Raw genomic sequence first — 60,838 nt, forward strand, 5'->3', positions numbered from 1 at the left:
GACTGAGTCTGAGTGAATCCGGCGAGTAATACGTTGTGAGTTTGAGTCTGAGTGAGCCCGGTTGAACACAAGTTATAGTGCGTCTCAGTCTGAGTGAGTCTGGGCTGAGGAAAACTTTGGTGAGTCTGAGTCTGAGTGAGCCCTCAGAGTAAATACATGCTTGAGTGAATCCGAGTGAGCTCCAATTTTTTCGCCGACCTATGACTGTACACAGCGAAGTTCAAATAAAAAGTACATTGAATGTGTGAATAACGGCCCACAATACAGCTGCACGTCTTAAACAAAAATTCTTGATGATTTTAAAGCTCAATTCTGCTGTTAGCCACGGGCCCCTCTTCTCTGAGGTGCAGTCAAGGGTAAGATACAAAGCTCTTGCGCCCACATCTTTACCTTTGTCGCACTGAATAACACCCCTCCTTAAGTGAAGAGTAGCCATCAGGTTTATAGACGTCTCTCCTTTGGTTTTGCAGGTGAAATGAAGCAAACGAAAGCACAGCCTTCGCTATGCAGTGACGTTTTAATTCAATTGTGGCGACGGCTGTCAAAGTCACCCGAAGAAAAACACCAGGTGCGCGCAAACAGCAATAACTATGCGCTTCAAGACATTCTCAAATGACGCTGTCGAAGTTGTGCCGTAGAGTTCACCATCAAAGTATTTCTTCATGAATCTGGCCTTTTTTATGATTAACCTCTGTTCACTATATGAGGCACAGGCGGTCTATGTTTTCTTCTTTTTTTCTGCCACCATTTCATACACTGCACTCCTCGGAATGTTCATTGTATTGCCACGTACAATTACATGTTTCGTTTCATCATCATTGAGCTTATCGTCTTCTTTGTGAACGGCGGTTAAGTACCAGCCACAGGTACTCTAGTTTCCTTTAGGTTACTTCAAACATGCGGAAGAGACGCATTTTATTGTTGCGCAAAAGACGTGACCCAACCCGAAGACAGCACAGGCAGTAGACCTTCGTGTGCGGATTGGCTTCCTCTTGTAGTGAACTTACTGTCACTACGCAACGGCTTATTTACTGAATACCACATGGCTCATTTTTTCTGCTTCTTCAAAACACGTTGAAGCATAGGGCGCTGTGCTTAATTTTACGCCGAATGGCCAACGCTGCGAAAGCCATAAACGCAAGTAGTGCAGCCGCTGATGTATTGTTCCACGCGCTCCACGGCGCTCTTCTTGATCTGCGACGCTTTTCAAGAAGTAGCTACGTCAATATAACCACGTTATGCAACTCGCAGGTGCTACGTTACGTTAAATAACAAATTTTTGCACAGTGCTGCTTCTAATAGGCGACACAGCAAGTGGTTTGTTGGCGTGCGCAGCGACGCACTATGGTCGCTCATCGCACAATCATGTCACTCCTCTTGTCTGCCAGCAAGAAGTTTAGATCACTGACCAGTTTGATGAATAAAAAATTAAGGTAGCTTCAGACTAAGGATGTCAAGCCTGAAGGAAGTGCGGAGCTAGGCAGCTATCTTTGCTTCCCTTCGGTTTTTTCTTTCTTTCTGTTTATCTTTTCCCGTATTTTCTGTCTTTTTTCTTTCTTTATTACTATTTATTTCATCCGCTCCCTTTATATATTTCTTTCTGTTTTTTGCTCTTTCTACTTTTCTTCAAAATTTTTTCCTTTTTCTTACTCTCTCTTTCCATTTCTCGTTTGCTTCCTCTTTTTTTTCTATTTTTATACGTGGTTTTGCCTGCGTAACGCGAAGCCACCACAGCATACGACAGCCCGGGCCCCTCAAGTGCTGCGCACATATCATAATCAAGACTCTCGAAGAACAAAAGGAAGAGGACTTCTCATTGACGCGAGCGCGCGCTCAATATGCTACAGATGGCTGTGCTATTCGTGGTTTTGCCTGCGATGCGCCAGGCTACGACAGCGTACGACGACAGGATACGACAGGCAGGGCCCCAGAAGTGGTCCGCACTTAAGATCATATTATTACGTGGCCAGGACGTTGACGAAGGCAGCACTCGGTGTGTCCTAGACAAAACTCTTTACATGGGCGAACTTGTGCCCCGAAAATGAAAGGTTCAAAGTACAAGCAATTCAGGCTGTACACTGATAGCGACAAGAACAGTGTCAACCGTCGAGTGATCTGCCGAACGGTAACCGCGTCGGCAGTTTTACATGTGCCATCGAATATGCCAACGTTATGGCTGGTGGCCGCGTAAGTCCCAGAATAAATTCTAATGCTCGCGTTGTGCGTGTAATCAGATAGGAACGTTCTAAAGTAATCTGGAAGGTTCCCAGTCATTCGGACGAGGTTTGCGCAAAGCAGTAGCAACACACGTAATGGGCCGGTAAAATAGACAGAAAGGAGCGCATGACATGACATGACAAGAACATTATTGGAGTCCTGAGGAACTCGAATCTGGGGAGCCGGAGGCCCCCAGATCAAGTTGGTGGCTCCGCCCATGTGGCAATATTTTGCGAAGTAAAACTAAGACATCTACTTTACGTCAGATTACATGGCGAACCGATCAAATGTGGAGCGCTTTGCTCTCGTTCAAGGATTCGAACAATGCAAAAAAAAAAAAGCATTTGTAGCTTACTTAGCGCTGCCCGCTGTTATAAAATGGAATTTTAGGGTTCTGAAGAAAGCGTATTTTTAAAATTCGAAACATGGCCAACATAAAAGCCCCTTTCATGCGCTCGTCGATGCTTCCTGTTTTTTATTTAACTTCGTGGTGTTCTGTGAGTCCGTGTTTTAAAGCCACCGCTATAGCAATTCTCCATTGATGAGATTGTTGCATGAATGATAGAATATGGCTTTGCAATAACAAAAAACAAAATGCTTTCTTTCTAGGTTACATTGAGAAGTTACGAAGGAGCAAGAACATGCGTATCACAGACTGAGAAGGTTCTTATACCAAAGGACGACGCTGAAGTTTAGCCAGGTGCTTTATGAGTTTTGCCATGGAACGCTGGTGGCGTCGAAGAATACCTGCAAAATACGTTGGGCCTCAGGATGTCTACTGGCATCATATAATAAAATAATCACTACCCATTCAGTAAAGCTTGGGCTGATTGGCAGGACTGGAAACAATCGCGACGTCTGCGTTTTTGATTGCGACAACAATTATATGGACACTCTCGGCGTGTTTCTGCCGTCGCCTCTATGCTCCGTATATATAGTCGACACTTGCAGCGCGCCTCTGACCAGTACCAGACAGGTACTTTGACCTATAGGTCGTACTCGCCCGTGCTCGCACGCTTATCACGTGAGGGGGAGGTTTGTACGTGTTGTGTTTTCACCTCAAAGTTTGCGTTGAAGCTGTAGGCCGCACCTGAGCTGCTAGCTCGAAGAGCCAAAGTTGGCTCTAGTTGGTTGTACATAGTCGACACTTGCAGCGCGATGCTCAAACTCAAAGAATTGACAACTGCGACAGTTCTTTGTTCGCGCTCGTCCTGTGTATACATGTGGGTTCTTATGGTGAATGTATTTCTTTGTTTTTTTCGCATTGCAATGCGGGCAACGCATTAAGAATCTCGGAGTGAGAGACCGCAGGCGTATCAAAATTCAATCAAGAGTCAGCACATACTATTAGTGTTACCATTGCGTCACTTTCAAGACAGACCACCCAACGACATCAACAGCAGCAGAACTTGCCGCTCTTCGCGCTGCACTTTGTGTAGTGAACCGTGAACAGCCCCAACGATGGTCAGTCTTCTGCGATTCGAAGGCAGCCCTACAATCTTTGCTATCAGCCCTGCGACATGGACCATACGAGCAGTTGGTCTTCGAGGTTAGATATCTCCTCCATACTTCGTTAGAGAAAGGACACCACGTGACATTTCAGTGGCTGCCAAGTCACTGCGGCCTGATAGGCAATGAACACGCCGACAATGCTGCTCGATCAGCTCTTCAAGGTGACAGGATCGAGACGATACCCCTATCAAGGACCGATGCTGCTAGCCAACTTCGAGTGGCTGCACAAGAAATGACTTCCTCCACTTATAACACAGTAAGCAGACTGCACAACCACCACCGCCACTGCCCGACCAATCTGCGTCTTCAGACACCTACGGGACTACGCCGAAATGATGCCACTCTGCTTTGCCGTTTATGGCTAAGAGTGGCTTTCACAAAGTCATTCTCCTTTCGAATCCAAATGGCTGACAACCCGTTTTGTGACAACTGTGGTAGCGAGGAGACACTACAGCACATCTTCTGCGACTGTCCTCGCTACAATGCGCAGAGGAAATCCCTCGCCGTCGCTCTTGCTCGCATAGATCCCAGACCGATGACGGCAGGAACCATTCTGGAATGTCGTCCTGATAGGTCATCGCGGGTGAAGGCGACGAAGGCAGTGCTAAACTTCTTGAAGGCATCAGACCTGCACCGTCGCTTATAGACTAACGTCGTTATGATGACAGTGAAATGTGTGTGACTTTTTTGTGCGTGCGTGCTCTCCTTCTCTCTCTCTCTCTCTATCTTTATATCTCCCCCATCCCTTCCCCCAGTGTAGGGTAGCATACCGGTCCTTCTAGACTGGTTAACATCCCTGCCTTTCCTTTCTCTCCTCCTCTTCCTCCTTTGCGTCATGTTTATAAAATCGCAAAAAATGTGAAAGACGCAAGAACGAAGCTTGAGTAGGTAGTCTTCAAACGGTACCACGGTGTGTATTGCTTGGATAGGTTAAAAAAAGAACAGGTCATATCGTACTTCAGAGTCTGACAGTAACTAATTTACAGACAATAGATTCATAAAAAAGCGCCGCGCCTGCGCGGAACCTGCCGCACATCGCAGCAAAAGCTGCAGGAGCGGCCTTTCTAGAGGCCATTGTAAACGCTCTTGGGGCGTCCGCTACAAGGACACTTGCAAGGCACCTACTCCGCCCTAATACATCATAATTTTTTGAAGTACGGAAGCACCCGCTATGCCATTCTTCATCATTATCTGGAGAAGCGGGACATCTAAGGGCATCCCAGACCTGCTATTGCCCTGTTTCGTGCGGCTAGGCGCCGCTTGTCCATCTAAGAAGGTTGTAAAATGCCGGGAACTCCGCACCTATTTAATAGGCTAGAGTCTCTTTCGTTATTGAAATTAACGAGAAAAATTGCTCCACCAACTAAGAACGGCCATGCACCACCATCCACAAAAAAAACGCCAGGCCTGCGCTGAAACCGCAGCACAGTCACAGCGAAAGCTGGAAGAGCGGCGTTTCTAGAGCCCGTTGTAAGCTCTCTTGGGGCTACAATACAAGTACACTAGAAAGGTACCCACTACGCCATAAATCACAATTTTTGTGAAGTTAGGAAGCACCTACTAAGCCATTATTCGTCATTCTGCGGAGAAGCGAGGCACCAGCTACACGTCTGTAAGGCATTATGTGCACTTTGTTGACGCGACGACTGATGACGATGAAGAATTATGGTTCAGCCCTTTGTAATGGGTTGGAAGCTTTAAACGGCCCACCAGTTATGTAATTTGCATTGGGTGACGCCCGGTCGCTATTTCCCTCCACCGTCATGCTGTATAACATACGTTGACGTGGGAGAGAGACGGGGGGGGGGCGAAGCACTTTACTGAGACCCCGAGGAAATGGATCATGCGCTTATGGGCTTCCTTGGCAACCAATACAAGTGCACTTGCGAGGAACCCACTACGCTATAAATCATTGTAATTTTACAGAGACCCCGAGGAAATGGATCATGCGCTTATGGGCTTCCTTGGCAACCAAATACAAGTGTACTTGCGAGGAACCCACTACGCTATAATCATTGTAATTTTACTCTGAGACCCCGAGGAAATGGATCATGCGCTTATGGCTTCCTTGGCAACCAAATACAAGTGTACTTGCGAGGAACCCACTACGCTATAAATCATTGTAATTTTACTGAGACCCCGAGGAAATGGATCATGCGCTTATGGGCTTCCTTGGCAACCAAATACAAGTGTACTTGCGAGGAACCCACTACGCTATAAATCATTGTAATTTACTGAGAACCCGAGGAAATGGATCATGCGCTTATGGGCTTTCCTTGGCAACCAATACAGTGCACTTGCGAGGAACCCACTACGCTATAAATCATTGTAATTTTACTGAGACCCCGAGGAAATGGATCATGCGCTTATGGGCTTCCTTGGCAACCCAATACAAGTGTACCTGCGAGGAACCCACTACGCATACAATCATTGTAATTTTACTCTGAGACCCCGAGGAAAATGGATCAGTGCGCTTATGGGCTTCCTTGGCAACCAATACAAGTGCACTTGCGAGGAACCCATACGCTCTAAATTATTGTAATTTTTGAGAAGTAGGGCAGCAGGCACTGTGCCATTTTTCGTCATTCTACGGAGAGCCGTGGTACCTGCTGAACGCATGTAAGTGCAATTATGCGCACTTTGTTGATGCTGTGCCTGATGACGACGAAGAATTATGACAGAGCTCTTTGTAATGGGTTGGAAGCATTCAACAATCTACTCGTTGCGCAATTCGCATTGTGTGACGCCTGGTTACAGAATTCGCGTTGTGCGACGCTTGGTGCTTATTTTACTCTTTCTACCACGCTATATTGCATATGCTAATGTGGTTCCTTCCCGACATGAAGCCTGTATAGGACCTTTTTGCAAAGCAGTTTCAAGCACCGGCATGGCTCAGAGGTTGAATACTGGGCTCCCACGCGGAGGGCCCATGTTCGAACCTCATTCTATCCCGGAATTTTTTTCTTATTTCGCTTTTTTTCTTATTTCGAGCGATACTGGTTACGGACACCGGCGGCGGTGGCGGACAAGTACGGCGCCAAAAACGGCCGGTGAAATGATCTCATAAAAGCTTTCGCTTTGTAAAAAAGGAACAAAAAGCGGGGGGTGGAGGGGGGGGACGGGAGGGTGTACGTTTCGCTGAATGATTGTCAATGGAAGCACGTGGCATTTTAACAATAGTAGGTTCGATATGCCTAGAAGAAGGGATTAACTCTAGTTCGTTTTCGTTTTGTATGTACCATACCGAATCGATTCAAGAGCCCCCTTAGACACGTTAATACCTGCTGGCTGGAGTGCATTGAACTTGGGAATAAGATATGACTGTCCCTTGGGGACCGGAAGTTTGACTGAAGTATGTAAAGTTGGAGATCTTCGAAGTTGTGACGTGCTACATTAAAATGCTGTGCCACTGCTTTGGGTAACTTTTTCGCTGTGTCCGCGCGATGCCCTTTTAATCTAACTTGAACAGATTTGTCAAAATGTACAGATTGTCCCGTTTCGCCAATGTACCGTTTTTGACAATATGAACATTCGATCATGTAGATAACGTTTGAACTAGTGGAGGTAAAACTAGATTTTATATGATGGACGTAATCACTTCCGGTGCTTTTAACTATAACGTCATCTCGAAGGTGCTTTCGCCCGGTACAAAGCACAAGGCATCATTAATAATCATCATCAATAACTAATATCCTCTAGCGGGGCCGGGCCTGGTCATGAACACGTGCGCCCTGGATTAGTTTAGTAATGAACGCCCGGGCCCGGGCTTGGAACGAAGGGCCCGGGCCGGGCTCGGGCTGAGTTTTGTCATGTACTCCCGTGCGCGGGCCGGGTCCGCACTTGGAACCACTGGCCCGGGCTGGGCTCGGGCTTCATAAAGCGGGCCCGGGCCGTAAAATCCGGCCCGTGCAGTGCTCTAGAACAGGTGATATTTTTTCTTTAGCTGCCTTAGTATAAGGGACCTGTGTGCAGCTGTATTTAGGAAAGTTCCTTATGCAGTTGAGTTGGCACGATTTGCAATAAAAGCTGAAGGAGTCTCAATATTTTGTACTCTACAATGGAGGAACTGTGTGCAGCTGACCCTTGCTCACAGAACTCATGTACGTCGAACTAACGTTAAATGGTGTTTAGAAAACTTACCGAGGTTGCACGCCGGTTAAACTAAGTTTGTCGAGCGATAGCTGTGCTTTTCCAAGGTAGGCAAGAAGCAGGCTGAATAGCTGGAAATGGGGAATATGACACCTGTAACGACAGGGGAAGTAAAGAAAGCCTTGGAGGGAAGGCACTGAGGCAACACCGCTGGTAAGGATCAGGTAATCGTCAGTTCTGTTGAAAGACGGTGGACAGATTATGTTCGAAAAAGTGGCCACCCTGCACACGGAATGTGTCTTGACGGTGACGCTACTAGAATCTTGGAAGAATGCAGAATGCACCTGTGTGCATTAACCATCTTAACTCATAAGAAAGGGGACGTCAAGGACTTACAAGCCTGTCAGCTTACCGCCTCCTGCCTGCACTCTACATTTACAAAGACAGTAGTTAATAAAATAAGGGTCACCTTAGTATTCAAACAAACAAATGGACCTAACAGGATTTTCATGCAGGCTACGCCACCACATTCACACTTAGAATTGCCCTAGAGAGATACGCACGGAATATAAGCAACGCCTATATATAGCGTTAACAGGTTTCCAGAAAACATTTATGTAGAAATCTCAGCCGTCATGCAGGCACTACAAAATCAAGGTGTGGACGAACCATATACAGAAATACTGCAGGAAATCTACAGCGGCTCCACAGCCACCATGTAGTTCATAAAGAAAGCGAGAAAATTCTAATAAAGAAAGGCGTAAGGCAGGGGGTTACGAGTTCTCCAATGCTATTTCCCTCATGCTTAAGGAGGTTATCAGAGGCCTCTCAAATAATGGATGGTAGTTCACCACTGTCCCTCAAGGGATAGGTATATAACAGCCGCCTCTTAGCGGTGGTGTTCTAAGGGACAGAGATCTGGTGTCTTACAAAGTGGATTCAACTCAAATCGAGGACGACGCCGCTATATATGGAAAGAGAGATGATGGATGCAACCTTATAGGACAAGAAAAGCGCAGAGTGGGTTGCGGAACAACGAGGAGTTAGGAAATCTTAGTCGAAATCAGAAGATTAAATAAGCATGAGCAGGGCATGTAGCGCGACGGCAAGATAACCACTGGTCATTAACAGTAATAGACTGGATTCCTAAACAAGGCCAGCGCGTGAGGGGGAGGCAGAAAGTTGAATGGGCAGGTGGTATGAAGAAGTTTGCAGGGATAACGTGGCAGCAGCGAGCACAAGGTTGCCGAAACAGGGGAGCGGCCTTTGTCCTGAAGTGGGCGTAATCAGGCTGATGACGATGACGGTGAACTTAGTTTTGCTTGATGTGTGAAGTGATGAGACCATTGGTTTGCAGAGATTTAATTTCATTGCTTGCGTTGGTTTAGGCAAGGACGACGCGCTTCGAATACACGCTGCGACAAGGGACCCAGCTTGTTGCACCACAACACAACCTACACACGCTGCTCTGTGTCGTCGGCGCTCTAGGCGCGAATGCGCAGTGAACGTGGATGCAGCCAGCGCCTCTGGCGGTGCCATCACGAAAGACTCACCTTGAACCACCGTTCGCTTTCGCGAACGCGCCGAACTAGTGTTTTACTGAAGCTCTTTGCCGGCGTTGTTCTTGACTGAGCTTGAAAGAAGGATCCACGCAACGAGGTGTACTCTGGTTCTGTTCCAGGTGGAGCAGAGGTTCCGCTCTAAAATTCTTCCAGATCTCATGCATCGTGGGAATCGATGTTATGAGAAGCAGTCACAGAGGAGCTACCAACCTCGAGGTGTACATAAGGACGGGGTGTTGCGAAAAGCCTTGAGGTGAGGTTAAGGAAATGTCCACTTCCATTAAAATATAATACGAATGAGGGAAGAACTTGTACGATGTATTTACAATTTCAGTTGCAGGGCGGACAACTTTAGCAGGCACCAGAGCGAGGTCGGTTCTTCTTTGTCGGGATACCGCATGCATCGCCCGGGAGACGGCATACAATGTTCATGTAGAATTATTGGTTAGGTACCGTCTGAACCGCAATAATACTAAGCAGTAGGCTATTGTATCCGCGTATAAACAGCTGGAATATGGCGTGCAATAATGGTAGCTAAACTGCTCAGCGCTGCAACCGCTATTTAACATAAATCTTGTAAGCAGTTCTCAATATTATTCTCCCTTAGTCGCTTAACATTCCGCTGGCAGTGTGCGTTTGCGGTCCTAGACACAGAGACCCGCAGTAGCCGCAACATCTTGCTTTCGGTCATGACTTTCGATGGCAACACCCCGTCTCCGTATGCGCCTGCTGCTTCAAGCACAATGCATGGGATGGTTTTCAATCTGCGTGATTCTTCCAAGATGGCCTCGTGGTTGGCTATTGGCTCGTACCTATGAGCATGGTAGCTGCAGCAACTTTTTACTAACAGAGTAGAATATCACAACGCTCGGTGTGATTTGTGGCTTTACCGAGTCGGGAGGAAGAACATTTTGCCTATCTTACACAGCTGCTGGTCTTGTGGCCGATCTTCTTGATTTCATCAATGTACTTGCAAATAATTAGGGTCAAGCTTCTTTTGTTTCTATAATTGGGTTGCGCAATTCTAATATTTTAGGGAGAATAATAGCTTTTATACGTAGCCTCAAAAGTTCCTGTACAAGACACTCTCAATACAAAACGCGCGCCAAGATACACGTTTCGCTGGAGACTCCATTCAATCAGTTCTGTTGAAATAACGCCTATCCATTAAAAATACGAAAGTCAAACTATTGAACATTCTTGCCTGGGCCAGCACATGACAAATTCGTATATACGTTTACGCGTGATTTCAGTCAGCATTAATGTTTAAGAAAAGCATGAAACAGTGAGCCGAGGGGTATTATTAGTGTTTATTTTCTCCTGTAGAATTAGCTTCCCGGCAACCACTGTGATGGGGTTGCAACACATCGTGCTCCTTCATTAGTGAAGTAGGTCAGGAATGAAACTTCCGCAATGAATGTAACCACTTTTACGTGCATACTTACAACTCTAAAGAAATTCACAAGGTCCCTTGTGCATTTGCGAGAGACGACTCGAAGGCAAAAGCCATCTTTTCTTCTCAGTCGATGCACTAATCCTCCATCTCCCCTCCGGAAGCTTTCTGTACCCAAGCTGGTTTTGCACTGCCTCGGGTATCGGCCCACCTTTGACCCTGGGACGATGTCGTGCGATGACGTCATCGTGTAACGTTACGTGACGTTATGATGACGTCACACATTGTCGCGATTTTCGACGTCATCACGATGTCGTATAATCTCGTCATCGCGTGATGAGTTTTGTATCACTCGTGTTGGCGCCGCCGACGCCGACAGTAAATTTTCGCGTTTGGAGAAGCATCTAACGCTTTCGTCTAAAAAGCTCCTAAACAGCCTCTGAAAACGGGATAAACGAGCACAATGTTATCTCCTGGCATTTCTCGTGCCTTTGGCGCATTTCGTGACTCCAGAATGGTGATTCACGTGACCTAATAAAGGTACAAACTGTCGATTGGTCCATATAAAACGAGTATCAGTTGTGAATTATCTCCTACCCTGCTTTGCCGTGCAGTCGCCCACCCGTTCTTTCTTGTCTCGCATGACTATAGCGAGCGACCAACTGATTCCACTTCATCTTTGTTGAAACAGCGCTCACAAGACGACGACGAAGTAAAAGAAGGCACAGGACAGGCGCTGACTCGCAACTAAAGTTTATTAGGAAATACAAGCATATTTCACTTCGTCTTCTCCGTGTCTGAGATAACAGCGTGTCGCCGACAAGCGTTCGATCCTGATTAGCTCAACGCTTCGTGCTGACATTATACAGGAGGTTTATGAAGAGATAAATGGCGAGGAGGTGATATTGACTGTAGGAAGGGCAGTGAAGGCGAAAAAGAAACCGCTGTCTCGTCTTTCAACTAAGAGTGGTTTAGGGACTCTTTCATAAATGATAAAGTAGGGAACAGGAGCATGTCAGAGCTGGTTTCAGATGGACTCACGGTGACCATGCCTTTTCACGAGCTGCTTTAGCCGTACGTAAACAAAACCGTAATACCGACATATTAAAATTCGATATTGCTCACCTGTTCTTTGCATTTCTTCAATTCATTTGGCAGTATATAATAGTAATTGTTGGGTTTTAACGTCCCGAAACAACGAAATCATATGAGAGACGCCGCAAGAGGAGGGCTCAGAAAATTTCGACCTCCTGGGGATGGGTTCTTTAACGTGCCCAAGCATGATGCCTCCTTCGAAAATGCGGGCGCCGCGGCCGGGACTCAATCCCGCGACCTTCAGGTCAGCAGTCGAGCACCATAACCACTAGACCACCGTGAAGTGTCATTAAGCGGTATCTACTTCTTCAGTAGTGATGCTTCAGGAAGAAGTGTGTCATGTGCGCTAAATCGGGGCTGGTTTCAGATATGCTAACCGCATATGTGTGATCGACTTTAATTTATAAAAAAAGATTTAGCCGCTGTTAACGCGTGTTTATGACTGATGGGTTCCTGGACGCTGGCTTCTAGGCTCTTGATTGAACACGACATGCAAAGTGTCCGCAAGACATAAAATGCTCGGGGCTCCAGCATGCGCAGTGAAGCAACGGAACACCCTCAGACTGATTGTTTCTTGGACACGTTCCCTCAGCTTGAAGACTCCAAATTTGTGATAATTTGTGAATGGCATAAAAAAAATCGCCGGAAGGGGAATATTTTTTAATCTACCTTCGCTTTATTTTGTTCGTACGCGTGTACTTTCTGTAGTTTAGTTGTTGGCAGCTCCTGAAAGTCAAAATTATTTTCAGCAATAACTTTTTCAAAGATATTCAACATCCGCACACCATGGCACCGTCTGAGAACCACATATTCAGTCATAGTGCTCACTTGTTCTGGCCTCAATCTTACGAATTCGCAACTTCAGTACCATGTTTTCAATGGTGAAAATGTGCGCTTATTTTAAATTCAGCTGTACTCGCCGTGACAGTCTAATTCTGGTCGCGGCGGCCGCATTTCGCCGGCAGGCGAAGTCATAGGGCCCCGCGTTCTTAGAGCTAGGTGCGCGTTAAAAACGCTCAGGTGGTCGAAATTTCCGCAGCCCTCTACTATGGAGTCCCGCATAAGCATATTGTGGCTTTTGAACGTAGTACTCCACAATAATTATATTACCTAACTGTAACCGCGAAATACTCGCTACATCTCTCAGCTCGAGACTGTTGATGTATAGTCTGTTTCGCAAACGAAGAAAAGCAGACACCAAATGTTCGAGGCCCTGACAATCAGCGTGTACATTCGTGAAACGATAGTGATGCCTTTATTTTGTACTCTTGGTAGCCATCGTAAGGGCCAGCATATTTACAGGTGTTCTTCGCAGCCGTCTTTGTTCCATGTAATAACTCAGCACTCGGCTACACCGTAGTGTCCTGCTTTGGTATTAGAAGCTTCTCACCCTCAGACTTCTCCTTTGCTTCTTCCTCGCAAGTTGCCGATGTAACCTGGAAAAGAGAAAAATTCCGTTATTACAATGCCGCGTCGAAGCATCAAGTAAGTATAGACCAAGTTTTTTTCATTGCTTGCAGGGTCCAGCCATTCTTGACAAAGTAAGGACCTCGATGACGTCCCGCCTGTCCTGATCACAAAGTTGCCATCACTATTCGCTCGCCATCCACTGTGACGCAACGGAAGCCCGCAGTACCTGTGCTGGCCGTGTCGACTGGTGATAACAATGGTTAATATTATTTATGCTGTCTTTTAACGAGGGTGCAAGAGTAAAATCCTAGTCTATACATTTGTTGACCATTTGTTAAGGTGCCCTTAAAGGACGTGTACTCACAAATGGTCAGGTGGACTATGCACTACAGAAAGAAAATAATAGAAAGGATATACACAGTGTGTGTACTAAGTTTCGAGACTGGCAACACTGCAAGATAGCCAATGGAGCCACTAAGCGGTTATTGTCTGTAGCCTTTAGTGGCGAGTGTGCTGCGCGTTGCGTGAAGAATTCATGAATTTGTGGTGCGAATTTTGTGAGTAACAGTGATTTCAGTCAACACCGTTTCGTTTGCTCGTCATGGATAACAAAGTGGAGCGGAGAGTAGCCATCAAGTTTGGCGTAAAACTTGGCATAACAACTACGGAGACCACGCACACGATTGAAACTGCTTACTGTACTGACGCTCTTTCTTGAGCGAACATTTTTGAATGGCATCGATGGTTTAGTGAGGTTATGGAGGCGGTCACAGACGACCTTCATATATATGGCCGTCCGGTAAGCGTTAGAACTGTTGAAACTGTTGAAAATTGCAGGAGAAGCTGCCTGAAAACCGCTGTCAGTCCCTGAGGGTGATAGCGCGGGGCCTTAAATATCAGCAACGATGTTTAGGCCCGGTTGTCAGAAGATTGTGGAAAAAAAACATGGCTGATCCCTCCGTCATAGGAATCGGTATAACACGAAACTGAAACGTGTCTTCACATAAGTAGTGCTTATTGTGTAGTGATATATGAGAGCTTGTACAATGTGTATTCGTATTTGGCAGCTATAGCACCGTTTGACGTGGATGCACCCATGTTGGCAGCATGTCTCATCGCGACGACTAACGCCCATGATCATGATTAAACCGTTGTGGTAGCTGACGGTGTGAACATATATTTGGACACAGCGAATCGTGAATCCCGCGTAAGGATGATATCAACAAGCTCATAATCAGCACTGGTACCCGGTATGCACTTCTTCAAAGCGTCATCAATTAAGGAGAGAAACGGCACGGTGTGCGCTTTCCAGTAATGGGTAGCCGACGCCTGTGCTCATGCATAGATAACACACACTGCGCTTCAGCAACACGGGAGGTAGAGGTTCGTAGCCTGAGCCGCAAACGCGTGCGTCCCGCTGGCCTGCAGGCGCTGGTCTCGCAGGCGCTGCTCTCGCTCCACCAAGGCACGCCATTCGCCCGTCGAAATCGCGTCCTTTCTGCAACGCGTTCGCAGAGTTCTGTTAGTCGGCGCTCTCGCAATGAAGCAGTCGGCGGCGGAGAAATCCGTTGGACGTGGAAGCTGCACTACTCCTGAGCCGACGCCTAACACGAAGTCAAACAAAGAACGTAACTGTCAGGGTGTCGGCGACGCCAGCGCCCTGACCGGGTGCAGATAGCGCCTTTTCCTCTTCAAACCAATACCACCACCACCACCTCTCGTATCGGGCTTAACCATGATTAAATCGCGTGCATTCTCGGACAGCGCAGTAACGATCGTGAAGCATTACTTCTTTTCACATTCACGACGGCGGCAGCCCCGTCCGCCCGCCCGAAAGGGAACGTGTGAAAGTTAAGGCGCGTCACCGGGACCTTACGGTAGGGCGTCGGGCGCTTCTGGAAAATCTTTTTCATCTTGAAAAGAGAAACACTTTTGTTAAAACCGAAAACAAAAAATTTCGAATTTGCCTCACAGTCTGACAACAGAGCAAAGAGAAAACCGGGTATCTTCATGAGTGGGTTCGACTGGAAGAAAGTGACCCCGAATGGTTTAAAAAATTGTAACTGGTGATGGATCACTCTTCCATGCGTACGATCCTGCTACAAAAAGACAATCAGCGGCATGGGTGGGGAAGAATTCCTCACAACCAAAAAAACTTCGCATCCAGAAGTCGCGTGTGAAGACAATGCTTGTGGTGTTTTTTCACTGGCAAGGTGTTACGCATAAAAAATTCATTTCAGAAGTACGAAATTTGAATGCTGCAATGTACAGAGACGTTTGAGCACACTTAGTGCAGATAATGCAACGGGTCCGGCCAGGAATTGTTCATTCGTGTGACTGGTTCTTGTTGCACGACAATGCACCATGCCACAGAGCAATTGAAGTATAGTCATTTTTGGCAAAGAAACAGGTGACATGTTTCAACCATCCACCGTTTTCTCCTGACCTTGCCCCAGCGGACAATTCTCTTTTTCCAAAAGTTAGGATGACGTTGAAAGACAAAGATTTCGACTCAATTTCGGACATTCAGAGGGCTGTGACGAAGGAATTGAACACTATCGGGCAAGATGACTTCCAGAAAGGAATCCAGGAACTGTACAGCCGTGCAATTGCTCATGTACTACAAGCAGGGTAGTATACTGAACATCAACAGCGAATCGAAGTAAATCTCTTCTGCACTATTTTTTGATGACACCACTATCGATATTTAGTAGACATATTGTAAATATAAGCTATCACGTAGAGAAAAACCTTCTTTTAAATGTCCATCTTTTAGAATCAAAACATCGCAATGATTTGCTGGACTGAATGAATATGCGTTAGCAGTAGTGTTTCGCAAGCTGTAAGGAACCATCAAAATGCATGAGCGAAACCGCGAAGTTTCAGCTACTGATAACCAACCTCAGCGTCATTCCTCTGATTGCAGCACACTTTAAGCGTTTCGCTTCAGATACTGCCCCAAAACGAGCATCTGAGCTGACTCTGATTCTGCATCATCTTACCGATGCTGCATCGCCTTGGTCTTTCGGCGACTTTCTGGAGTACGACTTTGCGTGCGGATCGTCCACGAAAGTACGCTCATTTTCAAGTTCACTGAACATATGCCTTCAAAAGACGTGTGAAACTGTCAAATGCAAGAGGCATTCGGACAAGTAGGCCACAAGGTCTTACAGCGCGATTTTCTCCCGTCGCATGGTTCTCTGTCAAAAATGCTCCAGATACGCAAAAAAAAAATGGGGAGGGGCGAAGCATGTAGGGAAGGGTGTTTCAGCTCCACTAACGTGAAACCTGTGGAGGGGCGAAGCATGCATTGTGCGCCGGTGTTTCCCACAGAAAAATACTACTAATGGGCAATGAGAGACAGAAGATTAGACACAGAGACCCGCAGTACGCTTTAGGTGGACGTGCGCGCGGCGAATCTTTGTTGTTCATCTACGCAGAAGAGAAATCTCTCAGCGGCACTACATTGCAGGTCAACATCCAGTGCCTTGATGTACGGGGTGGCCGGTGAACGCTTGTGCAGCACGAGCAGTCGGTTTTTTAAGAAACTCGCGAGCAGACGCTACCTACGTCGCCGTTGTCTCTCGCAGGGGAGGGCGCGTTCTCGGTCCTAGCGAGCTGGTAGTTCAGCGTTGGTCGCAGAAAGAGCGTATCCATAGTCATCTTGCCGTTTGCTCTTTCTCGCCACACGGCGAGTGCTTTGGCGGTGGCGCCTTCTCTTGCGATCAATCAAATGAACAGGACATGACGATGCAGTCAAGGAAATGGTCACGATGATGCACGCTGCGACAGCAAACGATGATGCGCCGCAGACAAGCCGATACCCAAAGGTGCTTCGCGACTAAAACAATTACACTTCAAAACCCACGTAGTGGTACTTCTTTTGCTTTACTGTACGTTCGTATGGCTTTCTGGGCGCTGCCTATTGTCTATGAAATAGAACAGGGGTCTCAAACACGCGGCCCGTGGTCCTTTCGCTAGCGTTCCGCCACGGCCTGGCGCTACGTCGACAGGCTGCTAGGATCATCGCCACGTTCGGAAGTATCTACTTGTGCGAACAACTGTTCCCTTGATAAAGGTGAACAAGTCCGGTCGAGGATCAACAGCTGCGATTGACGATGAGAATAAGCTCCGCACAAGGCGTTAATGTAGGCATTTCTTCTCACCTCGCAGCTAAGCGACGCGAGGCGCCAAGTGAATGTGTTTAAAACTTAGCTGTGATTTCGTGATTCGCAAGGAATAAATTGTTATGGTCTTTTAACCCTTTTGCGCGCAACAAACAGGGACGAAAGAAAAGAGCACACATGGACGTCCCTGTTTGTGGCGCTCAAGACTGTTCAAAGATGAATTCATTCCAACTAGCTGTTTTGCTTAAGTATTATGAGTTTGTTAAATGGTTATTTTCTCCTCTGTTGAGAATAAAAAGGTTTTATTCGGGTAAGATACACAGATGCGACTGGTCTCAAGCATTTTTTTTCTTGAGGCACTCCATGCGGTCACAATGAGCTGAAACATAACCGTGGTAGAAAAACTATACATCAGAATCAGCGAGTCCAGATTTTAGTCATAATGAAGAACGGTGTCGATATGTTTATAGAATTTTGACATCAAATCCTTATTGGAAATCACCCATACATGAGATATGTGAAAGGCCTTCATTCAAATAGCAGCGTTAGATGACCCCCGTCCGCTTTACATTCTTTCCTGTCCCGACCCTTGCAAGGCTAAATTTCGTGACGGCGGCCCGCTAGATCAGGCGAGCTTGAGACCCCTGAAATAAAGCATAACAGTGTAACCTTGCAAGAGTTCATCAGAACAGAAAATTCAGCTCTTCGGTGTTGCGCGTGCTGTAGCTGCCATGGCGACAGATGTGAGTCAAGACGGAGCCATCCACCCACATATCAAGAACAACTGTCCGACTTGTAATTTCATCTTGTCCCTTTTCTGTGCTTCAATGACGCTATACGGAGCAGTTATGTTAGGCCTGTGACCTGTGTTCAACCGACACCCTCGAAATAAGAATAGGCTTGATGATGATTCACTACAACCTGCATTACCAGGTGTTAAAAAAAATTGCGGATAGATATTGGGGGTGGGATTAAACATAAAACCTAAATTGGTCGTCATATATTTTACTATGCAACAGACATCAATTAATAATGGACAATACTTATGAAGGTGAATGCACGTTGAACTCTAGAAGATAAGTTGATAACGTCACCTTGTCCGGCCTTGAAAAGCAACTGCTCTTCGCACTCACATGAAGTTTCCTTTCATTAGTTGACTTAGACAGCTTTTGCCACAATCGAATGAAAACGTGGCTGCATAACGAAGGCTGTGCTTTCGTTTCTTTGATTTCTCCTGCGAAAAAAAAGCGATCGCCATTAATCTTGACGGCAGCCATTAAACTACGAAAGGAGGTATAATTTTTTTATGCTAGAACAGGGGCAATGTGGCCGGAGGATCATTGAATCATACCTGCAAATCTGTCTACAAGGAAAGAACAGAGGGAACTACAAGGAGACATGAGGGCATATGGAGATGACAGCGATAGTGTGCAGTACACTATACACCCTTGCAATGTCAAACAAAGCAGAATGTGTGGCCATGTCAGGGAATAATTCCGCGAGTGTTGGTATGCTGATGTGCTCTGACGGAAAACCAAGTTCATAGAGAAACAGAAAGAGAGAGAGGAGGCTTTAGGGCAGTTATTGTTTACAGCCACCGGTAAATGATACTACAATTTCCTGTGATGAGTTACACAAATGAGCGTGGAGGGAATACGTTGTCGTACAAATATATGACTTACGAGAGAAAGTTAAAAAAATTCGGCAGATCCCATGTAGCGTGAGAGTCGATGTTATGCGAACTGCGAGGTGACTGTGGCGTAACTTTTTTTACTGAGCGACACGTTACAAAATGACGCTAAAGATTTCTATAAATTTGATGCGCATATATATATATATATATATATATATATATATATATATATATATATATATATGTTGAAGAGCCGCATATGTGTTATATACCCATTTGTTTACGGTTGGTTAACGCTGCCAATGGCAACCTGGGCATTACCAACACCAGAAGCGGTAAGCTGATATGTAGTGCCTATACGTGTCCCGAGAACGCACGCACGTTTCACGAACCCCTGTGCATGTGTGCAAGAAGTTCTTGACAGTTCTTGAACAAGGGCATCACCCCCGTGATTAGTGAGCACCAGCAGCTGGTCATGACTTGTTACAGGATCCGGTCGTGATCGTGGTGACGAGGTGTCCATGAAGTATGTGGTATAGTAGAGCTGTTGGAATTTGTGGACGTCTCGGTCATTTCGTCGACAAATTGTCTGTCGACAGAGCCGGCGACATGTCGGAACCTGAAGCCACCCTTCGCGTTGGCGAGGTATAGGCCGTCGAGGCTGGTAGGCCTGGATTGTGCTACGTATACTAACATCAGTGGATGGTGGTCGACGTATTCGTAGACTACCTGGGCGTATGTGGCCTACGTAGCCTAGTCTACAAAGCGGCTGTCAATCAATCTGGCATTATCCTCGGTCAGCATGAGGCCATCGCCCAGCCTCGTAAGAAGTGAAGAGGACACGGCGTGGATATCATATGTAACTTTCGTTATTTGTTCCTCCGGGGTCGAGCAATGCTTCAATATAGCTTGCTGAATCATCATCATCAGCCTGTCTACGCCCACTGCAGGGCAAAGGCCTCTCCCATGTTCCGCCAATCAACCCGGTCCTGTGCTTTCTGTTGGCACGTTATACCTTCAAACTTCTTAATCTCATCTACCCACCTAATTTTCTGTCTTCCCCTCACGCGTTTGCCCTCTCTTGGAATCCAGTCAGTTACCCTTAATGACCACCGGTTATCCTGCCGACGTGCTACGTGGCCGGCCCATATCCATTTCTTCTTCTTAATTTCAACTATGATATCCTTAACCCCCGTTTGTTCCCTGACCCACTCTGCTCTCTTCCTGTCTCTTAAGGTTACACCTATCATTTTCCTTTCCATCGCTCGCTGCGTCGTCCTCAATTTAAGTTGAACCCTCTTTGTAAGTCTCCAGGTTTCTGCTCCGTAGGTAAGTACCGGTAAGATGCAGCCGTTATATACCTTCCTCTTGAGAGATAGTGGTAGACTACCATTCATGATTTGATAATGCTTGCCGAATGAGCCCCATCCCATCCTTATTCTTCTAGTTATTTCACTCTCATGGTTCGGCTCCGCGGTTACTACCTGTCCTAAGTAGACGTACTCCTTTACAACTTCCAGCGTCTCGCCACCTATCGCGAAGCGCTGTTCTCTGCCAAGATTGTTCCACATTACTTTAGTTTTATGCATATTAATTTTCAGACCTACTCTTCTACTTTCCGTATCCAGTTCAGTAATCATGAGCTGTAATTCGTCTCCCGCGTTACTCATCAATGCAATGTCATCAGCGAATCGCAGGTTACTGAGATACTCTCCATTAACTCTTATCCCTAATTCTTCCCAATCTAGGGCCCTGAAAACCTCCTGTAAACACGCGGTGAATAGCATTGGGGAGATCGTGTCTCCCTGTCGTACGCCCTTCTTTATTGGGATTCTGTCGCTTTCTTTATGAAGGACTATAGTGGCTGTGGATGCGCTGTAGATTTCTTCCATTATGTTTATATAGGCTTCGTCAATGCCCTGATTCCGTAGTGCTTGCATGACGGCTGATGTCTCCACCGAATCAAATGCCTTCTCGTAATCTATGAAGGCTATGTATAGGGGTTGGTTGTATTCCGCGCATTTCTCTATCACCTGATTCATAGTATGAATATGGTCTATTGTTGAGAAGCCTGTACGAAATCCTGCCTGGTCCCTTGGTTGATTAAACTCTAATGTCGTATTAATTCTGTTAGCAATTACTTTTGTGAATAGCTTGTAGGACAGTAAGCTGATGGGCCTGTAATTTTTCAGGTCCTTGACGTCCCCTTTCTTATGGATCAAGATGATGTTGGCATTCTTCCAAGATTCTGGTATACTCCCTGTCGAGAGGCACTTCGTATACAGGGCGGCCAGTTTCTCTAACATAATCTCTCCACCGTCTTTCAACAGGTCTGATGTTACCTGATGCTCACCAGCGGCTTTGCCTCTTTGCATTCCCTTTAGGGCTTTCTTTACTTCTCCTGTTAATACTGGTGGGATGTCAGATTCCTCTGGGATATTACTGCTTCTTACGTTATCATCCTGACTGTCTCGGCTGCTGTACAGATCTCTGTAGAACTCTTCCGCTACCTCAACTATTCTATCCATATTGGTTGTGACCTTGCCATCCTTGTCCCTTAATGCATACATCTGATTTTTGCCTATGCATAGTTTTTTCTTCGTAGCTTTGAGGCTTCTTCCGTTCTTTAGAGCATGCTCAATTCTCTCCATATTATACTTTCTTATGTCGGCTACTTTACGCCTATTGATCAACTTCGAAAGCTCCGCCAGCTCTATTTTGTCTGTTGCATTTGAGGCTTTCATAGCTTGACGTTTCTTAATGAGGTTTTTCGTCTCTTGGGATAGCTTACCAGTGTCCTGTCTAACGACTGTACCCCCGACTTCCACTGCACACTCCTTAATGATACTAGTCAGATTATCATTCATTGCGTCAACGCTAAAGTCGGCTTCCTCGGTTAAAGCCGCGTACCTATTCTGAAGTGAAACTCTGAATTCCTGTACTTTCCCTCGCAGAGCTAGTTCATTAATCGGCTTCTTGCGTATCAGTTTCTGCCGTTCCTTCCTCACGTCTAGTTGAATTCTAGATCTTACCATTCTATGGTCACTGCATCGGATCTTCTTAACTACTTCCACATCCTGTATAATGCCCGGGTTGTCGCACATTATGAAGTCTATTTCATTTTTAGTTTCGCCATTAGGACTCCTCCACGTCCACTTACGAGTAGTCCGTTTTCTATAGAAGGTATTCAAGATCCGTAAATTATTGCGTCCTGCGAACTCTACTAGTAACTCCCCTCTGGCATTTCTAGAGCCGATGCCATATTCCCCAAGTGCATGATCTCCAGCCTGCTTCTTGCCTACTTTTCCTACCTACTTGCCTACAAAAAAAACAAAAAAACTACCTACTTGCCTACAAACGTATTGCTTATTAGACTGCTATAAAAGCGGAGCCAACACTGGAACTACAGACGTTAATCTGATATGACGCCTGTGTCGTATGAGTACAGATTGTAAGAGTGTCATGTAGTGTTTATTGCTTTCTTGTAAAATTAGATAGCCAGCACCACAACCACAATTGACGTTGCACCGGTATTACGCCTGCGTAGGCTGTTTTTCCAAACCAGTTTATAGACAGTGCGTGGCTCAGTGGTAGAACACCTGATTGCCACCCGGAATGCTTGGGTTCGATTCCTGCTAGGATCCTATTTTCATTCTTTCCATTCGTTGAGTCAAGGCTGCCGATGTTGGTCTTCCTTAACGCTCTAGAAATTAAGTTACCAATGTCTGTTCTCACCTTTCCTGGGCAGATATAAACTGTCAATCACCTGTGGCGCATACCCGTACACCGCGGAGCGTGGTAAACGGGTATGTGCCAGACGTGTCTAGTGGAAAGGGTTTGACGACGTACGCGACAGGATTTTAAAGTTATTCATGTCATGACCCGGCAATAATATTTGTCAAACCCTCTTACCCTCCCATGCAAATTTTGGTCTACACCAAGTTAAGGAGGCGATCATGAGAACACCCAGACGTAGGCGGCTAGATAGATAGATAGATAGATAGATAGATAGATAGATAGACGCGTAGATAGAAACGCTCAAAGTGCCAAAGGTTCGCTAAGAAATGCTTCGCATTTAAAACAACTGTGTGTTAGCAAGTGGACAATTGAGTTAGGTGGAAGTTACGCAACATTGCCACTACACTTGGCGTCTACGTGATTTTGTAGGCTAACATGGCGTGTAATTATGTGTAAACTATACGTGTAAGTAAACTGTATCATGTTCTCAATGACAGATTTAGAAGAGGAACGACGTCCTTACCTGTAATAGCACTTACTAGGCGCCAATCAATATGGTTGCAAAAATAGCAAAGAAGCTGCTCCATAAGGGTGATATATTAAGTAGGGAAAAAGGTTCCGCGTATCTGCAATGCAAAATAAATAATCATTCAAAGAGCTTTTGAAGAAAAATCGTTGGCCGGTTGCTGACATTTTATCCAAGGTATCACTGGGACGTCAACAAGTAACTCTCATAGGCCCAAAGCAAGGGAAGAGCCGCGGAGTTCCATATAAAAGGGCTAGACAAAGAATGACGAGCTGGTCATTTAGAAAAATTGGGCTCGTCGGGTAGTACGGTTATCTGTACAGTACTGCCGCCCGAGACCTGACGCGCTCTTTATACGTTATTTGCACCGCTTATCGCTTTATGTACATGCGATCATGGCTTGTTAAAGAATTGTAGGCATTGAGTCTCAGAGCACGGAGGTAATCACGGTTTAAGTATAACACATTACTATGCTAAATAATTAGGGGGATGCTTAGAACTTGATAACAATCCGAAGGGGAAAGCCTGGATGTATGCAAGGCGCGCGAGCGCGCTGCAAGCTTGGTGCCACCGTTGCCAGGCCGTTCTACGGGGGCCGCCTCTGACATTTCCTTTCTCCTCCCCAGTGCCGCCGTTGCCCTTTCACACAACGCCCGCCCACGCCATCGCTAAAGCTTTGTTCCTACTCCCCAGCGCCGCTGCTGCCCTTTCCTCTAGCGCCCTCCGGCGGTGCTGATATAATTAAGGGCCCGGCTTGTAGTCCATGCGAGCATATCATTTAACGTCATCACCTTCACAGAAAGGCTCTCATTACAGGCCATAGCGAGGCTAGCAATGCTCACAGTCGGGTTAAAGTGAGTGAACAATGTCTAAATAATATAATTAACCGAAATAAATAAGAAGCCATCGCAATACTTAATTTAAAATGGCTAAAAACATTTAGAAAGCATGCGCCTGACTCCGGCGGCTGCGCGAGAGGGCGCCACCACCTCGCCGAGCGAGAGAGTGACCCCTCCCCTGCGCTTCATCGGCGCTGCGTCGCTATATCTGATGGGGGAAACAATCTGAAAGAACTGGCTGCAGACTACGCGTGTCTCAGCTGCCATAACAAACAGGAATATCATTACAGAAACAAAATATAATTGCTCCTCGCCGTAGTTTAAAGTTATCTCTTACAATTAGGGTGTTCGTTAGGTGACTTCTGCAGTAATACTTCTACGCCTTTCAATCATGTCGGCAGTGTGAAGGATCTATATATTGGCATGGTAAGACATTATCTGCCGTACTGATATCAACTTAAGAGTCCCACTAAATTTTTTAGCGATCACAAGATGACTTACACTGACAGGGCAAGTATTGCTCCAGTGCAGAAGACCATTGATGAGACAACACGTACATATGGGAAAGGGTTAAGTGGTACTTGCACCATATTTTCAAGGAACACACACAGTGGGACTAACTGTAACCTACCTTATTTCCAAAACGTTGCTAGTGTTTGAAGGTGTAATGCTCGACGTGTGGTTTCCAGGACAGTAATCCAATGACACAGGCATCCTCGGAGGTGTTCTTCCACTTCGAAGTGTGTTTGTCATGTGCCAAAGCTGAAATGCTGCTGTGAAAACCGTTGCGATTCCAGCACCCTGGAACATTGGCACACAACTTTTGAGTACGAAATCTGAACAGACTGGAGTCATATATGCTCTGACAAAACCAGGACTGCATCTGCTGCTCGTTATGAAGCAATATTTTTCATTTTGATTAGCGTAACCATTTGCTCGCTTATACACGAATATTTGTCCTGCGAACCTTCCAGGGGGCTGACATTGCCAGCATTCTGGAAGGTTCGCGGGCATATCCGCTTAATTACCTAGATCATTTAATCTGCAGTGGCGTATGTCATTACAGAAATAAAATATGCCTGTTTCTCGCCGTGGTTTAAAGTTATCTATTGCAATTAGCGTGATCGTTTAGTGACTTCTACAGCAACACTTCTACGCCTTTCAGTCATATTGGCAGTGTGCAGGCTCTATGTACTGGCACGGTAAGACGAGACTGGCATGGTAAAACATTCTTTGCCGTTAGTGGTGGGAGACTGTATTGGTAATTATATTAGTAGTATGTGATGCAAACACAATAATCTGCATCGCATGCTGAATTGTCATGATATTTTTACGCGAGATTTAGCAAGTATGGCGGAAATGCGAAAGGCAGCGTTAGTAAGCTTTTAGGCCGGTTACGTAATGAACGAGAGCTTTTCTCTGTCTTTTTTTTGGTAATTGCACGAAAAAAAATCTACTGTTCTATCACAGAGCCACGCCAGTGGTTACGAACAAACTTAGCGTACCTTAGAATGAACGAATGGAAACAAAGCACCCAGTAGACATAGCCCCACAAACGGAGCTGTGATTGACGAATACACCATTAGAAGTGCCTAGAAGAATAAAAACAGAAAGAGTGCAGAGTTTGTGATATGAGCGACATTCTCTTGTGAGCGTTGCAATGAAAATTTGTGAATGATGCAACATGTTAGTACGTAACATACAATCTAACCCTCAGAATGTGACACAAGATAGTGGCGGTTGCTGCAGAGTGCAAAAACAAATCGAGCTCACTGAGGTGCTTGTACGTGAATGAGTCGATGACCCACCCTCGCCGAGCTACCTGGTACCTCCAGTTCTGTTCATGCTGCACTGTACGTAACCTCTTTAACGTTTTGGGGGGTTTGGCACCTGAGCCATCAGGGAGCGATTGAATATGCTTGAGTGAGGGTGAGGGAGGCACATTAGTGGGCCAGAAAGGTGAGAGTGAGTGGAGCTGAGATGCGAACAAAGTAGCGTGATCGCTTCCTTGGTACTACATTTATGTCACCATGTACACAGTATCTGCACATATAGTGACATATTTTGTCCAATATTGTGAAGAAGTACAGAGACTCATTCTAATGATGCAAGACATCCTATTGTAAGCATAAAAGAGACGAGTCTTTTGGGTTTTGAACTGCATAGTGTACCTATAGCACCCTTTGAAAATTTGCGCATTTAATTCTAGGCTAAATTTTAATGCGTTTATAGCTGTGTGTGCATATAGTGGCGTGTTTACATTTTGAGGTGTCATGCTACGCATTTGTCGGCAGTGTAATCGGAATTAAAAAATACGTTTTCACAGCTCGAGGGCAGAGGTTACTCTGACCTTTATTTACTAGGGATAACATGTTCACCCTGAGGCTGGGAAAGCGCACCAGAGTCTTGGGGAAGTGAACGAAAAGAAAAGCAGAGTCCTGAGCGCAGACGGCACTTCAAGACCGGACAGGTCGTTACTGCCGATTCAAATTCTTAAGGTGTGTTCTGACCTCACCTCAGCGTAAACCACTCTTAAGGTGACCGTGAACCACCTCTCGTGCTTGGTGAAAAAACGTATCATGTGGAAACCAGACACTGCTATAAACAGCTCAGCAAAATCGTGCCGTCTTGCGCGACTAGTCTTGCGGAGCACGAAGTTGCCATTTTCACAGCGGTACCTTCGTCTCATGCAGAGGCCTGTGTTCACGCTCTTCGGAGCTGCCGGCACCTGCTTTTTGACGTCGATCAGCAGATAGTCTGCTATTGGCCAATGGCCGAGAGAAATCAAAAGCGGCGTATGGATAAGAGGCGCTTTTTGCCGAGGGGTGCCGAAACGTGCCGGCGCTGCGCTCAAGAGTCTGCTAACATTACAAGGTAGCTGCCTGCACGCAGAGGCATCGCAACGGAAGAGAAAAAGTGCTTGTGTTTCATCACGAGAACTGAAGGCAACGAACCGAAATGACGTAACTTCTTTCCCCCGTGCTTTCCCTCCCTGCGTAGCCTCAAGCGCGCTCGTCGGGACGAGAAAAGAGAGAAAGCGCTTCAAGCGTGTTACAACTCCCTTTAACTCAACTAGTTCTTGACAGATTGGAGAAAGTTTCGCGACAATCGACTGGTGAGGCAACGAATTGTCACACTGCGGTAATTCGATGATTACATAAAAAAGTGGTTCGGGGCCCCTCCAAAGTTTCATAAACACTTTTTGTGGCTACCAAGGCCTACAGCTTATAATTGGGAACAGGCCGATGTTAACAAAAAATGTGCATAAGACTGGGTTCTCCATGTGACTCTCGTTTTGAAAACTGAGTTATAGAGCTTCATTTGCATCCGACTTTTAGCTGTAGTTTAGCATTTATTTTCGACGTACGCTCGGCCACGTGCAGTTCCGACCATAAGAATGAACGGTCATATTGCTGCCTTCTATGATATCGGTTTTAGCAATGTGTAACATTTTGAAATTAGCAATCATGCATTTTACGCAGTGTAAATCGATAAAAATGATGGCATATAGAAACCGGCAATGGTAGATGGACGAAGTACGAAAACATTTATTATAGTTAGAGCGAAATGCATAGCAATTGATATAGTTTCGTTTAAATTTTTAGCGGAAAATTATTTGTGGTGGTTGCGCTTACCCTTGTTAAGGATCCCATATACAGGCAGAGGGTGCTGAAAGTGGTCGTCATTACACCTAAAATGAGGGCTGTGAAACGATATACGTTGAAAAAAGTACAAATCAGTAGATTAGTTCGCAAAAGAGCTATTTGTCTACTTGATATTTGCTCAGTATATTACAGCGTGCTGAAGCTAACAAATCTGCGAAAGCACAGCACGGTGACATGGTCGTATGTTTGAGGTACGAACAACGCTATATATATATCAATTTCTGACGGTTTTGCGTTTTGGTGCAGTACTTTCTGTTAACCGTAGATTGCAACAACAGCACGCAGCAATAAGTCAACAGACACCTATGGTAGGAATTCAAGGGCAAATGGAATTTTGAAGTTGTGAAAAATCCTTGTAATATGGGGTTCGCTGGAGACAACGTTTCGAGAAGCGGACTTTTCTTCTTCAAAGCTGCAAGTGAATTCTTAAAGAAGACAATTTCTCTAGTTGAAGCATTGGCTGCAGTGGCACCCCATGTTCCAAGGATTGTTTAAAACTTCAACAGACACTGATATCCCTTAAGAAGCATTTAAGCATATGAAACCATTCTTGATATTACCCATACAATAAAAACGAATGTAATGAGCACTACGATGATTGCGAACACACCCGAGCACTAAGAGCACTACGAATAAACCGTTGCGGTAGCTAAAGTAGTTAACACCTGGACACAGCATATGGCTAAACTCGGCGCGAAGATGGCATCGACAAACGGATAATAAATGTTGACATTCCAAATTGCACTCATGCAAATCGTCGTACCGTGAGGAGAGAAATGGCAAGGTATGCTCTCCCCAGTAATAGGGTAATCTAAGCACGTGCTTATGCGTATCTCACATGGCGCTTCAGCAACACGAGAGGCAGCGTTCGTAGCTTGAGCCGTGAATGCGCAAAGGCATTCCGCTGCGCGCTGGCGCTTTCTCGCTGCACGAAAGCACCCATTTGGGCGGGGGTGGTGGTGGTGAAAACATTATCAGCAGAATTTCTGCGGAGAAGCTCCGGGTATTCGGAGGTTCTTGGTTTGCGGTGGGGGGGGGGGGGCCCTCAGTCCAGGGCTCCGCTTGCAGCAGCCGCTCTACGGGCCCGGTCAGTCAGACTCATCTGATCTTCCATGTTCTCGCTGGCCAGCAGCTGTTCCCATCGCTCCGCTGTTGGATATTGTATTGGGGGTAAGGCTGTAATGGCCTGGCATGCGCACGTGACGTGGTACAGGGTAGCTCTTGCTGGGCACCATGGGCAGTTAGAAGAGTATGCAGTGGGATGCATTTTACTGAATGTGTGCAAATTCGGAAACATGCCGGTTTGAATTTGCCTCCAGCTGACCAATTCTTGTTTATTTATTGTTCGATGTGGTAGGGAGTAAGTTTGCCTGAGTCCTGTGTAATAGTTTAGGATGGCCGAGTAGTCGCAAGGGACGGGAACGGGTTGCTCGGAAGCGGAGTGCTCGGCTCCCTGTAGATTCGCCCGTCGACGGTGTCGCCTTTCTGTGGCGCTTATTGCAGTTTAGTCGGCGCCATCGCACTCGAAGCCGTAGACGGCGAAGAAACGCCGCTGGTGACGAGCCATGACAGTCTGACACGACGCGAAAGTCAAAGCCAATAACGGAGTCGTCACCGAATCGAATCGTCATGCACGCTGCGTTTTACCGACAGCCTCAGGACGGAGGAATAGGGTTCCTTGATGTGCGTGTTTGGGGCGCGTGCATCGAGGCACGTTAGCGTTGAGACTACAAAGTGATCTCTGTTGACTCTGATTAGTGTCATGACGCTTCACTTCACCATTCGTAGACGGCGACACCTCGCCTACTAACCGACAGCGCAGAGAGGGAGAAGGTGTGAAAGATATAAGGTGCGTTTGCAGAACTTCGTGCGTGTTCGTCGGTAGCTCAGTGGGTAGAGCGCCCGGCACCTATCGCCGCAAACCGAGCGGGAGTGCGTTCTATGCCTGCGTCATCTCCAAGAACGAATCTTTTTCTTTGTCATCTCTTCGTGCGCATTTTACCGACGCCATTTCCGCGACGGAAATGACGTCAGTGACAACTAGCTGGAATCCGGTATAAAGCTTTCATTTTAAAACGAGAAATTATAAACGTCTCGGAGACTTTGGGGATGAGACGCGTAAAATGCCCATGTGTGTGTGTGTGTGTGTGTGGTGTGTGTGTGTGTCTGTGTGATAGAGCGTGAGTGCATCGACAAGCAACGTGACGGTAGGGCTGAAGCCATCGCGAAGAAGGCGCACAACGACTAATTGCTGCCAGTTACAGCGATGAAATGGTACAACATTTTTTTTCACCCCCTAGGCTGATACAGAAGGTGGTAAGATATGAGAGAACGCCTCACAGCGCTAGCTTTCACGAGGATATTACGAACGACAGTGGCGTGCTTTCTTGTGATTGAAGCGACTGTCAATTTGTGGCGCGACGAGAGGCATAAGGCTTTCACAGGTTATGCAAGAAATCTTCACATCTTAGGCAAGAAGCCTTGACAGGTCAAGAAGTGCCGTCGTGGGCACGCCGGAAGCTGCAGTTTCTGCTGCCGGCGTAATGCTATAGGAGTCAGTTGTTCTCATAGGACGAAAATGTGCGGTGCTGCCATTTTTAGCCTAGCCATCGGCTACCTCCTTTGTGAGGCTACAGTACTCGGTACAGCACCCTTTGTAATGTTAGAACACCTAAAAGCGCTAAAGTTTTTCCTGCAATGCCACTACAACACGAACGTGTTGCAGTGTCGTTACTCCACCTAAATGTATCCGTCATACTCATATTTACATATAGTTTGTAATTCTCTACACCACTCTGAAAAAAAGCCCATGGTTTAGACTAAAACGACTGAATACAAAGCGCAGCCTGAAAGCTAAACAATCAGTCAATCAAGTACTTTTATTGGCCTTGTGTACCAATTCGTTGCTACAAATGCATAGCTTTGGAACTAGCTTACCTGTGCATCGTGTGATCCATACCACGTGTCGGTCAGCATTCTTGAAATGAAGAGATATGACATCGACATAGAGTATTGTCGCCTGAGAATTTATTGTAGAAGATATCGTGCTGGGAGATCACAAAAAGATTAACACATGCACAATACTTTAGTGCTTCAAGAAGTTACATTCGTGAAAGAAAAACATACAACAAAAGCTGGAAGAGTGGCATTTCTAGCGCCCGTTAAAAACTCTCTTGGGGCTACTAATGCAAGTACGCTAGCAAATGCCCACTACGCCGAAAACCATAATTTTTGTGAAGTTGGGGAGCACCCACTACGTCATTATTCGTCATTCTGCGGAGAAGCGAGGAACCGTCTTTAAGGCATTATGCGCACTTTGTTGATGCGACGGCTGATGATGAATAATTGTGGCTGAGCTCTTTGTAATGGGTTGGAAGCTTTAAACGGCCCACTAGTTCCGTAATTCGCATTGTGTGACGCCCAGTCGTTATTTCGCTCTTCTGCCACGTTATATAACAAACGTTAACGTGAGAAAAAGAGACAGAGGGGAAGAACTTTATTGAGACCCTGAGGAAATGAATCATGGGGGCGTTTCAGGCTCCTTGGCAACCAATAAAGTGCAGTTGGGAGGAACCCGTTACGCTGTAAATAATCATATATTTTGTGAAGGAGGGAAGTAGCCACTATGACATTTTTCGTCATTCTGCGGAGAACCATGGTACCCGCTAAACACATGTAAGGTATTATGTACACTTTGTTGGTGCTGCGGCTGATAACGATGAAGAATTATGGCAGAGCCCACTGTAATGGGTTGGAAGCATTCAACAACCCACTCGTTGCGCAATTCTCATTGTGTGACGCCTGGTTGTTATTTTACTTTTCTACCACGCTACATTAAATGTGTTAATGTGGTTCTTTCCTGACATGAAGCCTGTATAGGGTCTTTTTGAAAAGCAGTTTGTAGCGCCGGCATGGCTCTGAAGTAGAATACTGGGCTCCCACGCAGACGGCCCAAGTTTGAACCCCGTTAAAACCTGCATATTTTTTTTCTTATTTCGTTATTTGGCGCAATAGCGGTTACGGACACTGGCGGCGGCGGACAACTACGGTGCCAAAAACGGCCCTTGTTGGGATCTCATAACAGCTTTCGCTGTTAAACGGTGCAGATCTCGCGCTTATCAAACGCCCAGGCTGTAGTTTAGTAATAATTTACAAAAAACGTATTCAAGTGAGCTACGCTGGAAATCAGATCGCTAATATTTCTAGTAGCATACGCAGTCATCCCAGCTGCAAGTGTATGATTGGAAGTTAACCGCAAACGATATGAAAGCAAACACGACTTGCTACACCTCAGAACAGGGTAGGTGTAGTAATGGTGCATTTATTGTTAATTACATTCATATGTGCAATAAATATGCAGCGTTAGTATGAGTATGAGCGTAGTATAAGTATGATATAAGTATATATCAGCGTAATATAAGTATGAGCACTTTAACGCGATAGCGTTAAAGAACTCGTTGCGCAGAAATTTTGGTACGGCGTTGTTGGTTGTGAGCGAAAAATCATGAGCTTGTCCGTGACCGAAAAACTGGGAAAGATGGAAATAAAATACATAATAAAAAGTTCGGTTCAAGTAAGAATCAAACCCAGGCCGCGTGCGTGGCAAGCTGGTGCTCTACCACAAAGCCGCGCTATTGCTTGAAACTGCTTCGGAAGAAAACACTTTGTGAATGTTCTATAAGAGAAGGAGTTTCCTCAACGAATTTAATATTGCGTCGCAGAAGCAGGGAATTGCCCCAGACGCCAGAACATGTGAATTGCGCAACGAGTGGGTGTTTTTTTATGTCACTATGGCAGTGGCTAACTCTCTATTGCAGCCAGGTCAAGAAGTCCCAGAAGGAGCAAGTGCAGAATAAACCCCAGAGCGAGAAAGGGAATTTTCGCAGGACCGCTGCGATACCGTACTTTCACGACGTCTCCCATCGCCTGAAAAAGATTGGGGGCCGTGTAGGAGTGCAAGTAGTTTTTACGGCACACCGTAAGTTGTCGTCACTTTGCAACGTAAGAAAGGAAAAGGTGCGGGAACAAGTGCTTGCACAACTAAACACTGAAACAAGTTTGCGAATTGTGTCGAAAAAGCGGTGTACCAGATTCCTCTCACATGCGGAAAGAAATACGTAGGCCAAACGGGAAGGTGCCTAAATGAAAGGCTGCGGGAGCACAACAACAATGTGCATAAATCGGTGCAAGGACACCTAGGCTTGCATTGCCGAGATTGCGGATGCCAGCCGAAGTTCCGTGAAACCAAGGTTGTCGCTAGGCAAAATAATCAGATGACTCGGGAAATCGTTGAGGCGTCCGAGATTGTTCGCCTGGGGGATGACTGCGTCAGTATGGCATCTTTGGGACTAACGCAGAAGGAAATAACATATCTGAATATGTAATGCAGGGATATGCGATAGGTGCGTGATTCATCGGTATGAGTGTCTATCAGTATTGTAATATTATTTTTATATATATCTTCCTTTTTTTGTAAGTGTTTTCATTTTGTTTGTTGATTACTGTGGTGCGCGATTGTATAAAAGCATCATGTGTCCGTGCAATAAATTCAGTTGTAAGTTTGCGCTTATGTTCGTGTGGTTCAGTCTTCGTCCTCAAAGTGGTGCGCAATAACGTAACAATGAATATATACCAACTGGCCCAAGCAAGTACCCTTATGTGTTTTAAAGGCCCACCCATTACATAGCGCTCAGGCATATTTATTGATCATCAGCTACAAAAGCATCAACAAAGTGAGTCAGCTGCGTATATTCGCGTGTTGCCTTACGGACACATAGTGGGCCCTTCGTTCATTGGCAAAAGGAAGAATTATTGCGTAGTGGGCACTTAACAACTGTACTTGCAGTAGGCATTCCAGGATAGTTTGAATCGGCTAATGTTACGCGCACATTCGTACGTCTCCTTGCGGCGCGGTTGAGGCTTCCACCGAAAACCATAGGCAGGCTAGCAAATGATAAAGCGATGCGTAGGGGGCCCGGTTATACTATCACGTTCTACTCTTGAAGGCGAAGCTCACCCCCGTATTCTAGAACGTCCCTCAACCCAACGCTCCACCTTGACTCGAAAATGGCGATGGTAGCGCCGCTACTAAGAAGAAATGGTCCACTGCATATGAGCGATAACAGGCAGCAATTCTTGGAAATCGCAGCATCATTGTTAGTCGGGCGGTGGCGCTGTGATCAACTCGGTCGAGTGAAGGACGAACTTCAAGTCGAGGCTCGTTTGAGAATACGTGGGTCAATCGTCCTCCGATTTCTTAACGAGAGCAACGCGGCCTAGCGGAAACAATCGGCGTTAGTGGTAGGTTAGTAATACATGGACAAGCGTGATGATTCCGTTAATATATTATCGAGTGCCGGTAAAGTAGTGAGTGCCGGATGTCTGTAAGAACTACGAGCAAACGCGACGAAAATGCACGTCGTACAAGTTTAATCACATTTTCAAGCTTCTCCATCAACTTCACCTAACGGACCAGGCTGCATTGTTTGTCTTCGTCAATTGATTTTACTTTACCGCCGAACAATGCTGTAGTATCGATTATGAGAAGGTCAATTTTTGGGCGAAATTATACTTAATTTTTGTGGCGTGATGTGCGCAAATAAAGCCTGTCAATCTATAAACGCTTTTACGATGCCACAGGTAAGCATTCGTGAAGATGTTACTGCTTCCGCTTGCAGAAAGCACGTCATACCTTGTTGAGGCACAGACGACCCCAGCTAGAAATAGACCCAGAAAGCCGGGCACGTGCACCAAGTATGTGTTGACTATAGTAAGGCAGGATCTGTAATAGACGAAGTTTTAGAAAACTTCAGTAATTCTGGAGTCTACATTTGGGAAATCATCTTCATGAACATATATTCCCTATCACCTATAGACTCTTACCTACAGAGTAGAAGCCGAGTGTGAACTGCATAAACAAATCTTATTCCGGTTGTCTGTATGGTTTATCACAAGGCAGTATTTTGGGACCATGGTTATTCATCGACTATCTTAACGACATTGTAAATAATTTCAATGAGGCTAAATATATCACATACACCGATGATACCTGTATATTCTTTCAGGGCATGATATAACGAGCTTATAAGAACTTGTAACAAAACAAAGAAAACGCTAGAAAGTTGGTCAGCAGCAAATGCCGCATAGTATAATAACGAAACAAAACAAAGCAAAGCCTTTTATATTTCGACCTCAAACATATTAAGATATATTACTGAGTACTCGCAGAATGGAAATTGTGTGCCATTTCAAATGCCCCGGCGAAATGTTTTGCGAGAACATGGCTGGAATTATGTAACATATGACTCGTGAAAATTAGCTCGGGTGACAGTGGTAATAGGTCGGATTCGATATTTGCTTCATAAAAGCTAAGCTTCTGCTATGCCATTGACTTTTTAGCTCTCGTCTAAACTATCGCGAATCCGTATGGGGTACAACGACGGCTACTAATGTTAATAAAATACACATGGTTCAGCAAATGTGCAGTAGGCGCATACTGAATGCACATTTTGCGGCATGCATCCTGCCCTTATTTTGTAGTTGAGGAATCGTTAGGGGCACGGGTTATACACTTATATATTCAGCCGAAAATTCAGATTGGAAGCTTTTGTGAATATAAAAAATCTGCGCAGTCTAGCCAACGTACGAGTTAATAATTTGAATCACCCCCTCCCCCCCCCCCCCCCGGTCACGGAGAAAAATGGCGGGTAGATGTTGCTAGAATAAACTCCGGCCAACAGCGCTTGTCCTGCACACTTCCCATCTCACCTGAGTCACTATGACCTGATAAATTTTGACTTATTTGATTAATTTGACTTGACCTTAAAATCAATAGCAATTACGTTCAATTGCACAGATTGCTTTCAGTGTTAAAGCAAAACTCTCATATCTCATTGCTTTTTTCAATTGTATGTAGCTATTGGCAAGACGGTGATCTCAAGAATGTCTTTCTTATATGCAGTGTATTGCGTACGGTGCGAAAAATAAACTTGAAATGGTCTTCTGAATAAGAACCACCTACAAAGCGCTCTCTCCTCGTGTTCATCGTAGAATTCGCAACGTGATCCGGCTTCATTTTTAGTTCCTTTTGGCTTGGTTCATGCCTGCTGTCGACAATCTCTTCCTCTAATTCGTCCTCCTCACGAAGTGACTGGTACATAGCACCCCATTCTATCTTGTTCCGTCTATATTTGGTCTTAATCTTATGCGCAACATGTTTCATCAGTGAAAGTTACCAACTATCGTAACGCTGCGTCGTTTGGGAATACAAACGTCCGCAGGTTCTTGGTATCTCCTGTGCCACATGACTGATAATTTTTAGCTATGAACGATTACGCTTCACAGCCAACAGGCACTTATCAAGCAAATCCTAGACCTTTAAAGAAATATGGGCTGACAACTACATGCAACGCGACTAATGGTAAATTACGTTTATAAGGATTTCCACTTAAGGAATTTGATTAAGGAGAATGATAAATACAGAAAAGCCCCGCATTCTATATTTACTGAGCGTATTCTACGTACCATGAATTGATCACATGATGAGGAAAAATAGAGACGCCTAAAACACCGCAGGAAGAACGAAGAAGCACAGGGAAAGAGCGTCACTCGCAACTGAATTATTCTCAGAAGAAACGCAGAAAATATATACTGCCGCACTACACATGCGCACACCACACTGCATCAGCTAGCCACTACACATAAAAAAAGACGAGGTCAATAGAAAGGCATATCTAATCAAGCAACGACGAGCAAAATTGTAACTGAGACATGCGCAAGACCACTGATGTGTCACTTAGACACAATTCGCCTTTCTTCATCATCCAAAAAGCTTCCAATAATTCCCGGACCAGAGCATCTGAGCTTTCCGCAAGAACAGAAACGCTTGAAAACCTCGCCTCACAAGAACAGGAATGGCAATGTGCAGGGAAATGTGCAGCCGAATTATTTCGAAGTGACAGCTCATGTTCCCTAACTCTGACGTTCTAACACCGACCAGTTTGGCCGATGTAAGCCCGACCATAACTAAGTGGGATTTAATACACCACGCCCACCGAGCAATCCACATACTTCGGAGCGTGTTTTTTACCACATGTGGAGGCCCTCGGTGGTTTAGAAATATGTGGGCATAGGCTAGCGAACTTACGTGGCGCAGGAAAAACTACAGGCACATTGTACCTGTTAACCACGTTCTTAAGTTTGTGCGCTACTTCATGAACATAAGGTACATAAGCCATATGAACATAAGAACATAACATATGAACATAAGCCATAGGTCTTTTGACCATGGGCTGCCTGCTTTTCCTTGTGCCCTTCGAGTTTGATTTGTTCAAAGTTGAACACCGTGATTGAACTTCAACTCGTGATTTGTGTCACTTATATTATTTAGTGTTCTGCACAATAAACCTAGTTGGAAGTTAGCGCTTGTCTTCGTGTGCCTTTTGTCCTCGTCCTGAGTTCGGGCTATAACAACTGGCTGTAATTGAAATCGTAATAGATAGCGATGGCGAAAAGCCGCTAAGAAATGTTCTGCGAAAGCATACGCAATGCACTTTAGCAAACGGGACGCCGTCATTGGGATAACACGCAAAATTCTTTAGGTGGTATTTTGAGTAAAAGAAAATTAATTTTTCTTATCAATGCTCAACAGTTAGCAAATATCTCGTTCATCGCAAGCTGCACTTTATGGGCACAACTTCAGGACGCTGGAAATGAGAATTGTGGATCAGCGAGTGTTATATGCTACTTCTCATAATCACTTTATTAGGGCCCAGCAAAAGCAAGAAAATTATCCACTGCTTTGTATACTCGCTCTGACAGTGTGACTTAAACAATTATTAGAGCATAACAGGAAGCAGTAAACATGCATAAAAATGAATAGCGCAAAGTACAAATATTTAAAAACGGAGACTGTGTAGTCTTAGAAAAATAGCTCTAAGTCACAGACTTGCCGGCAGTTGCACATAAATCTCTAGTCGTCTTCAGAAATAGATAAGCGGCTTAAGATATTCATGTTACACTTTGAAGAAGGGCTTTATTGAAGGAATAATTTGGGAACTGTTTGGGGAGGGTGTTCTAGTCTAGGACCACACTTTGAAAACTGTATAAGAGCCATGTTCTGCGCGATCATAGCATTGGTAAATGCACGGTGGATCATTTTGTGTAGCGTGTTCACAGTATATATCGCACGAAGTGAGCTTGGGTTTAAGGTGTAAATAGAGCTCATTCGTTGTTGGACGGAAATCGTGACTGCAATGATGACTTTTAAATGCGAAGCATTTCCTTGCGAACTTCTGAGACTTTGAGCGTATCTATCTATCTATCTATCTATCTATCTATCTATCTATCTATCTATCTATCTATCTATCTATCTATCTATCTATCTATCTATCTATCTATCTATCTATCTATCTATCTATCTATCTATCTATCTATCTATCTATCTATCTATCTATCTATCTATCTATCTATCTATCTATCTATCTATCTATCTATCTATCTATCTATCTATCTATCTATCTATCTATCTATCCGCCTACGACTTTGTGCTCTCCTGGGCGTTTCGTTAATGGGACGTATACCAAGATTGGTATGGCACAAATTGACTGAATGTCGAATATATATCGTAGGTTATGACATGAAAATCGTGATTTGCATGTCATGAACGGCATGATTTACATGCCACGGCCTTGGTGCTCTTGCGGCCGTATCGTTAACTTGATATGTACCAAAATTGATATGGCGTGACAAGCTTGTCTGACAAACATAAGTGACAGGTCCTATCGTGCAAATCATGACACGCATGTCATGTGCAGAATGATTTACGTCACATGTTCTCAGGGCGCTCGCGGCCGTTTAATTATATGGATATATACCAAAGTTGGCACGACGAAGCATTTCTGTATGACGAACATAAATGGCAGGTGGTAACATGAAATCATGACATGCGTGTCATGTACGCTATGACATACATGCCCCGCTCATGGTGCACTTGAAGCCGTTTCGCTATCTGGAGATGTACCGAATTTGGTACTGCATGACGTGACTGTATGACCTCCATAAATCACATGTGGTGACATGGAAATCATGATGTGCTTGTGATGTAGAACACGATTTACATGCCACGCTCATGGTGCGCTCGCGGTCGTTTCGCTAGGTTGATAAGCACCAAAATTGGTATCACATGACGTGACTGTATAACGAATATAAATGACAGGCGGTAACATGAAAACCATAACATGCATGTCGTGTCGGGCATAACATATATGTCATGCTCATGGTGGGCTCGCGGCCGTTTCGCTAGCTTGATATACACCAAATTGGTATTGAATGACGTGGCTGTACGACGGACATAACTGACAGGGGGTAACATGACAATCATGACATGCATGTCGTCTAGGGCATGATTTACATACCATGCTCATGGTGCGCTCGCGGCTGTTTCGCTGGCTTGATAGAACGGTAATATTGCTATTGGATGACATGACGAATATAAATGAAAGGTCGTATAATGACAATCATGACATGCCTGTCATGATCTGCATGACATGGTGTCGGGGCGCTCGCGACCGTTTAATTATATTGATATATACCGAAACTGGTACGACGAAGCATATCAGGTATGGCGAAAATAAATGACAGGTAATAACATAAAGTCATGACATGCCTGTCGTACGCCATGACATACATGCCCAGCTCATGGTGTGCTTGCGGCCACTGCGCTATCTTGACATGTACAAAATTTGGTATTGCATGACGTGACTGTATGAACAACATAAATCACAGGTGGTAACATTATAGTCATGACATGCATGTCATGTAGAACATGATTTGCATGCCATGGTCATGGTGGACCCCGAAAGTAGTATTTGGTGACGGGACTGTATGACGAAAATCATTGGCAGGTGGCAACATGAAAATCATGGCATGCATGTCGTGTATGGCATGATTTATATGTCAAGCTTATGGTGCACTCGTGGTGGTTTCGCTAGATTGATATACACCAAAATTGGTAATACATGACGTCACTGTGTGACGGACATAAATGACAGGTAGTGACATGACAATCATGTCGTGCATGTCGTGTTGGGCATGATTTACATGCCACGCTCATCGGCTGCTCGCAGATGTTTTGATGGGTTGACATACATCAACATTGGTACCTGCGCGACTCGGCTGTATGTTGAACACAAATGACAGGTGGTAACAGGACAATCATGACATGCATTTCATGTACAGCATGATTCACATGCCGTGCAGATGGTGCGCTCGCGGCCGCTTCCCTAGCTTGATATACACCAAAACTGGTATTGCGTGACGCGACTTGTATGATGAACGCTAATGGCAGGTGGGCACATGACAATCATGACATGCATTTCATTTACAGCATGATGTACATGCCACGCTCATGGTGAGCTTACGGCCGTCTCCCTAGCTTTCTACGCTTTTCTTTCCTAGCTTTCTATGTTTGCCGGTTCTATGTTTTTCTGTTTACACCGCACAAACTACGGTTAGCTGCAACAACTTCGCTGTAAAATGTATCACGCGGAAAAAGGAAGCAACTTGACAAATTACGGGAGCACATGAACAGGTTGGCTATTTTGATAACTCAGTGCTCGCACCATCTGGCTGGGTTGTCATGCTCTTGACGCTGTGGCTTTGAATGCCTGCACCTATTAGAGGAACATCCTTCATTAGAGGAACATCGAAAGCACGCATGAGCATGCAGAAACCATGTTGTCATAAGAAATCGTCGGACAAATAGTGCCGGTAAAGCAAATCATTCGACATTGCTTGTTTTCGCTGCAATGACGAAAACAAGTCCTTTTGTCTGAACATTGTTTCCAGCGGCATTCCTTGTTCCACGATTTCTCATCACTTGCTCAATCTCCTCATTACATTTTGCCCTTGTTGGAGTTGTCACTAGTGATTATATTTTATTCACTAGATAGCTTCCCTTATAACAAACATTCTGGGTGCCTTCAAGCCTAATACGATAATGACAATCAGAAGAGCTCAGTACCCACTTGATCAATTGTCTTGACCACGCCTAGAAGGCCAGGGTCGCAGCCACGGAACCAAACTGTCAGCGATATTCCCATGCACAACGTCAGTAAATAAAGCAGCACCAGGAGAAGCATACCTGTGAACGAAGTTCTGCAGAGAAATTTAACTGCTTGAAAATTGAAGATGAAATACAAGGTGGAAGGATATTCAGTAGCGCTATATGGGAAGTTTAGAAACCTGTCAGTAATTCCTGAATCAGGTCAGATTCGTTATTATATTTTGGTGTGCTTTTATGGGCTTTTTCACATGGTTTAACGCTGCACTGTTGGAAAGAAACGATTGAAAGTAGTATATGCCCGCTTTATATTTTACTTGCGGGTTTCTTCGGTGCTCAGTCCGAAAAAACAACGATATCCTACATATTGCAGTTAATAAGTCAAGGTTAACTTAACCCAAAGAAATGTGTCTGTTTAAGAGGGACTCCACTATCATCATTAAACTGCTACGAAATTTTGTAATTAACCGTCCCATCTTCTGGAGGGACAATGAACACATCATTATGTCAGCGACTGGACTGAGCCTTCTCTCAGCGAACTGTCCTTAGTCCTTTCTTGCACTTACTGTGCGAAATTCTTGCTTTCAGAATTTTCTTAATTACTCACATTCTTAATGGGATGCCGTTGAACAGCTAATTTCGCAGACACTCTAGTGCTTGCGTCGGCGTCGCCAGTTGTGGGTCAAAAATCAGCGTTGTACGTGAGCGAAATTTGAGAGTGATGAAATAAATTAATAATAAAAAGGTCCCTTCGAGTGAAAATCGAACCCTCGTTTTCTGCGTCTTCTGCGTGGCAAGCAGATCTTCTGGTACACAGCCATGCTTTTTTTACCTTATTTCTGGTCTCTATCGGCATAAGGTGATAACGTTCATAAAATCAATCGTTATTGTGTGTATACCGTAGGTTGAGTGTTTCAAGGCGCATGTAACATGTCAAAGACAGAGCCACGCCATTCCCTTGAACTGCTTCCGGAAAGAACTCTACACGAATGTCATATAATGCGAGGAGTCTGCTTTGTTGCGTGGCAGAAGCGTGGAATCACGCCACTTGTGAAGACAAGTTTTAACGCGATAGCGTTAAAGAGCTCGTATCGCAGAAATTCCACCGTCGGCGTCGGCGCCGGCACCGTTGGTTGTGAGCGAAAAATCATCATCTTGTCCGTGACCGAAAAATCGAAAAAGCTGCAAATAAAATAAATAATAAAAATGTTGGGTTCGAGTGCCGTCTGCGTGGCAAGCAGGTGTTCTACCACACAGCCACGCCTCTGCTTGGAGCTGCACTGAAAGTAACTTTCATGCTTCCCAAAAATACGCGTCCTGTATACAGGTGTCACAGTACGAGATATAATATCGCAGTAATATTGCGTGGTACAAGCGTACATTGCCATCGGGCGTCACACCACGTCAATATCATAACGACTTGGTGGTTAAAGAGAGCCACCCATTACAAAAGGGACACACATTACTACGCGTATTCCCTTAAGACCACGTAGTGGGTGCATCGCAGCTTCGAAAGTTTCTCACGAATAATTGCTCCTGGTATAAAGCATGCTACCCATTACATAAGGCACACACCTTATTGCGCGCACTCTGTTAAACACTCGTAGTGTTCGAAGTGCGCACTAGGGGCAGGATATCGTTATCGCGTTTCAACTCTTAAAGGCGAAGCTTAAGCGTCCCCCAATTTTTTTCACAACGACTGAGTGGTTTAAAGATCCATCCATTACAAAGCGCTCAGAAATATTTATCATCACCAGCAACGAAAGCATCAACATAGTGAGCAGCTGCGTAGGTTCGCGTGTTTCCTTACGGGGGCGTAATGGTACTTCGCTGATTCGCAAAAGAAAGAATTATGGTGTAGTGGGCACTTCGCAACAGTACTTGCAGTAGGCATTGTAGGATAGTTTGAAATGGCCAATGTTGCCCCTACAGACGCTCCTTTCCTTGCGGCATTGTTGAGGTGTCCACAGAGAAGCAAAGGGAGACTACCGATTGAGAAGGCGATGGGAACGGGGCCCGATTACGCAACCGCGTTTTACTACTGAGGCGAAGCGCAGCGTCCTTCAACTTGTCTGAACCTCCTGCTCTTCTGGTATTCACTGCAGTTCCTTTGAGACCACCGAACCATCATTTCATGACTCTGGTAGATCCCCATATCTGGGATTATACGCAATACATAGCCAGGTCAGCTACATTTCCTATCGCAATAACCAGCGCCGTTCCAATACCCCCAGCGTGATACCAGTACGTTTTTCGGCGCTGGCCCGCACTGGGAACACTGGTATACGCTCGAATTCACTGGGACTCCGGTGAAAGCTCTGGGAAAGAGCTGGGTCACACTGGTAGAGCCACTGGCTTTGCCGCTGTGAAGCTGGCGCTCACTGGGAAACGCTGGAGACGCTGGAATTCTCACTGGCGTGCGCTGGCACATACTGGAGCCTGCACTGTTCTGCCAGTGCCGCGCGCTTTCAGTATCGTGCGCGGCGGAATACTTTGGTATCGTTGAATATCGAATGTCTGATTCGATGGTACCGATAGATGCTATCCTAACGGGTCCCAAACATGTGTCGAGGAGATGAAGAGAAAGACGAGGAGATGCGCACTATTTTCATGATATACGTGATATGATATATGTGAAACCACGGTCACTTTTAATGTTTCCCTGTGGAATGTGGAGAAAAATCTGATAATAACCCAAAGCAGCCAACACTGATCATTTTGCTTTCTACCACGCTTTTTTTATTCATGTAAGGCCAATAACGTCGGTAATTTTTGCGGAGCACGTAGCAGCAATGAATACACATTTTGTGCATGCCGCTCATATATATCAGTTTTGCATCCATGATGTGTTGCGGTAATGACTTCATTTTGTAATGTTTATAAGTCTGGAGGCGTTGGTCTGAACATACGGAGCAAATCGTTACATCGCCGTGCAGTTGGCAAGAAGTAAATGAGTTCTGGCTTCGCGACCGCTCCCAACGGAGGCCAGAAAAAAAACGCCAGGCCTGCGCGGAAAGCGCAGCACAGTCACAGCGAAAGCTGGAAGAGCGGCATTTCTACAGCCCGTTGTAAGCTCTCTTGGGGCTACTAATACAAGTACACTAGCAACGTACCAAATACGCTATAAACCACAATATTTGTGAAGTTGGGAAGCACCTACAACGCCATTATTTTTCATTGTGTGCAGAAGCGAGGTTCCAGCTACACATCTGTAAGGCATCATGTGCACTTTGTTTACGTGACGACTGATGACGATGAAGAATTGTGGCTCAGCCCTTGTAATGGGTTGGAAGCTTTAAACGGCTCACCAGTTACGTAATTCGCATTATGTGACGCCTGGTCGCTATTTCACTCTCCCACCATGCAATATAACATACGTTGACGTGAGAAAGAAAGACAGAGAGAGGAGGGAAGAACTTTATTGAGAGCCTGAGGAAATGAATGATGGGCTTATGGGCTTCCTTGGCAACCAATGCAAGTGCACTTGCGAGGAACCCACTACGCTATAACTCATCATAATTTCTGTGAAGTAGGGAAACAGCCACTATGCCATTTTTCGTCATTCAACGGAGAGCCATGGTACCCGCTAAAAACATGTAAGCCATTATGCGCTTTGTTGGTGCTGTGCCTGACGACGATGAAGAATTATTGCAGAGCCCCTTGTAATGGGTTGGAAGCATCCAACAGCCCACTCGTTGCGCAATTCGCATTGTGTGACGCCTGGTTACAGAATTCGTGTTGTGTGGTGCGTGGTTGTTATTTCACTCTTCTACCACACTAAATTACATATTTTAATGTGGTTCCTTGTGGACATGAAGCCTGTATAGCGTCTTCCTGCAAGGCAGTTCCAAGCACCGGCATGGGTCTGAGGTACACTGGGCTCCCACGCAGAGGGCCCAGGTTCGAACCCCGTTCCATCCTGGAAATTTTTTTCTTATTTTCGGCTTTTTCTTATTTCGAGCGATAGTGGTTACGGACACCGGCGGCGTCGGCGTCGGCGGCGGCGGCGGACAACTACGGCGCCAAAAACGGCCGTTGAAATGATCTCATAACAGCTTTCGCTGTAAAACAGCCGTCGTTCGTTATCGCCACACCGGAAAAGCATCTCGGGCAATTCCTGCACTTCCACTTACTTCAGCTATACGTTAGGCAACAGTTAAAAAGATTTCGAGGTTAAAATGCAGAAACTTCAACCATCGCAACTCATCTGCGCCGAGATCGGCCCTACCCAGTGCGGCTCCCAGCGAGTGTTAGGCCTAGCGTACTGGCTGAGTCTGCCTACGTGCCACCGGTGCTTCTTGGTTTAGGTACACACAATTCCAACGTGTAAGACTTACCGTAAAGTATAGTCTGGACATCTGTTAACCTAAATTAACCATTTTTTTCTTGTGTACGGTGTCCGCACAAGGAGCGATGACCAGCGATGCGACGCGCTTTCAGCAACGAACGCATGCTCACCGAAAGCAGCCGGTCGCACTCGCCGGTACTTTTCTGACTCATACGTCAGAGCATATACTTGTCAACTGGTACGCGTCAGTGAACTAACACACCGGCATCTTTTTTCAATTAATTGTATTTGTTTTTGCGGAGCAGTTTTATAGTTGTAGGTATCGATAGAACTGCAAGTCAGAATACAGACACGCCCGCCCCGCAGTAATATCGTCGCTTGCGCGAGAAAACTACTCAGTATGAATTCATGTAGGCGCGTGTTTATCGAACGAGTCATCATAAAGCGTCTGTGCATGTTCATCATTAGCAAGGGCGAGAAACGGCTGTTAAAAACCGGCAGTAACAGCCGCCAAATTGTACCCTGCTCCTCGATCCATTTGATATTTTTCGGAGTGAAAACGTGAATTCATAAAGAAACCTAGCGCTCTTCCCATTTTGGGCATTTCATTCGTTGCCGGCCACCCTTTGTTTGTGTCTAATAAAGAAGCAAGCGTGATTTGAAAAGGAAGATCGTGTCTTCCTTGAATACGCGACACCGAAATATGAAACGAAACGCTGTCTTACTGTATTGACTAGCCCTTTTACAACGAAGTTGACGTGTTTCAGCGTGGCGCAGTGGTAGAGTACTCGCTTGGAGTTTGGGAGGTGGCGAGTTCGAATCCTCGTGGTGGTGTTTTTTTTTTATACGGCTTTTTTTGCACTAATGATTTCTATAAGCCTTTCTTTACTAATATATTGATGTAGGAAACGTAGGCACCGCCGTTTTAACGCTGTAGAACCGTTTTGCGCTTGAGTACCCAGCACCTCCCAGTAAAACGCCGCTTCAGCGGCCCAGTATCCAGCGCGACGCTGGGCCCATAATCAGGCATGGCACTCCATGAACGCTGGTACCCAGTGGCGCTGGGTTTTGCAATAGGGTTGGGCCTCATAATGTGAAATAATATATCTCCTGGTCTAATATATGACTACGTAAATTCTGTTAAAATCTCTAGATAGCTCCAATCTGTAAAGGCTGGTGACTAGCGGAGCTGCCATGGCACAGCAATAGTTTATTATGGTCCAGAGAAACTACGACCCGAGGGCAAAGCCCCGAGGCTTAGTCGGAGGTTCCGTCCACGTAGGCACCGGTAGGCCAAAGGCTTTCCCGATGACGTGAGCTCTCCGGACGGCCAAGAGTTGATCTTGGAAGATTTCACTGGTTATACGCCGACTCCAGTCCTCTTGATTGTTGAAATCCGAGGTCCTTTGGTTGGGGCACAGCCAGATCATATGATCAAATAGACACGAAGTGCGTCCACAACGTTTACATTCCGCGGAAAAAATCCCCGTCAGTTTTGTTAAGCACAAAGGATGTGGGATAGGATTTGGTTTGGATCAATCTTAATGTGACTGCCTGAGCTCGGGTAAGCTTCTGATGGCGGCAGGAAAGAATATTCTACCGTCCCTATAGTGTGAGGTGACGTCATGAAACGTGCTAAGAGGGTGTTTGAGGGAGTCGCAGTCATCCTGGAGCAATTCTTGATCTGGTGCGTGGCATATGAGATCTCGCACACCAGAGTGACACTGATCGTTAGAATTGCAGCTGTTGGGGCTGACCGAGTGGCCCTGATGAGCCGGAAACCAGACTTGGTGTGTGCTATCCAGGTTCTTGCTGTTATGAGTACTGAGACTGTTTAGAAGTAATTTGTGCGCTTGCATTGATACGGAGCCGGCTGAGTAATTGCTAATGGCTGTTTGGGAATCGGAGAAAATTGTGGAGCTTCTCCTCCTTGCAATGGCCAGTGCTATGCTTGCTTCTTCGCAGCATGAATTGAGCTGGCTCTTAGTGATGCCGCGCTTACGCTGACGGGTGCAGAATTTTCTTTGGGATTTGCTATGGGATGCGTAAGCGTAGAGTTTAATTGTAAACTACAGCCTGCTATGCTTCTATGTTTCTATGTGGGCTAAGTAAAAAATGAATAAAATCGAAACTAAAGAAAACATAGCAGTGCATGGAAGGATGTTTCCGGACCACGCGCATACTTGGAATGTGTAGTCACAATTTTTCCGCTGTGCAGAATGTTTAAGTGTCACAGCGACGTGAAAATGATATGGCATTGGTACTTAGTACCACGGGGTCGTGACGTCGACAAAGGCAGCAGTCGGCGTGTACAAAGATGAAACTCTTTATTTGGCTTAACTTGCGGCCGGCAAACGGAAGGTAAAACTGCAGCAATACACACTGTACACTGATGGAGGGGAACAGGCTTTGTACACTGGCAGCCGCGTTAGTTCCAGAATAATCTTGACTATTCGCGTCATGTGCGCAATCTTTGACAAAATTATCTACAATCTGGAATGTTTCCAGAAATTCTGGCGCGGCCCGCGCAAGACAGCGATTACACGTGCAGCGGGCCATTTACACAAACATAGCAAAGAAGAGCGCGTGGCGATATCTTCTGCACAGGTTCTAGTGCAGGATTTTCAACAATGCAGTTCTGATTTCTCAATGAATTAAAAAAAAATAGCAGTCCATACGACTAAAAAGGTCGTCGCTTAAGAGCTATATGTTGTTGTATTTGCATTGTGGGCCCTATAAAGAGACAAGAAATCTGCAATGATGTAGTATAATGAGATAATACCGCCTAAAGGCGAGATTTCTGTAAAGAAAGTTTGATAAGCAACAATTTACCTTTTTGCATCACTCAGTGTTCTCGAAGCTAGCAGCCGTTGGGTAACAACCTGATCAAGACATAGTCTGTAGATTGCTAATGCTGTGGAGCCCACGAGACAGGACCACACGTTTTCGTCATTTGTCAGGTCAAAATTGAAGCTGTAAAAAGAAAAAAAATGCGGAAATATCCTAATAAGGGTTTTAGGCGGTAAGGCTCCTATACGTAGAAAAGCGGCGTAATTGTCTTGAAATGCATAAGTACAAGAGAAAAATGGCCAGTGAGTGTAGTTTTTATTGTACTGGGTTGTGTTTTCATCTTTATTCACTGTCTTTAATCCGACGTCTGCGTTTTCGGTGTCATTTGTGGCTTAGAGGCCCGCTATAACTTCTTTCATTGGTCCCCACCTATAATAATGATTGACGTTCACTGACATGTAAATAAGAAAAGAAAACATGCTACACGAAGGTACTTTCTCCGTTACTTTCTCTCTTCTTTACGGACATAGCATATATGATTTGATTTGTCTACTCTAAAGATGAGATACCTTGCTTTGGGGAGCGGGTAAAAGAAGAAGAACAAAACAATATGCATTGAATGACGATAAGAATAACATAATAATATTCAGGCTAATACATATCTAGACAATGTTGGTTCTAGTAAGTATGTCGCGACAATGCTGATTTAACCCACTTTTGCTACGGCACTCAGTAGTTGTGCGATGTCGGAAAAGAACGTAAGAAGCGTTAGTTTTTCAGATTGGGATGCCTACCTCATGAAAATGATCAATGAAGTGTAATGTGTTTTGGGATGATATAATAGATTTGTCGTCAAGAACGCTGTAGTAGTAATGTTTACGAAATAAATTGATCTGGTAAAACTTTCGACGTGCTGCTAAAACCTACGTGCTGCTAAAAGGCCGCCTTTCACTTCTAAATATGTCAACTGATAAAATTGCTGTGCAACATTTGTCTATGTCTGTGACTGTACCGTCTTTACAAGATACTTAAAATACCGGCGCGTAACTTAAACAGGGACTTCGGAAGACAAGGAAAAAAAAACAATCGCAATTACACACATACACGAGGGCGTTCCGCTCAGAGGCGTTCTGACAGGCCAGTAGATCGCAGGAAGTTTAGCAGTGTTTGTAAGGCCTTCTTCTGTGACGTTATGTCCGTACGATTGCGTAATTGTCTGTCTTCTGATAGAGGTTGGTCGTCTAGCTTGTTAAAAGCATGACAAAGAGATTGTCTTGTGTGCTACACTCCGGACAGTAGCACAGAACATGTCGAATTGTTTCTTCGTCGCCGCAGTGCTCACAGGCGGCGGTGTCGGCCATCCCTATGCGGCACGCATACGCAAGGGTAAACGCGACGCCCAGCCATTTTATAAACAGAACGGTAGCGTCACCTCAGCGAAGTCCTGATAGGAGTCGCAGGCTTAACATGGGATCAAAGAAGTGTAGTCGTGCATGCATGAAATGTGGCTCATTCCAAATTGACATGGTGCATTGGCGAGCCAGCATGAGGAACTTCGGAGCAGCGTCTGTCCTAGAAAGAGCTAGCGATCTGTTTCAGGCCCGTGTACTTAGATTTAGGCGCACTTTAAAGAACCCCAGGTGGCTCGAAATTTCCGGAGCCCTCCACTACCCCGTCCCTAATTATCATATCGTGGTTTTGGGACGTTAAACCCTAGATATTATTAAAGAGGTATCGATTATTTATTTTCACTCTCTCGCTTTGAAACCCCTATTCCCCAATCCCAGTGCGGGAAAGCATACCCATATACTACCTTCTGGTTAATCTCCCCGCCTTCCTCTGCTCTTTCTCTCTCTCTCGGAAGACAAGGACAAGCGCATACTACCAACTGAAGGTTTATCTCGAAAGCATTGACATATATAAACCGACAGATAAAAGTTTCGCAAGAACAGCCGATAAGAGAACACAATGAAGAAGAAACGATAAAAAATGAAAAAATATAACTGCCACACCTGACCAAAGTCTGCATTGTGCCGCTTTCCAAGAACACGAGTTTCCTATCTGATAGGGCGATTGAAGGTTTGCTGACACAAGACAGGTGATCAAGCGCTATGCTTGCATCTTCAATAATTATTTTTGTGCGGTCATCCTTATGTTGATCAATCACAGTTTTGTTGCCAAACTCTACTTTGCGCCCACACCTGCTGACATGTTCCCGCCACGGTGGTCTAGTGGTTATGGCGCTCGACTGCTGACCCGAAGGTCGCGGGATCGAATCCCGGCCGCGGCGGCTGCATTTTCGGTGGAGGCGAAAATGTTTGAGGCCCGTGTGCTTAGATTTAGTGCACGTTAAAGAACCCAGGTGGTCGAAATTTCCGGAGCCCTCCACTACGGCGTCTCTCCATATCATATCGTGGTTTTGGTACGTTGAACCCCAGATATTATTATTATTACCTGCTGACATGTTGCGCCATAAAAAAAAGAAAAAAAACATTGTTCTCGTTAGGTACGTTTGCAGGCATGCTTACGCAATCTGCCAATTAGGCATCTCCCGATTTCACCGATATAACAAGCACCGCATGAATGTGGGATCTTATAACAATGCTACTGACACAGTCAACAAACTGAGTTCTGTCCTTCGTTTGGCACCGTCGTTTTTTGTCAGCGCTATGTCCCGGACACAGCGCTGTGTCCCTTCGTTACTTTGTCGCCGTCCGTGTGATTCCTTGCTTTACTGTTGTGAGTCGTCATTTGGTGCAGCTATCCAGTAACATTAAGAAAATAGAGAAGACCTCTGAGGAAACAAGACTGACATACAACTTCGTGCATGAATGCGACAATGCGAAAGCTACACGGTGTAGATGCTGCGCAGATACACCGCGTAGTCAAAGCTGGCATCATGTGACGTGAGCACTGCGTGTGGTGATAAGGAGTACGCGTTAACGAGTAATTAACGCATGAACAAGAAGAAACATGGAACGAACTTACTTGGCTATGTATGTCCGTATATTTATGTCGCCTAACGGCTGGATCATCGAATCTGGAGATAACGAGCCGACTACAATGCTCCCAATGATTGTTGCTTGAGCCACAATTATGAACAGGAAACTGCATGCAGTCGGTCCAGACAACGCCTCGGAGTCCTCCCTAAAAAGGGAAAGGAAGAGGGAATCAGCCCAGTTGGCGCACTTTCACGTCGCCTTTGTTCTCGAAACTTGCTGTGCTTCAAATTCATGAAAGTGGTGAGCGGATCTTTTGGAAGAAAGTATGCGCCTTTCACCTTAATATAGTATTAGAATAAGACACCGCAATAGCGTAGCTTGTTTAGCAGTTGTAATTTGAATTTACCTATGTGGCCAACACCATCTAACATAAAGACTTGCTAAGTTTGTAGAATGCAGCGATCGCCCCTTTCCTGATACTCAGTTAGCTGCAGCTGACTTATGATCAGTCTGCTCTGTTTGGAATCATTCACTCTATTGTTACCAACAAGCTGCACTGAATTGACTGGCTTTCCAAGGCATGACGACTTTTCATGCAAATGTATTTCAAATTTATTGTGTTGTTTCGTATGACCAGTGGATATCCTGCTGCAGGCATCAGAATTGTAGTATTCTTCGGCCTCCATAAGAATGCCAAATTAAGACAATGTATTTTAGGTGTTCGCGATTGAAATGGAATTTCGCAAGTTGCTGCCATTGGGAGAACTGTAAGTTGTCAAAGCAGAACATTTTTTTTTGTATTTATCCCAAAGTAAATCTAGAAATCTATAGCATGAGTTTCTTAACACATTTTTCTTACCATCGCTGTGTAAAAAGTTCCACACAGTCCAATTCCAATATTGCACCAAAGAAGCGGTACGTGAAATGCTGAAAAATGACCAAAAGAACACGATAGAAAATGAGCCATGAAATGGCGTGAGAAACGCATAGCTTTGTGTTATGTGCAATATAGACATTTTGCATTTGATTATTAGAAAAAAGTAGTTGCTATTAAAAAACCTACGCTATTTCGTCCTTGGTATTTTTGATTGAAAGAAATTACTATTCTTTACTCGTGAATGTCATCTTTAATGAAAGGCAATGTTGAAATTCATAGTTTGACGAAACGCCGTATCGTCGGAATAAGGCACAGCTAACGAAGGAGAATGAGGGCCAACAAGAAACAAGATGTGAAAGACCAAAGCGTTGTTTGGAAGTTTTGAGTGGATTTTTACTTTTTCTAAGGGCTTTCGTTCAATCCTTCATATACGTTAGCGAAAACACTGCCTTTGGTCGTGAAGGCTTTGTACTGAATTTGGTTTAGAGCGATCGTACAAGAATTGTGGTCACGACCAGTGGGGACACAAACGTTCGTGCCAGAACTCTTTCTGTCTCTTTGTCTCTTTCTGGGATGATAACCCACGCCGTAATGGAGATCTCCAGATTACTTTTAACTACGAATGTTTTCTAAGCGTGCACCTGAGGCCATCCATAGCCGTTTAGGGGTTTAGCCTTCTATATCCGACCATTGCTGGTGGAAGCTGAAGCACTCAACAGGATTTTATCATCCCGATGCATCAAACAATCATGTACCCAGGCACGTGCTCGCGAAAAAAATAGAGTGCAGATGCTCGCAGGTGCGCAGCGTCCTGTGTTGCAGAGCTCAGCTTCAGTTTGCTTACTCGCACGTGTGTCAATGGCATTTGATTTGATTGTTTTCGCAAGCGCTTGGGTTTACTTTGGGTTACTAGGTTTCACTTGCTCGCGTTTGTAGGGGTCTATTTGTGTATAGGAGAGAGGGGTGGTGTTGGTGGTGGTGATGCTGCCACAGGCGGGGTTGGTCTGACAAACCTAGCCGGCAGTTGCTCCTCCTGAGCGCCTCTTTCCTTGCAGTATGTTTCAGCATGTATCACTTTAACTGGTCTCTCTCAGAAAAAGTAACAGAATGACAGACACATCTTCTCTAATGATCCGGGCACTTTCCGGAGTGTCCTAATGAAGACTTATTGCCGTCTGAAGCATTATACTTAGTATTGTTTTAGATGCGAAGTATCTTATGGCGGAGTTCAATCCGGTGGTAGTGGTGGTGGTGTGCGGCGTGACTACCCCGACTGCGCATGCGCATGCCCTCCCCGCTCATCCTCTCCCCTCCCTCTCCTCTATCTCTCTCCACTTCTCATCTCCCCTCTCCATTTTCCCTCTCCCTTTCCCTCTCTCCACTTCCCCTTTCCCTTCCCCCTTTCCACTCTTAATCTGAAACGCGGGCTAGACATGCCGAAATTCTCTCCTGCGCACCGCCGCGATGAGCACCAGCGCATGCGCGTCCCCTCCCCCTCTCTCTCTCCTCTCCTACGCTGCCCCCTTCTCTCACGCCTGTCGACCGCGTTCCCCGCTCGCCCTGTGAGAATTAACGGCCAGGCTAGAGGGAAGACAAGACGCGCGTAGCGTTCCTCTTCGCGTTCCACGACGCGAGGTCGGTAGCATGCCCAACGAACGCCAACGGAACGCGATCGTGCAAGCACTCCGGCTTCGCATCGCCTCATGGTTCCCTTTAGCGGGAAATGGTGTAATTTTTTTGTCATGTCTTGCTGTAGTATACATACATATAATGGTGTTTTACCACGGCACATCGTGAGTATATCAGCACGCTGCAGGTTTCTGGATTCTCGCTGATGGTATGAAAGCTGCTATGAAGCGCGGGTTGACCACACGAAGAAACTGCTGTAACCTATACCGATCTTACTCTAGTACTTATCGAGAGCTTTTACTGTGGTTACGCCGCGTACTATACACAATTTCACGCCACGACAATCATGTGGATAGCCGGCTGTAACTCACGACTGTGGTGAAGACTCAATGTCGTTGGAAAGGCTGCATTGTGAGCAAACAATCCTGCATGAAAAATATTAAACCTGATGAACCCACTTAAAATATTCAAGCGCAACTTTCTGCGTGTAGAGGGCAGAGAACTGCATGGCAGGACGAGCGTTGACTCCAACTCTGCCGTCAAGCACTTCTTTGTCCTGTCCTCGTCAAACGTAGCACCGGAATATTTTAAGTAGCAGTGTAGCCCCAACTAGCCCCGCAACGTGTTTTGTTAGATAATGAAACTAAGGCCAACATCAGTCCAATCACAAGGCGAAGTGAGGTAATTGAAGACGACCAGTGGATTATGAAATTAGGAAAGAAAAACAAAAACAGCTCATTATTCGTCAAGTTGCCAGTTTTGCAAGGCAAGGAAAACCCTGGAACACAACATATGGGAGTGTGACGGAGGTGGGGCTACAGATGCGGACGCAGCCTCGAACCGAGACTGCACTGCTCAGCTTCGCCTTCGAAGACCAACTCTGGGCCGTCCCACAGGCCGAGGAACCTGCCAGAGCTCAACGAATCGTGGCAGACGTCTCTTCTCTGTTCTGTTCATTTAGTTCAACCGCCGCTTAGGACGAAACATTGAAAATAGTGAACAGTCTATTGCTTCGTTCGGGTTCGCGACACCAGTTGTTGGAAACCGGAATGTTCGCTCATGCATGCCTGATATTCTCAATGAATGAAGTCACATGGCTTGTCATATTTGCACTCTTTTCTCGTACTTTCTAGTTTTATACTGTTGATTATTCATGCGTTTCGTTCTAGCATATCTGTTCACGCTTGAACGAACTTTCATTCACAGATATACTAAAATATATTTCTGCTGAATATATACCAGCACACTTCTTTGTCAATATTCACACGTCTTTGTCAATTTGTCACAGTTAGCATATGGCCTATAAACTTCTGCTTTGCAGAAACAGTAGTGAGTTAAGCCCTAAATGGGATGATGTAACATCCGTATGTTGGTGTGAAAGCTTAATACAATAAATTGGATTTCACGGAAAGTTCTGCTGCTGTGGTTGATAAGCTGCCAGCGTAGATTTCGATACACCAAACTATTTAGTTTCTGGCGGTGACAATCATAAATAAACAGGCATGGTTCTTCACTCACGTGTTTGTGGTATTATATAATTTAAGTTTCACATATTATCAACATAATCAAAAACAGCTTATTTGCTCCTGCTATGGCCACATTTGTGCGTTCTCAACCCGCTTTATCTAATGACTGCCATTTCGCGAATTTTATTTTACAACATAGACTGATTTTATAATGTCCCGAAGAGTCCTTCTTTTGGCAGTGATTCACTAACGCTAGTAGACCAGACGCTATCTGATTTAGGCATTGCTGGCATGCCTTACTAAATCTCAGTTGTTGTCCATCAGCATATCAGCTACAGCCATTACCTCGCTTATGTAAAACTACTGCGGTAACCTAATCGCACTTGGTTGGTGAACCAAGGGCCATTAGGTTGCCGCAAGTCATACATTGGCAAAACAGGTAGATGTATTAACATTGGACTTCAGGGGGATGCGGTGGCCCCCTGCAGCTCATCATGCACTGATATGTTTTGAGCATTTAAGTTCTTGCGGCTGTAAGCCTTCTCTATAGAATACACACGCCTTTTTGACTAGCAAATCATAACAAAGTAACAAGGAAACCACCGAAACATTTGATATCAGAAGCATCGGCTGTGTGTGAGTGTCCGCTGTCCATGATACTAGAAGATACAATATTTGTGCAGTCGGTTGCATCCTCGTACAAAATCTGCTGCCCCGTTCATATGAATGAGCACCGAGTAGCCCAGGTGACAAAATTTTGACCGGGATAGGCGTTACAGCACCTTCAGTGCTGAAAATAATTGCGAAGTCCACCACTACGACATGGCTCATATTCGAATACAGTTTATAGAACGTAAAACCGCGCAGTTCTATTTGGTGCGAATCTACAATTCGTGCTCATCAATGTGCGTGGTTTATCTTGCACTGTTGTGGTGCAGTTTACGAGAGATGCCACAGGATACACAAAAACGCGCAAACGCACGGACATGCATCCAAGTAATTACGAAGGGACAGCTGCAAGGTATACAACTGTACCTGTCACGAGAGTCAGGGATGCTGCGAAAATAGAGATGGCTCCGACGCTTTGCTGAAAAAAAAGACATACAAATAGTGATCGCTTCATTATTCGCTGTCAGATAGGGGAGAAAGCAGCCTAGACGCCACTGTACAGTCCTGTCATTTCTTTCATATGGATACTTAAATCATCCAGCTACTCAGATGTTAGAAGTATAGCTGCGGTGGCAAATGGGTCACAGATTCGTGATAGGCCTGTGTCGTGCGGAAATTAACGCCATTCAGGAAGACAGCGGTACAACCGACGTATTGTGCAATGCACGCATTCCCACCCTTATTGAGAATTCTGGTTTGGTGGATGCCAGAGTCATTGGTAGATAAGATGGACGCGAGGAAACACTATAGTGAATAAGGTCGAAGGAATAATGGATGTGGTGGAAGTAGTGGATAAGCTGAAAGCTGTGCTGGTCGCAATGGCCGGTGATGGCAAAAGTGGAAATAATGGTGGCGGATGGTGATGGGGGTGGCGACCATATATTGGTCTTCGAAGTCGCCAGTGATGGTGAAAGTGGAAATTGTTGGCTGATGATGGCGATGGCAAACGTGTTTTGTGGGATGGCTTGAACAATCTGGATGAAGGTTACATGATGGAAGCGTACGCTTGTACTTTGAGCGCACTGAACTTTGGTAGTATGTAGGTAGCCAGAGTACATTAAGCGCTTAGCACCTATTTCTGACTCCAATTCTTTCGCAATCACACCGCAGCCCGATGATGCACACTTACAGGAATCTTGTTGCTGTAATATCCTCAAAATTGAGAACGACAAAACTGCTGTCTTTTTTTAACTTTTGAAAGCAACTGCGCCACGATAGAGACCTGCAACCGATGACCGTAAGAGATCTGATCACTGCAAAGTGCTCGCGCAAGAGCTCTAGACACTCAGAAAAAATCGGGGTTTTGGGGAAGTATTTCGGCCACACAACTATAATCGTCGTCCACCTCGCGTACTTTCCTCGCGTTATCACCGCAGTGCCGGCTCTCCCCGGTCACGAACGACGCGCGCGCTATCAGTGTGACATAGCATTCTTGATAGGAAAGTGACGAGAGCCGGGTTTTGAAGGAAGGAAACGCGAGCAATCCAGATGACGATAATTGTTGTGTGGCAGAAATACTCCCGAAGTACTCGATTTCCTTTTAGAGTGTACATGAAAGCGCCCGATCTTCTTTTGTTATTATGCTCATATTAGCGCTTGCATTCAAAGAGTGTTCAAAAACTTAGAGGGCGCTTAAGCTTCTCCTTTAATAGTGCAACGCACAGCGTTATTGGACCCCATTTGTATCACCTATTCATTCGCTTGCCATGCTTCGTTTTTCGAGGCACACTGCATTTGTGCTATGAGCAAAGAAACATGTATGTTCGTGACATGAGCTGTCTTAGGGCGCCTCCTGCAAGTTCATTTGCGAAGTACCCGCTACGAGTATGCGTAGCTGCGTGGGTGAACGTATAGCCTTACACATTCATGATGCCGGGGCTGGAGATGAATTATAGCTGAGCTCTCTGTAGTGTTTGGCAGGTTCCAACCACCTACTCGTTACGAAACTCACGTGGTGTCACTCCCGGTACGATGCCATATGTTGCTGCCACAACGCGATATTACATCTGTTAATGCGACTCCTCGCCTGGCATGACGAATGTGTAGGATTTTTTTCCGAAGTAGTTTGAAGGAATTGCGTGGCTACATGGCAGAAGAATTGTCTGCCACACAAAATGCCTGCCTCGATTGCGGCTATATCCCTGATTTATATTCTTTGCATCCATCTGGATTTGCCGCTCATGAAGAACATCGCTGATGTGGAGACCGGCTCTCTGACGCTATCGCGTTAAAACAAGACTCTAGCATAACACAGAGCTCTTCGGGACCACATTTGAAAAGCACGTTTTGCTATTAAACGAACAACACATGGTGCGTATTATACATTTATTATTAAATGTGTTTAAGGAGAGGTTGGTGCCTATACATGGCTCCGGCTACTCATCTTCTCTTACTTATTAATTAGCGTCACGAACTTATAAATAAAAGTACACTCACTCACGGCAATGTCCATTGAAAAGGAATGTTCACACGTCATGCGTAAATACATTTTGTTCAACATTGTCGAGAGTGCATATTAAGCCTATCTAGAAGCAGGTGTTTGTAGACACCATATTTCTGCTGGCCAGTCTAGAAAAGCAGAAAGCATGCTTAACCGATCAATACCCATCACATATGCTGTTAGCAAGCCCTTCTCAACGAGTAACCTGTATGAGCGGCGACCGCGCCATGCATCAGCGCCATGCATCAGAGGCAATTTGCTACGTGTGCTAGTGTGAAGGAAGAGTATGAAAGTGGCGGCAAGGATACATATTCTTTGTGTCCATTTTTAGAGCACGAGAGCTCGTGATCGTTTGGAATTCGGACACACGGCTCAAACGTTGTCGGGAGCGTCAGCGCACAACTTCATTTTGGCAAATGCGTGCATGTTTCCATACAAACTTAGTATAATTTTAAACAGACATAATAGGTATACTACACTGCCAGAAACACCTGTGGTACAGACACCCGTGCTGTGCTGTCACCGCATGTATTGCAGCAGTTGGCATGAAAACTCGAAGGTATAGAGCTGTAGATTAACATCAATGGTCCTTTATTTCACTTACCGTGAGAAGAATGTAGATGACACAGGCAGCCAAAGATATAGCGGCGTTGAAACGGAGGCGCAGATACTGCGATACGAAAAAGTGCATAAACAGAATACAAGTGTTCAGTACTAGTGGTCAAGAATGAGCTGTGATTGGCTGCTAAGCGCGTTTCGCAATAAATAATGCGTTCGCAGAACTTATAGGCTTTCTGAAGGTTCTGCTACATTCTTGAATATTCTATCCAAAGGTGAATTAGTGTTCTGGTTTAAACTGTTATTCTCGTTTCTGTTGTTTAAGCACTTGAAGGCTTGCTCAGCAGTCGCTGGCTAAGACGGTCATGCACCACGTTTCCGCTTACACCGCCACCATCGCCGCCGCAATTAAAGTAAATATTGTCTGGCCAGCGTGACAAGCCCGCGTTGCCACAGTGCCGCGAATGCTGTTGATATGAAAACGGGTGGTGTTATACAGTAAAACTCCAGTGTCCTCTCCTGTGATAAATTTTGATTTGGCGTCTTGAAAACTCCGCGTGAAACAGCTTAGTCAGCGTATTCACCGGCTTTCCGACGGAGGGACTTGGGCGGATCATTGGCACCAATTTAAGAAATCTTAGACTGCTCGATTCAGTAAAGATGTGATGGAGGAACGAGAATGAGAATAGCGACAAAACGATGGAAGGATCCCAGTTATTGGTCACATGTACAAACTTCTGCTTGTTTGTTTGCACTTTATAGTTATAGTGAGGATATGGTTTGGCTTCACGTATTCAAGCTGGAAAACCAGACGGTTTCCAGCTTGAATAACACGATAACACAAGCGGCGGTGAGAGTTTATGGTTGTGGCAGTTAGCGGACGGGCCTAGGTGCGCCGCTGGGCATCGCAGGTTTCGTGCCAGTCAATGTAATCGCACACGTCTCAGGTTTAGCTAACTCACCTCAAATATGGACGTGACACCGAGCTTGTAGAGGAGTGGCACGAATAGTTGCGTCGCTACGGGGAACAACAGCAGTGGCGCCAAACTGATCCACAACACGTGCCAGCCGTAAGCGTAGAAATGTGCCGGAAAGCCGATGAGCCCCGTAGATGAGACTAGAGAAGCAACCGACGAAGCAGCGAGCGGTAGGTATCGCAGTGCCCGGCTTCCGAGAAACACTTCCAGCTTTCTTGCACCGGCATCCACTCGTCGAGAAGGAGCATTCCGCACGGAGAAATACAAACCGAGTGCAAGATTGGCGGCGACGAGGGCGACAAACAATGCACACTCCAATACCTGCGCCATTTCCGGTCGTGACACTGAAATGAAAAATGATTACTTCTTGCTCCTAGCATGAACGACCTCACACTTACGAGCATTGCTACAGCACAGGTGTAAACGTGAGCAGGTTCGATAAAAAACGCAGACAAAGCTGCTTTGCAACTAAGTTATGACCGTGTTATATTCGGCGTCGATCGGTGTTTAGCCTTGGGCTGTAAGGTTGCTTAGTAAACCAACGAGCACTGTCGATAGGCTTAGATTAGAAAGTTCTTTGAAATGTTCTTGCCTCCCCACAATAATCTAACAGGAGAAGAGATCATCCTCTGGAGAAAAGCTGAAACAACGGTCTGCCCCACTTAGGGAGACACATGCGAAAAGCCCGGAGTGCTAACAGCTTCCTGCACCTGGTGCGGATGGACTCACGCAATTTACCGCATAATCCGGCGTTCTTCCAAACAGCCCTCGCACTCGAAAAACGCAAAGATGAAAGCAACAGAGCTGTTAGAGCAGCGGGAGTTGCGACTGTCCAGCTCAGACGTGGTCGGCCAGGAATCGCTGATTGCACGGGACGGACGGCTACTGAGAGCCGGCACACGGAGCTCCGGAGCTTAAATATATCTGTGAATAATTTTTTGTTCCTTTTTTGTCTGGATACAGAGGCAACAACAGTTGCGCCGTCGTCATCAGCATCAAGAAAAGCAACAACAACAGCATAACGAAGACGACCACTCACATATTGTGTTTTGCCGATGAGTCCATTTAACAGTACGAAGAACGGTGGTAAGCACACAGGTATACGTCTTGCTTTGAATGTTCGCGCATGACGCAGTAACTAAAGCCGACAGTATAATAAATCTTATTCCATAAATTTCATGAGATGTACGCTTTAAAGCATGCATGGAAATTTTTGGTTGCGTTCAGCGTCCCTAACTATTTCCTCTCTTATGAACTACAGCTGCTCACATAATCAATGCGAAAGTACAGGTGATAACTCAAGCCACAGCTTGGTGTCATGAGAATGAGCGAGCTG

At 45.5% G+C, this 60,838-nt stretch overlaps 1 protein-coding gene across 1 annotated transcript; it reads right to left on the reverse strand.

Moving 5' to 3' along the window:
- Nucleotides 1-28,851: 28,851 nt before the first annotated feature.
- On the reverse strand, nt 28,852-59,832 carry LOC119397406 (sodium/iodide cotransporter-like). Its single transcript, XM_049416553.1, has 4 exons — nt 59,488-59,832; nt 58,572-58,637; nt 55,894-55,945; nt 28,852-28,955 (listed from the first exon to the last, which is right to left on the reverse strand). The coding sequence occupies exons 1-4, from the start codon at nt 59,830-59,832 to the stop codon at nt 28,852-28,854; spliced, it is 567 nt and encodes a 188-aa protein (XP_049272510.1).
- Nucleotides 59,833-60,838: the final 1,006 nt, after the last annotated feature.

This window comes from Rhipicephalus sanguineus, chromosome 6 (genome assembly GCF_013339695.2).
Source record: "Rhipicephalus sanguineus isolate Rsan-2018 chromosome 6, BIME_Rsan_1.4, whole genome shotgun sequence".
NCBI classification, from domain to species: Eukaryota; Metazoa; Arthropoda; class Arachnida; order Ixodida; family Ixodidae; genus Rhipicephalus; species Rhipicephalus sanguineus.

Excerpts from the sequence above, each read along its gene's own strand:
- LOC119397406 (XM_049416553.1), bottom strand. The coding sequence starts at position 59,832 with ATGGCGCAGGTATTGGAGTGTGCATTGTTTGTCGCCCTCGTCGCCGCC. Across the intron at positions 58,638-59,487 it reads GTGTCACGTCCATATTTGAG|TATCTGCGCCTCCGTTTCAA; the intron begins GTGAGTTAGCTA and ends TTCGTATCGCAG. Across the intron at positions 28,956-55,893 it reads ATCCCTGACTCTCGTGACAG|CGGAGCGATGGGAACAGCTG; the intron begins GTACAGTTGTAT and ends AATATCCAACAG.